Source organism: Quercus suber, unplaced genomic scaffold (genome assembly GCF_002906115.3).
Source record: "Quercus suber isolate HL8 unplaced genomic scaffold, Cork oak 2.0 scaffold_316, whole genome shotgun sequence".
In the NCBI taxonomy this organism is placed as follows: domain Eukaryota; kingdom Viridiplantae; phylum Streptophyta; class Magnoliopsida; order Fagales; family Fagaceae; genus Quercus; species Quercus suber.
The window spans coordinates 392,878-464,966 of record NW_027069771.1 but is presented as its reverse complement, the minus strand read 5'-3'; the positions used below and the strand labels follow the sequence as shown (position 1 = coordinate 464,966).

General features: G+C 33.9%; 4 protein-coding genes across 10 annotated transcripts in view; all 4 read left to right on the top strand.

The window, feature by feature from the left end:
- The first annotated feature begins 16,616 nt into the window (after positions 1-16,616).
- Positions 16,617-28,533, top strand: LOC111988451 (V-type proton ATPase subunit a1). The gene is made up of 18 exons (XM_065782801.1): positions 16,617-17,089; positions 18,278-18,322; positions 18,868-18,990; positions 19,169-19,276; positions 20,039-20,149; positions 20,304-20,477; positions 20,678-20,815; positions 21,174-21,281; positions 21,432-21,539; positions 21,674-21,822; positions 21,941-22,094; positions 22,786-22,946; positions 23,912-24,118; positions 24,210-24,393; positions 24,483-24,566; positions 25,965-26,158; positions 26,248-26,307; positions 27,815-28,533. Exons 1-18 carry the CDS (start codon positions 16,946-16,948, stop codon positions 28,017-28,019), a joined length of 2,457 nt encoding a protein of 818 aa, XP_065638873.1. The 5' UTR covers positions 16,617-16,945; the 3' UTR covers positions 28,020-28,533.
- Positions 28,534-36,368: 7,835 nt separating this feature from the next.
- Positions 36,369-43,171, top strand: LOC111988298 (protein GAMETE EXPRESSED 3). Of its 4 annotated transcripts, none has more exons than XM_065782800.1 (11): positions 36,369-36,532; positions 36,871-36,995; positions 37,298-37,485; positions 38,759-38,890; positions 39,341-39,593; positions 40,607-40,891; positions 41,013-41,099; positions 41,820-41,852; positions 41,926-41,985; positions 42,061-42,203; positions 42,482-43,171. In XM_065782800.1, the coding sequence occupies exons 2-11, from the start codon at positions 36,920-36,922 to the stop codon at positions 43,076-43,078; spliced, it is 1,854 nt and encodes a 617-aa protein (XP_065638872.1). In that variant the 5' UTR covers positions 36,369-36,532; positions 36,871-36,919; the 3' UTR covers positions 43,079-43,171. The 4 variants fall into 4 exon arrangements, with proteins under 4 accessions (XP_065638872.1, XP_065638871.1, XP_065638869.1 ...); XM_065782797.1 differs by having other exon boundaries at positions 36,370-36,532; positions 38,759-39,088; XM_065782798.1 differs by having other exon boundaries at positions 36,371-36,532; positions 38,759-39,088; positions 39,341-39,587.
- A 2,884-nt stretch (positions 43,172-46,055) lies between these two features.
- LOC112029801 (uncharacterized) lies at positions 46,056-58,844 on the top strand. 3 transcript variants are annotated; one of them, XM_065782795.1, is made up of 9 exons: positions 46,056-46,356; positions 50,983-51,562; positions 51,784-51,865; positions 52,063-52,138; positions 52,383-52,463; positions 54,665-54,798; positions 55,624-55,876; positions 57,148-57,211; positions 58,029-58,844. In XM_065782795.1, the coding sequence occupies exons 2-9, from the start codon at positions 51,040-51,042 to the stop codon at positions 58,616-58,618; spliced, it is 1,803 nt and encodes a 600-aa protein (XP_065638867.1). In that variant the 5' UTR covers positions 46,056-46,356; positions 50,983-51,039; the 3' UTR covers positions 58,619-58,844. The 3 variants fall into 3 exon arrangements, with proteins under 3 accessions (XP_065638867.1, XP_065638868.1, XP_065638866.1); XM_065782796.1 differs by having other exon boundaries at positions 46,058-46,356; positions 51,793-51,865; positions 58,023-58,844; XM_065782794.1 differs by having other exon boundaries at positions 46,060-46,356; positions 58,023-58,844.
- A 6,911-nt stretch (positions 58,845-65,755) lies between these two features.
- The window catches only part of LOC111988497 (histone acetyltransferase HAC1), an 11,565-nt gene continuing 5,231 nt past the window's right edge, over positions 65,756-72,089 (top strand). For both annotated transcript variants that reach the window (XM_024020302.2, XM_065782793.1), the window contains exons 1-7: positions 65,756-65,829; positions 67,808-68,204; positions 68,291-68,521; positions 68,829-70,261; positions 71,029-71,310; positions 71,386-71,664; positions 71,836-71,964. In XM_024020302.2, coding sequence (XP_023876070.2) covers positions 67,826-68,204; positions 68,291-68,521; positions 68,829-70,261; positions 71,029-71,310; positions 71,386-71,664; positions 71,836-71,964 — 2,733 coding nt within the window. In that variant the 5' untranslated portion in view covers positions 65,756-65,829; positions 67,808-67,825. The remainder of the gene's footprint in view (positions 65,830-67,807; positions 68,205-68,290; positions 68,522-68,828; positions 70,262-71,028; positions 71,311-71,385; positions 71,665-71,835; positions 71,965-72,089) is intronic.

The following is a 72,089-nucleotide window of genomic DNA, read 5'->3' as shown; positions in this document are numbered from 1 at the left end:
TCTTATATATTTCTCTCAAGTTTGATTACAAGTTCAACTCTTAATTGCTACAATGTTTTTCTCTTAATTTCTCGATCCCTCTCTTTAGGAACTTCTTTGTATTTTATACTATCCTCCTCCTTCATCTCTACACTTTGCGTGTAGACTAGATTGCTAGTGCTGATCTTTGTTCCATCAACACCTTCTTGAAGTTTTTGGGGAGTAGCTGTAAGGTTGAAAGATACTATTCAGGTATCACTTCTTCATTAATGCGGCCAGAAAGTTAGCTGTAGAGTATTTAATGAGGTGGTAGTAGCTTTTCCTTGAGATATTTCATGACCTCTCCTTGTCCTGTTCTTTTTGGATACTTATCCTCATCAGTGGAATCGTCTGGAATGTTACTCTTGGTGTCAGACTACACCTTTTGGCCTCGGCTTTGCTCAGCTGAGGAAGTATTCCTCCTCGGACCGCCTTCTTGGATGATCATGATTAGACTTCACCTCTTTACTTACCAACACGGATTCTTAAGAAGGTGTTTACCCGTCCTCGAACTACTTAATATCCTCGGATTGGACCCCTGACCCAATATATACATAGATATGTACTCCTGGGCGTATCACCCCTACAATTATAATAATATTGTTGGATATACACATGTGAGTGATAATTAATGGTTAATATAACATAATTGAACTTATACCCATTAAATTTAGGTCTTTTAGGTTAAATGTTGTTGGGGACATTTTTGCGACAAGGGCAAAAAATGCAAAATTAGCCCAAATTTCCCATTGGGTTCTTTAGAAATGTTTATTTGTAGAGAATCAAACTCAAAATTCCAAATGTATAATGAACAAAAGGCTAATGGTGCTTTAACAAAAGAGAAATTAAAATATCATAACTGAAATACAAGAAAATGCAGAAAAATTACATAGGTCCGAAATTTCAACTCACAGTTAACGAAGGGAAAATTGAGAGAGGTTGTGAAGAAAAGAGGGAAGGTTCCCTTGTACCCATCTATCCCTAAATTTCAGAATTGTGAAAATGTTGGCTATCTGAATGAGTTTTTACTCTAAAGTTTCAACTATATGGGTAAAACGTGGTTGGTTGGTTTTTGAGCTGAAAGGAGAGTTTTATATTGAGTTTGGGGTGTTACTAATGACTGGTTTTTGGTCAATAGAAAAGGCTTTGGACCCCAAGGTGTTAAGCAAGTAGTAATTTTCAGGTTTGCTTTTGTTTGGATAAAAGGAAGGCTTACTTTTATTGTCATTAAAGGAAATGCATGACTAAACCCTCATTGGCTCCCACTTTTCAATTGTTTCCGATCATTGGGAGGCTCATCTAAGTGAGGGCTAGCAGTTAGATTGGCCAATGGGAGCCAACTATGTTTAAAGGCAAAAATGGGTTCGGGCAGAAACTTTGGGCTGCAGTCAACCAGAGTATAAAATCTCTTTTGGGGTAAAAATTTTAGGTATAAGACCTCCTCCATGAACCTTAGGTGCTATTAGTGTCCCTTACCCACTTGGTAGCACACATGTGCTGTGCTCATGCAAAAGGTCTGAAAAGAACCAACCCATACCCTCCAAACTACACTTCCTCAATTTCTCCCATATGTCACATGGGCTTGAGAAATTCTTAAAAGAATAAAATATAATATAATATATACATAAATTAAGTCCACAAGGAAGTTAGGTTTGGTTGAATCAAACTTGTAAAAAATGTGTCACGAAAATGGATATCAACAAATGTGTAGAGATATGTAATATTAACTACTTATGAAATCTTCCTAAGGTGTTTATTTCCTCAACAAATAGTTTCAATAACATTGAAATTAGGAGAATTTGACACTCTATTTCCTCTTTCTTGTGTGGATATGTTCGTGTGTATTCTTTTTGGTATTTTTTAAATGGACCAACTAGTATAGGTTATAGGCTAATGTGTAACTTAATGGACACACCAACAAAAAATAGAGGACCTACCTATCAAAATGGCTCGTAATGTTAGGGATGCTTATCAAAATTTTGAAATGTTTGGTGGCAAAATCCACAAACCCCCAAAACTTTAGGAGTATGTTTTTCACTTTAGCTATATAAAAAAAATTTAAAAATAAAAAATAAAAAAACCCAAAGTTTGCCATTGAAGATTGACTTTTTTTAATTTTGCCATTTTAAACTATAAACTTTATAAGATATGGGAATCTATACATTTTGTCCATATATATTAAAAATTCATTACTTTTTTTTTTTTTTTAATAAGTCTTCTTTTAATATTCATTACTTTAATTCTTCACTCTTAAATATTGTATTTTTACCCCTTTTTGTTATTTATGTTTAAAACTTTTTTCTTTACCGGTATTTTCTTCTCATTCTATTGTATATGTTAGGTGTATGAACATTAGTATAAGATGTTCTAAAAAATTATATTTTAACACACCAAAAAGTTATTTTATTTATTTAAGCATAGCATTTAACATTAAATCATACATCTCATCTCTTATTTTAAAACATCACCCATCAAAATAACCTAAAATAACACCCACTATCTATTAAAAAACCAAAAAAAGTAATAAGGTGAGAGAGGAGTGAGATATATGAGAGAAAAGAGAGAGAGAGAGAGAGAGAGAGTTAGTAGAGAGGAGAGAGAAATTATTAAAAGACATTAGAACATAGCAACAGACCTACAGTACACTTTACTAGCAGTAGTGTACAATATGTGGTAAAATAATTTGACATATGATATATATGATGAAAGTGTATTTTGGTATTTGGTGTGCCAAATGCTAAAATTTTAGCATTTGGCTCATCTTATGCCAATGCTAGATGCTAAGAAAATTTTCCTCATATGATATAGGTTGTTACATTAATCATTTTTAATAGATGTGGAATGAGTGCTCAAATTATCATTTATGAACTCTATTGTATAATATCAGAAAATTGAAATTCTAGATTTAATTTATCACAAGAGGCAAATTTAATGATATTTTTATTTTTGGATATTCCCATTATTATTTTTTCTATCCTGAAACATTTTTGCCCCATACTTATTAGTCAAATTTTTATATTTTTTCTTTTGAATCTAACTTTTAGCATAAGTTTGGATTAACTTATATTTCTTTTAGCCATTTATTTTATTTACTTATATACAATTTTTTAAACCTCATTTTTTTTTTAAAGTATAACTTTATTTTGCCAACTTTGAGCAAATTAGCCAATACAATTTCAACGAAAAGTTAATCCAAACACATCGAATTTTGTAACTTGGGAACAACTAAGGTTTAGATTTTTGTTAAGGTTGCCTTAAGGGGTTGGGACCAATAGTATACAGAAAATGTTAAAGCTAAAATGAATAGTTAAAAATACTAAAAATTTTAGTATATAAAGTTATAAACTAATGTGATAAAGATTGTGATCAGTGTTATTTTGACAACATAATAAAAAATATCTATTTATTTTATTTGTGATGATAAATCATTGTTATTTTTGGGAGAAAGATGATAACTCATTGTTTTCATTAATTTATTTATTTATTTTGGATAGAATTGTTTTCTCTAAGTCAAATCTTCACTTTTTTTTTTTTTTAAATCGAACTAAATCAAATCTTCTTAATTGAGGAAGGTTCATAGAATGATAGAAAGCTTTGACTAAGTCATAACTACCATCCTGGTAACACATATTTATTACTTGGCTTATTTAATTTCTACTAGCTTTAATGGGCAATAACTTGAACTTGCACACAAGGAACACCAAGCATTAAAAACTAGAACACAATTTATGATTGCCCATTTTGCAGGCAATGTTGGCTGGCTGGTTGCAACTTGCAACTCAACCCCGCTACTTGAAAGTGCTTATCTGAGAAGAAGTGATTTAAGGCTGATCACTCCAATAATATTTAATTTTATAAATTAAATTAAAATCATGCAATTTTCAACAAATTCCTAGGGCTTTCTCTTATTTAAAGACAAAGGTTAGTGGGTTTCAACTATCGGATCTCATCACTAAATGAGAAATGCTTCTATTAGAATATTTTTATAGTCCTGGTTAATAGATGCCCTTAGGGTTAACATTAATTGATAATTTTAAAAAAGTTTTGAAATTACTTTTATGGAAAACTAGTATGTAACCCCATGCTTACGCACGGGAATTGTCAATTGTAATGGTACTATTGATGTTAGTTTGGGTTATTAAACATATAGAACATTAGTTCGACCAGGACATTTGAAGGTACTAAAATGATTTTTCCTTACAATTTTCATGATATTGGTTATGTCAAGTTTTTTACTGTATTGCACAATTACATGTACGAATAATCACAATTAAATATATAAAATTTTGTTATACACAATAATTTCAAATTTTCATTAGAAAATAAACTCTAACTATCATCAGAAAGAGCCAAATTATGAGCCTTCTTGTTTTTGATAATACATAAAAAGATAAAGTAAGTTTTTGATATGTTAAAATGACATATTTTTACAACACCTGATGCTAATCTCTAAAAGGAATCCTTAATGGAAATGCCTCATTAATGATATTTAAAGCCATATTGTTAAAACTATAAAAGAAATATGCAATAAAAACAAAAAATATATATTTATTTAAGGTTGCTCTTAAAAGAAAAAAAATATTTTTCCCAATTGTCAAGGGGCCTCGATAAGTCATGATAGAATTGGGGCTGAAGCCTTAAAAGATTAAATTTTATAAGAATGTGGGGTAAAAATGAAGTTTTACCCCTTCAATCTCAACATGCCACTTCATCATATTACATGTATTAAAGAAAAGACACAACTACACTCAATCAATTCTAGTACTCATTTGAAAATCCGTGTAAAACATGGGTTTTACACCCAATCCTTACCGAATTCAAACTCAACCCTTAAATCAGCTAAGGATCACAAATATCTTTTCCACAACCTACTTCACTAAAACTGATGATACAAAATTATAAAGAAAAATAACCAAATACAAACAAAAGCAAAAACTTAATTTTAAAGTCATGTTTATTTGGATTTAATAGACAAGAAATACCACCCAATAAGAATCATAGATGCAAAATTGCAAATTGCATCCAATATCAATAAAAACAGCTTGATTATTTGAATAATTGATTGTAGATGTATCGAGTTAGATCCTTCATTACATTTCTAGAAATCTCCCACGTCACAACTCCTTAATAAGTATGGAAGCTACTTGGAAAAGGCTGTAGCAATACATTAAACATATATTATCAACAAATGGGAGTAGAAAATGATGAATCCAAATGATTCGTTTATCATAGAATTTAGTGCATTGATTGTTGGAGTACTCAACAAACATAAATCATAATAATTGCAAGCTGAAAACTTGTTGTTGTAAAAGTAGAAAAGAAAAAGAAATGTAGACACATTAAGGCCGCGTTTGTTTCAGTTGAAAATGGATTTGGGAAAATATTTTACACCCTCCCGTGTGTTTGGTTGCGCATGGCAAATTTGGTCAAACGGAAAACATTTGCGTTAATCGTAAAATAAAGCCCTCAGACCCGTAAAACAATTGTAGGAGTTATTTTACCTTCAAAGCATTTTCGAAATTCTTCACTTCACACGATCCGACTCGCCAAGCTCTTCAGCTCCACCCCACACACCAACGAGAGGGAGACAGAGCTCTACCCTACACTTTAATGCCGGTTCGAGGTCCACCCACACTCCAATGACCAGCGCCGCTTTTTTCCCCTCCACACTGGTGGGTTTTCTCCCTTTTCTTCTCTTCTCTCACTCAACCTCACCTCCGCACACTTTGAGCTCTGCATGTACCCAATCCACCTAGGCAAAACTCTCCCTCACGCCGACAAAGCCCATCTCACCTCCAACATCTCTGATCCATTGCTCCCACGCCGCTGGCGAAACACTTCTCTCAAACCCACCCTCTACAATACCCGATCCACCCAAGACCGATCTCGTTGTCGCCCCTGAAGATCATCACCCCTGCTGAAGACTGATCTTGTTGACCCAATCTCCATCTCTTTCTCGATCTATCTCTCTTTCCCTCAATCTCTGACTCTTTCTTCCTCCCTCTCTTTCTCAGTTTGACCGAGTTTAGCTTGTGAATGAATGGAGCTAATGGATTTTTGTTATGTTAACTGTATATAATGAAATTTTCTATTATAAAATTTGTTTGGAAGTTGAGAAAATGTGAGAAACTAGTGGAAAATTCATTTTTAGAATGCAACCAAACACCAGAAAACATTTTCTAAAACAATTTTCATAAAGCAGCCAAACACTTGAAAAATATTTTCTTTTCCCAAAAATATTTTCGCCTAAAAATATTTTACACTTGAAAAATATTTTACATGTTACGAAACGCAGCCTAAAAGTAATAGGTCTTACAAAATTAGTCCCAAAAAAAGAAACAATATCTTCTACCAATTACTCAAACAAAAATCTTATATAATGCCCAAATTTAAAAAGTAAAAATTAAAAATTTACCAAAAGCTGTTTCAGCAATTTGACAGAGGTGACAGGGTGATAAGTGGTAACCCTCAGATCTCTCTCTCTTTTGGTCTCTCTTTTTTTTTTTTTTTTTTGGAGTGAAAATTGCAATAACTTTCATTACATAGGAATATGGTCGAAGCTTAATCAAGCAATATGGTTGAAGCTATTCCATCCACACCTGAAAAGAGTCCACATGGCGAGCATATTAATTGAGCTTGTAACTTGTAAGTGAGCCATGGACTTACATGGGACAAAGCAAAACTACACTTGTACATCCATCAAAACTCTTGGTGTAACATCTAGCATCGTGTAAAATTACTATAATATGACCAATATAAATTTTCATCATGTATGAACATTGGAGTAGTTCAGGAGATATATAGAATGGACGAAACCCCCTTTGAACGTGGACAATGCCATTATACATGAAGAGTATCTTGTGGGACTTCATGACAATTATTATAGAAATGATCCTATAAAATACTTTGTCGCAACAGTGCTATCTTCGTGGGGGGTGAATCAGTATTTGCTTGCCACAAAAATATCTTCAGCCTTATCGAAATCTTGAGAGACCATAATCGATCTCATAGTTTAGACTGTTGTATAGAATCCCTAGTACTTGGTTGCCCTCTATTTTGTTTGTCCACAACAGATTATAAGCAATATGTAATTATATAGAGAGGACTGATCGTTCTGTTTGCCACTTCTTTCTTGGTCTTTAAGTTTTAATGCATTAGGCCCATCAGTTTTCTAAGTGGTATAAATTCTTGCACAAAAATTAAAACAATTAGCTCCTCCTTTTTTGTATAAATTTTTTTTTTTTGACACTATTAAGAAGGTTTTATTCGCCTTCTCAAAAAAGAAAAAAGAAAAAAAAAGAAGGTTTTATTCGGCTAAAAAATTAAAAAAAACAGCATAGCCTGTAAGAGCATCCGCAGCCGGTATCTATATCTCATCCTATTTTACCATCTCAAAAAGCAACTTTATCAATTATACAATACAATTTTACAATACCCCAACATCCCAAAATTTTATTTCCCTCTTCTACTCATTAAAATAATATATTTACGTAATAAAATATATTTTTTATTTTTATATTTTTTCTCAATTTTCTACCCCACACCCGTCCCTTCAATATATCCTCCGTTACTTTACTTTTCATCTTCTTCCAGCCTCCTCCAATCCATCATCCATATCAACCCCACTCCTCCACACAACTCTATCATCGATATCAACCCAGATCGGTGAAACAGAAAAGAAAAGAAAAGAAAAAAAATCATCACGCCTATCACAACGCCACAGCCACCACAACGCCGATCACATATACCAGCAAACCCAGGAAAAAAAAAACCCATTAACACCCACCACAGCTCCACCGATCTCCGCCACCCACTGATCCACCACCACAACGCAGCAACCCATAATACCATCAACACCAAAAAAAAAAAAAAAAAATCCCAGGCAGCAAACCCACTTCATAGAATGATAGAAAGCTTTGACTAAGTCATAACTACCATCCTGGTAACACATATTTATTACTTGGCTTATTTAATTTCTACTAGCTTTAATGGGCAATAATTTGAACTTGCACACAAGGAACACGAAGCATTAAAAACTAGAACACAATTTATGATTGCCTATTTTGCAGGCAATGTTGGCTGGCTGGTTGCAACTTGCAACTCAACCCCGCTACTTGAAAGTGCGTATCTGAGGGTGAGAAGTGATAAGGCTGATCACTCCAATAATATTTAATTTTATAAATTAAATTAAAATCATGCAATTTTCAACAAATTCCTAGGGCTTTCTCTTATTTAAAGACAAAGGTTAGTGGGTTTCAACTATCGGATCTCATCACTAAATGAGAAATGCTTCTATTAGAATATTTTTATAGTCCTGGTTAACAGATGCCTTTAGGGTTAACATTAATTGATAATTTTAAAAAAAGTTTTGAAATTACTTTTATGGAAAATTAGTATGTAACCCCATGCTTACGCACGGGAATTGTCAATTGTAATGGTACTATTGATGTTAGCTTGAGTTATTAAACATATAGAACATTAGTTCTATTAGGATATTTGAAGGTACTAAAATAATATTTCCTTACAATTTTCATGATATTGATTATGTCAAGTTTTTTACCATACTGCACAGTTACATATACGAATAATCACAATTAAATATATAAAATTTTGATCGAATATACACATTAATTTCAAATTTTCATTAGAAAATAAACTCTAACTATCATTAGAAAGAGCCAAATTATGTGCCTTTTTATTTTTGATCATACATAAAAAGATAAAGTAGGTTTTTGATATGTTAAAATGACATATTTTTACAACACCTGATGTTGATCTCTAAGAGGAATCCTTAATGGCAATGCCTCATTAATGATATTTAAAGCCATATTGTTAAAACTATAAAAGAAATATGCAATAAAAACAAAAAATATATATTTATTTAAGGTTGCTCTTAAATTTTTTTTTTTTCCCAATTGCCAAGGGGCCTCGATAAGTTAGGATAGAATTGGGGCTGAAGCCTTAAAAGATTAAATTTTATAAGAATGTGGGGTAAAAACGAAGTTTTACCCCTCCAATTCCAACATGCCACTTCATCATATTATATGTATTAAAGAAAAGACACAACTACACTCAATCAATTCTAGTACTCATTTGAAATCCATGTAAAACAAGGGTTTTACACCCCATCCTTACCGAATTCAAACTCAACCCTTAAATCAACTAAGGATCACAAATATCTTTTCCACAACCTACTTCACTAAAACTGATGATACAAAATTATAAAGAAAAATAACCAAATACAAACAAAAGCAAAAACTTAATTTTAAAGTCACGTTTATTTGGATTTAATAGACGAGAAATACCACCCAATAAGAATCATAGATGCGAAATTGCAAATTGCATCCAATATCAATAAAAACAGCTTGATTATTTGAATAATTGATTGTAGATGTATTGAGTTAGATGCTTCATTACATTTCTTGAAATCTCCCACGTCACAACTCCTTAATAAGTATGGAAACTACTTGGAAAAGGCTGTAGCAATACATTAAACATATATTATCAACAAATGGGAGTAGAAAACGATGAATCCAAATGATTCGTTTACCATAGAATTTAGTGCATTGATTGTAGGAGTACTCAACAATCATAAACCATAACAATTGCAAGCTGAAAACTTGTCGTTGTAAAAGTAGAAAAGAAAAAGAAATGTAGACACATTAAGGCTACGTTTTTTTTGGCTGAAAATGGATTTGGGAAAATATTTTACACCCTCCCGTGTGTTTGGTTGCGCATGGCAAATTTGGTCAAACGGAAAACATTTGCGTTAGCCGTAAAATAAAGCCCTCAGACCCGTAAAATAATTGCAGGAGTTATTTTACCTTCAAAGCATTTTCGAAATTCTTCACTTCACACGATCCGACTCACCAAGCTCTTCAGCCCCACCCCACGCACCAACGAGAGGGAGACAGAGCTCTACCCCACACTCCAACGCCGGTATGAGGTCCACCCACACTCCGACGAGCAGCCCCGCTTTTTTCCCCTCCGTGCTAGTGGGTTTTCTCCCTTTTCTTCTCTTCTCTCACTCAACCTCACCTCTGCACACTTTGAGCTCTACATGTACCCAATCCACCAAGGCAAAACTCTCCCTCATGCCGGCGAAACCCATCTCACCTCCAACATCTCCGATCTGTCGCTCCCACGCCGCTAGTGAAACACTTCTCTCAAACCCACCCTCTACAATACCCAATCCACCCAAGACCGATCTTGTTGCCGCCGCTGAAGATCGTCGCCCTTGCTGAAGACCAATCTTGTTGACCCAATCTCCATCTCTTTCTCGATCAATCTCTCACTCTTTCTTCCTCCCTCTCTTTCTCAGTTTCACCGAGTTCAGCTTGTGAATGAATGGAGCTAATGGATTTTTGTTTTGTTAACTGTATATAATGAAATTTTCTATTATAAAATTTGTTTGGAAGTTGAGAAAATGTGAGAAACTAGTAGAAAATAGAATTTAGAATGCAACCAAACACCTGAAAATATTTTCTAAAACAATTTTCATAAAGCAGCCAAACACTTGAAAATATTTTCTTTTCCCAAAAATATTTTCACCTGAAAATATTTTACACTCGAAAAATATTTTACACGTTACCAAACGCAGCCTAAAAGTAATAGGTCTTACAAAATTAGTCCCAAAAAAAGAAACAATATCTTCTACCAATTACTCAAACAAAAATCATATATAATGCCCAAATTTAAAAAAGTAAAAATTAAAAATTTACCAAAAGCTGTTTCAGCAATTTGGAGTGAAAATAGCAATAACTTTCATTACATAGGAATATGGTTGAAGCTATTCCATCCACACCTGAAAAGAGTCCACATGGCGAGCATATTAATTGAGCTTGTAACTTGTAAGTGAGCCATGGACTTACATGGGACAAAGCAAAACTACACGTCTTCACCCATCAAAATTCTTGGTGTAACATCTAGCATCGTGTAAAATTACTAAAATATGACCAATATAAATTTTCATCATGTATGAACATTGGAGTACTTCAGGAGATATATGGAATGGACGAAACCCCCTTTGAACGTGGACAATGCCATTATACATGAAGAGTATCTTGTGGGACTTCATGACAATTATTATAGAAATGATCCTATAAAATACTTCGTCGCAACAGTGCTATCTTCGTGGGGGGGGGGGGGGGGGGATCAGTTTTTGNTAAAGAGTCTAGAATAAATGAATCATAACAAAATAAAAATAAAAAAATAAAAAGTGCGTCACAATAATTTAAAAAAAAAATGGACAATTTACATTTTATACCTAATAATATCCTTACAAATTTTTTTAAAGAGTTAACAAAAGTTACAAAATATAAAAATGACTAGCAATAGTATTTAAATTATATATATAGGAACTATATTATGCATCTTATTGTATATCTTTAAGTGTATCTATGCATATGCATGGGGTTACAAACTAGTTGAAACTATAAAGTACAAACTATTTCACCAAAAAAAAATATTTATTAATGAGTGTTATCGAATGGTTGTTGACAAATTTTTCCTAACAACTTGTGAAAAAAATATGCTCATTTGATTGATTGTAAAGTTACTAATTGATTGTTTGAAATTGAAAGTATGCTCATTTGATTGATTATAATATAGATTTACACTCAGTTTGTTTTGAAATAAAATGTTTTCCCATTTTCAGGTTTTGTTTGTAGATAAGATATAGTTAACTTGTAAAATATTTTCCGTTGACCATAGAATCCTTTTATAAAAAGTTATAAAATATTTTACCTTTGAAAATTTAGTAAAACATTTTCCAAAAACACACAATAGCTTCCCCTCTCTCATCTGGTTACTAGGTCACTAGTCTAGTAGCCGGAAACACCAATTCGGCGACCAAAGCGATGGTTTGATGGCCAGAGACTCCGCTCCAACGCTTGATAACGATGGCCAGAGACATCAATCTGACGACCAATGCCAGTGACCCAGTGGCCAAAGACTCCACTCTGGCTACTAGTGATGGTGGTCTGATAGCCAAAAACACTGATTTGGTGACCGGTGCTAACAATTTGATAGCCAGAGATGCCGCACCGGCAACCGATGGCAGTGGCTAACCAGAGATGTCGCACCGCAACCAATGCCAAAAGTCTGATAACCAAAGATGCCATTTTGTCAACTGGTGTTAGCAGTACAGTCATTGGAAATATCACTCCAACAGTGATTGTTAACAGTCCGATCGTTGGAACCACCACTCTAACTACGGTTCTAATGATCCGGCGCAGGACCTTTGACAACAACAACTTCAATGTTAAGTTGCCGGTGCGGCATCTCTGGCTATCAAATTGTTAGCACCGGTCACCAAATCAGTGTTTTTGGCTATCAGACCACCATCACTAGTAGCCAGAGTGGAGTCTTTGGCCACTGGGTCACTGGCATTGGTCGTCAGATTGATGTCTCTGGCCATCGTTATCAAGCGTTGGAGCGGAGTCTCTGGCCATCAAACCATCGCTTTGGTCGCCGAATTGGTGTTTCCGGCTACTAGACTAGTGACCTAGTAACCAGATGAGAGAGGGGAAGCTATTGTGTGTTTTTGGAAAATGTTTTACTAAATTTTCAAAGGTAAAATATTTTATAACTTTTTATAAAAGGATTCTATGGTCAACGGAAAATATTTTACAAGTTAACTATATCTTATCTACAAACAAAACCTGAAAATGGGAAAACATTTTATTTCAAAACAAACTGAGTGTAAATCTATATTATAATCAATCAAATGAGCATACTTTCAATTTCAAACAATCAATTAGTAACTTTACAATCAATCAAATGAGCATATTTTTTTCACAAGTTGTTAGGAAAAATTTGTCAACAACCATTCGATAACACTCATTAATAAATATTTTTTTTTGGTGAAATAGTTTGTACTTTATAGTTTCAACTAGTTTGTAACCCCATGCATATGCATAGATACACTTAAAGATATACAATAAGATGCATAATATAGTTCCTATATATATAATTTAAATACTATTGCTAGTCATTTTTATATTTTGTAACTTTTGTTAACTCTTTAAAAAAATTTGTAAGGATATTATTAGGTATAAAATGTAAATTGTCCATTTTTTTTTTAAATTATTGTGACGCACTTTTTATTTTTTTATTTTTATTTTGTTATGATTCATTTATTCTAGACTCTTTAGTTTTTATACTTAATAACTCACTTAGATGAATTTATGATCTGGTTCCACATTTGATTCTAAAATTAAAAAATAAATCTCTTTAAGAATAAATAATTTAGGACACATGGCACAAAATTGGAACTCTAATTCGAAATTCTAATATGAGTTTCTCTCAGTTTCACAAATTATTAAATATATAGATTGAGTTAAAATTCTGTTTGCTAAATATTTTGAGGGCCTTATAGGAGGTGGGAAAAAAAGAAGAAGCAAAACCCAACTATATTTTTTTCTTAAAAAAAACAATTATCATTTTACAAACTTGAGACTTTTTAAAAATACAATTTTGGGGACTTTTTGCTTATGTAATAGCTTAATAGGGACTTTGAAACCCTTTAAAATTTGTTGGGACAAGTGGGCCTAGGACTTTAACCGGCCTTGCAGTGACCCCAAAAATTTGGTATTAATGGTCTGTTTGGATTGAGAAAGAGAGACAGGGAGTAAAATAAAGTAGATTTAGCACAAAATTGGCTTATTTATAGCCAACTTTACTCTATTTCCATCCACTCCTCTCCTTCCCCCCTCCATCCAAATAGGCCATGAGACTCAGTATTGTTGAAATAGTAACTTTACCGTGAATATGTGATCATGCGCATGCCTGGTTATGTGCATTGTCTATTGTCCACTAATAAGCAATGAAGGGCCAATGGCATTTTAATGCAGAATGTGTTTGGTAAAGCTAATAAACTATAATAAGAACTCGCCGAGAAGCTTGTTGGGGAAATGAACTTTGAGTGAATTTTAAGCTTGCATTGATGCATGCACTCACAGCAAAACATCTATAAAATTTAGCTTTTAGAAACTCAAAATACTACTTTATCTATTTTAATATCTCATTTTATAATACGTTCAATATCAAATGTTTTATTTTAACAATCAACACATTAAAATAATATAAACAACACAATAAAATAATATTTCTAATACAATAAACAACAACCATAACCATTAACACATTAAAATATTTTTTTTTTTCTTTACAACCCTCATTAAAAAATTATTTATTTTGTTTTGAGTTTAAACTACACCGTGCTGCTATCTTTAGCAGCTTCACTTTAGCTCAAAGTTAAATTGTTTTTGGTGCAGCTGCTTTGCTGTAGCCACAATTTTTTTTTGTCAATTTAGCAACCACTTGGGGATGCTCTAGAGAGAGAGAGAGAGAGGATCTCATTTGAATTGTTCATACAGGCCTTATATTGACTTTAGCTGTTAGGCAATCGCGGCGAAATGCCCAAATTAAATTGTGTAATTTTTTTTTTTTTTTGGTTGATAGAAAATTAAATGGTGTATTATTCATGAATTTCTAATTGCAGTGATAAGGATATCAATAATAATAATAATAATAAATCAATGATAACTCTGTGGAGAGAAAATAACATTAATGCACACAAAGGAGCAAATAGTATGATTTTTTTTCCTATAAAGGAGAAAAGTAGATTGAGTTTGGATTAGTTTTTTTTTACCCTCTAGTTTTTTTAACTTGTTAATTTATGTGAAATAGTGCAGTTTTTTAAGGGCCTATTTGATAATAGTATTTAAATATAATTTTTTGTTTTGCAATCCATAAAATGGTGGGGCTCACACTTGAATTTATTGTTTGATTAATATTTTCTAAATACAATTTTCAAAAAATTGTATCATATTTTCCTAGTTTTAAACATGATTTTGAATATTTAGTCTTAACTCTTAAGTCTTAAACATCAATATAACATCATACAATAAGAAGATTTACAAGACAATAACTAAATATAAAAAAATACAAGATTTACTCATCCTCCTCATCATCATCCATGAGAGAATGATCAAATTCATCATCAAAAGAACTCCCAAGAACTACCAACACCCATTGGACCTTTACTCTTCTTTTTTTTTTTTTTTTTTTATTTTATTTTTAATAATAGGCCAAATCCGGTACCGGCCGGAATTTGCATCTCGGCCGGAATTGACCGGAATGGCCGGAATGGACCGGAATGACCCGGAATTTGACCCGAGGTGGAACGTGAGTATTCCGGTACCGGTTTGCATACCGGTACGAAAAATTCCGGCCGTTCCGGCCGGAACGGAACGGAATCAATAACAATGATTTTGAAAATGGCTAAGGGAGTGTTTTCAAGATATAAAAAATATTTTTAATGATATAGTTGTAAATAAATTGAAAACAATGAACCCCAGGTATTTGTCCAAACTTTTTTGTCTTTTAAATTAAGGATTTTATCTTTATTATAAAAAGAATTCACACCCTTCAAATTTAATTCTTATCATTAAAAAAAAAAAAAAACTACATACACGATGTTATTTCCTTATCAATATCATTATCCACAAAAAAAAAAAGAAGGTAATCTACATATTCTTCATGTTACTTTTTGTAAATTTATATATTTTTTAAATCTCAAAAAATAGAAATGGTCTACCAAATAATTATTTTTTGTTTTTAGTATTTTGAATATTGTTTTTAAAAGTGGGAGCCAAACATGTATAATATAAATATTATTATTTGAAAACTAGTTCCAAGTTCAATTTTTTGAAAATTGTTTTTATATTGTTTTGAAAACAAAAATCCTCCGGATCCAAAAAAAGAAAACAAAAATCCTCCTACCAATCAAACCCTAAATCTCACTATTTTTAAGTACAATTTTATTTTTATTAATTTTAACAAATAGACAAATAATCTTTGAATAGAAAGCTAAGCTAAACGTGCAATAAATGCTTGAGGGAAAGAAAGGAATGTTTAAGGTTATTTAAAATACTAAATCCATTCATAATATCAATATTTATTGCTCAGAAATCTTACTTAAGTTGTTTTTTAATTTTTTTTATTGCAACTTATGTTGAAATTGATGGGATGATATTAGGGAAGATTTTAAATTTGAATACTACCAAACAAAACAAAGTTCTTTTTTTTAGTTTGCTGAAATTGTAATTTGAGCCAAAAACATATCTTGTTTGTTTTTTTTTCCTCTCCTAAGTCCTTAACACACTTGTCAATATATATATAAAAAAAAGCTCCAATTAGGCAATTACAATTAGTCCAAAATGAACATTTAAATAATTATGTAATTCTTTCTCAAAAAAAAAAATTATGTAATTATGCATTTTGACTTTCAAAAAAAAAAAAAACCATTTTGACTTCAGATTTTTTTTTTTGGTTGCATTTGAAGCAAGCAAAATCATTGTTTATTGCTTGCAATGATTCTTGAGCTATGTATTTTAAGGCTTCAACTTTCATGATCTTCAGATCTGCATATTAGAAAAGAGGTACACTCTGAAGTGAGATCTGGTTTGTATTTTATAGCTGTTTTTAAGGTTTTTTCTGGTAAACAGCGTAAATTACCAAATCGTGAAAGTTGAAACGAACTTGGTCTCACCGGGCCCACCCACTAAAATTTCAAGTTCGGTACCTCTTAAAAAAAAAAAAAAAAAAAAAAATAGTTTCTTCCACGAACAAGTGCGTTTATTTTTCTTTTTTCAACTTCCATCCAATAAGCTTTGAAAAGAAATGCGAATTTTCCGATTCTAATGGCAGATGCATGTTTTAGCATTGCCTAGAAAGAAAAGAAAAAACTGCAACCAAAATGCAACACCTCAACACACACACATAGAATTAGTTACGCAAACGCATAAAATAAAAGAGAGTCTGTTTCAGATCTGAAAGAAAATTCCGATCCTCGATCAAAGCACCAAAAAAAAGAGAAAAAAAAAAACCAATTTCTGTTTGTTTCCCGGGAAAATTTAGAACCATGGAGAAGTTCATAGAGAACTTGCCGCCCATGGATCTGATGCGCTCCGAGAAGATGACCCTTGTCCAGCTCATCATCCCCGCCGAGTCCTCTCACCGAGCCGTCTCTTACCTCGGCGAACTCGGCCTCCTCCAATTCCGTGATGTAAGTTTTTTTCTTTTTGACTCAGATCCAACTCGGTCTCTTTCCGAATTTGTGTTTTTGCATTGGCATTTTTTCGTTTTGGTTGCCGAGGGAATGAGAAATGGCAATGAAAGTCTAGTTTTTTTGAGGATTTAGGTTTGGTAGATTTAGCACAATCGGAACTTTCAATTGCTTTGGTTTCCTTCGTTTTCTTAGTAATCGAACAGAGGATTTTTGAATTTGGAGTTGAATTGTGTATTTGTTTAGGCATATGTAGTGATTGAACTTGGATTTGTTGTCAAGAAGTGGATGTCAGTAACATTGATTGTATTGGTTGGCAATTTGTGAAGGTAAAGTTAATTCTCTAGGAATTTCATAATATGTTGGATCTAGTTATGGTATCAGAGGCATGAATTCTTAGTATTAATTTCGGATTGCATGAAATGGGAATGTCCATGATTGAGTGAATTCAAGCTCAATCTTCGTGAAAGTACCTTTTGATTGGAATAAATGCTCCATCAGATATTCAGGTATGGAAGTTGAGAAGTTCTGTCCTTCATCATAGGAACATTAGTACAGAAGAGCAGATTCTAGAAGGAATAGAGAGAAACGTGAGGATTAGAATTGAGCATAATGGAAAATTTTTGGATTCTGAGATCTCTGCAACAATTGGAGAATTGCCTCCTCTGTTTTGCAGCAGCAGTAGTTGTTAGATCTGAGGTTCTTGGTTGTTATGATTAGCTACTGATCTGTATGTACAATTGGCTTTGTATTTGTGTTTGGTTGGGATACTAGCTTTCCTTGATCCTGATGTGTCTTTAGGAGTTGTGTAGTGCTGGTTTACTGGCCGTGGATACGTTCTTGTAGTTTGCTTGCTGTTGAGTCTCCCAGCTTTTTTTAAACTTTTAATAAAAATTTCTTACTTACCAAAAAAAAAAAAAAAAAAAAAAAGGCTCTATGAGATATTAGAAAACAAAATGTTATAAAAAAAAAAAAAAAAAAAAAAAGGCTCTATGAGATATTAGAAAACAAAATGTTACAAGAAATTGGTTTTCTTCTTGTAACTTTTTGTTTACTGCTGTATTTAGTTTTGCGGAATCAGTTTTGGGCCTTTTGAAGATCATTTGTGGTTGTATTGAATGGAGTTTATGCCCTACTCAGGTAATTGTTAATCACATGCACTAATGCTCATATTACTTTTCTTGGCAGTTAAATGCTGATAAAAGCCCTTTCCAACGAACATTTGCTAACCAGGTACCTACTTAACACTTGTTAAAGTTACTATTGCAGTTTGCATGTTTTAGACTGCAAAGTGTTTCTTATGGTTTATCTTGGTAACTCAAATGTGTGAAACATTAGTTGTCACATTAGTAGGTCTTCTAGAGATGTTTGCTGCAGGAGGTGGTATTATGTGTATCCGATGCATGAACCATCCCTGCTGTAGCCATAAGTGTGTTGTATGTACAGGTTGGTAGTTCCAGTAAATAGGTTAAGAAACATGTGCTAGTTTTTACATGCTTGTTGTGTTATAGTAGTGAATTGGTAAGCATAAGCATTTTAACATCAAGCTTTGATTTTATGTCTTTTACTAACAATTTCAATAAGATAAAATCCTTAAAATTTGTATTTGAAAAGAAATTTTATTAGTATTCTTTTTTCTCTGGAATCTATACCTCCTAAACTTATGTCTGCAACTGAATGGTGATTTGTTGAAGTCATTGATCATCTAGGTATTATTTCTAGTTCTATTTTTTTTATAGTTTAGAATGGTCCTAACTTCAATTGAGAGCTTTTCACAGGTGAAGAGATGTGCAGAGATGTCAAGAAAGCTACGATTCATTAAAGATCAAATTAGTAAAGCCAATCTACTATCTTCTATGCGTCCTGTTATGCAACCCGATATTGAGCTGGAAGAATTAGAGGTTATTTTCACTAAAAACTGCTCTTATTAAACTGGGAGGGAGATTTATTTATTTATAAAAGGCTTTGCCTTCAATTTTTTATGTTGTCAGTTAAAGCATGAAGCTTTTAACTTATTGTAGGGAGCACTCTTTGTTGGAATCTAATAATGTGTATTATATATGTTTTTCATAATTCCAGATACAGCTTGCTGAGCATGAGCATGAGCTAATTGAAATGAACTCTAATAGTGAGAAACTTCGACTATCATATAATGAGCTCCTGGAGTTCAAGATAGTATTGCAAAAGGTGATTTCTTGGCATATACGTATATAAGTGCATGCACACGATCACATGTAGACACACGTAAATACTTAGTAATAGTTTTGTGCTAGGAGCATCTTATCCACTATGTTTCTTGCCTTTTTTATTTTATTTTATTTATTTTTAATTTGGGGGTGGGGTGGGGTGGGGTGGGCTTATGTTAGCTATAATGTGTCTATGACATTCTATCTCCAACCCGCATTTTTCTTACTTAGACTGGCGAAAACCCAATCCTTTGACATCATCTGTTGGGTGCAAAAATATTACTAGGCTACATGGCTGGTGGCTTATCCTGTTGCTTATTATCTTAAAAAAATATTTTCCTTTCACAAAGGATATTTATAGTTGAGAGAAATACTGCCATTATTTATTGTCTTTTTTTGGTGCAATGGCTAATGCTTGGATTAGATCTTCACATGATGCACTAGTGCTAAGCACTCTTCTTAAGACGGGGTTGGTTTTGCATTCAATTTATTTTATTTTTATATATATATATATATATGTATGTATATATATATTTTTTCTATTGGTTGTACTAGTGCCTATAATTTTGCATCTGCACTTTCTATATTCTGTCCAGTATTCTATATTGTTTACTGGTTTATGTAACTTTTCCCTTCAAGACTTCTATTTTTTTTTGGTGGGGGGGGGGGGGGAATAATTTTTAACTTTTGCATTTTTGAATTCTAATGTTGAATGCTTTTTTTCCCACCCCTTTTCATAAATGGATTTTTGGGGCAATTTTAGGCAGGAGACTTTCTTGTATCAAGTGGTAGTCATGCAGTTTCAGAAAGAGAATTAGATGAGAATGTATACTCAAACAATGACTATGTTGAGACGTCGTCATTAATTGAACAGGTACTTATTCATTACACCTTAGAATGTTTGCTCTGTTCTTTGGTGTACTTTTTTTTTTCTTTTTTGGTTTTTTTGGGGGGAGGGGGGGGGGGGGTGGTGGTACTGAAGAAGCTATTACCATGTTTGTGTATATCATAAATTCTTCATTTTACAGGAGATGAGACCTGGAAGATCAGACCAATCTGGTTTGAGATTTATTAGTGGGATTATATGTAAATCCAAAGCTCTTAGATTTGAAAGGATGTTGTTTCGTGCGACGAGGGGCAATATGCTTTTCAATCAGGCACCAGCAGATGAAGATATTGTGGATCCTGTATCACGTGAAACGGTTTTCTTCCATCTCATTACCATTGAGTTTTCTGATAATTTTTTTTGTCATGTTTTGAACTTTATTCCTTCTTACTACTTGGCTTTCTCCATCCATGTTCCTTCTTGTACTGAACTTGTTGTTCTTGTTTCTTTAAAAGAAACAAGTAATTGAATTATCTGGTTCAGTCTTACTGATTCCAGTGAGTTGGACCTTTGCAGGTTGAGAAAACAGTATTTGTAGTCTTTTTTTCAGGGGAGCAGGCAAGAACAAAGATTCTTAAAATTTGTGAAGCATTTGGGGCAAATTGTTATCCTGTTCCTGAAGATATTACTAAGCAGAGGCAAATAACTAGAGAAGTAAGTACTCAGATGGGGACTCTTTATCTTTCCATATATTGGAATAAAGTTAAAGCTCACATTGACATTATGGTTTCTTCACTAGTGGTGACTTATCATTCTGCTGCAGTTTCGTTTTAGTATACACTACTGTTGTAAATGATTTGGTTTTTATACTTTCAGGATATCCAGAGTCATGAGTCTTTATTCAATAATAATAGTAATAATATTCTGGAGTGTTTAGAAGTTAATAACTTCAATTAATTTCAAGTTTGCCTTTCCCCAACTATCACCTAATTTTGCTTAATTGGTAGTTATTGAATATAATAATAATGACCACTCTATTGTTTTGGATATAAGTTTGGGTTTTTGGTTGCAGGTTTCATTACGTCTTGCTGATTTGGAGGCCACTTTGGATGCTGGGATCCGTCATCGAAATAAGGCCCTTACTTCCATAGGCATGCACCTGGTGAAATGGATGAACATGGTAAGATTCAGGTGTTTAGTGATTGTTTTTCTTCTTTACTGTCATTGGTGATTCTATGGAATTTCTGAACTTCATTGTAATGGTTGCTTGAGAGTAATTAAGCATTATCTTGATACTGATAACTACTTCATGCTTCCCATCCTTTCCCAGGTAAGAAGGGAGAAAGCTGTATATGATACATTGAATATGCTAAATTTTGATGTGACAAAAAAATGTCTTGTTGGAGAGGGCTGGTGTCCTATATTTGCAAAGGCTCAGGTAACTTGTTTTGCTTTCTCATTAGTATTGATTTTGTTTTGTTTAGAAATATGCTCCACAGTTACGGCAAGTTTTTACTTGTAGAGGACCTTTGCAAATTAATAGGTTTATTTATTTTTTTAATGACTCAACAGATTCAGGCTGCACTGCAACGTGCGACATTTGATAGCAGTTCACAAGTGGGCATTATATTTCACACGATGGATGCTGTAGAATCACCTCCCACATATTTCAGAACTAACAAATTCACAAATGCATTTCAGGAAATTGTTGATGCATATGGGTGAGTCAAATATGCTACTCATCATGGGTAAAAAGGGTTGGATTGTGCCTCTATCATTTAATATTGGACAGGCCTTTTCCTTTTTGATCAGAGACCTAATAAAGCAATTTTTTGGCAGTGTCGCGGGATATCGAGAAGCAAATCCTGCAGTTTACACTGTTATTACATTTCCATTTCTTTTTGCTGTGATGTTTGGGGATTGGGGTCATGGAATATGCTTGTTGCTGGGAGCATTAGTTCTCTTAGCTCGTGAAAGTAAGCTTAGTACACAGGTATGTTTTTTTTAGGAGTTTAAACAGGTGTTCTTTCAGAAGAAGCTACTGATGTGATTTAGGTTCCTACTTTAGTACTGATATAAAAAAAAAGGTTCCTACTTTAGTAAAAAGGAAAGTTAGTCATGATATCTTGTGTGTTATAAACTTATAATTTTTCCTTATCACAAATAATTGATTACTAGAGGCTGGTACAAAAATAATAGGCATTCTTTTTATAGGTAATGATTTTATTGAGTATATATGTCATTATTTGATTCAGAAGCATCATTAATAGTGCTAGAACCCCAACTATGACAGTCATAGCAACCACAAACTATCATTACAACTGATCTCCACATCTTTGATGGCAGTCAATAGTATTGTTTCTACTACAATTAGTAGGAGGTTACGTAATAATAGCAATAACATGCATATGGGTATTAATAAGCAGCACAGAGATGATGGCTTTGATGTCTTTTGTTTGTGAGGAACACCCGAAAAAGAATATGCTGCTGAACCATTTTTTAAATGGATGACATTGATGATCACTACTTATGTGGTGATTTTTCTTACTTAAATACCTGAAGTCAATATGTTATCTAAAAGTATAGTCATTAATGTTTTATGCTTCTGGAATTGCATTTGACAAAAGGGAATAATGTGTTAACCATGTTATTCTTATTACCTTTTTGATATATGCTTCCTGCAGAAACTTGGAAGCTTTATGGAGATGCTATTTGGTGGGCGTTATGTACTTCTTTTGATGTCACTATTTTCAATTTACTGTGGGTTGATTTACAATGAATTCTTCTCGGTTCCTTATCACATATTTGGTGGTTCTGCTTACAAATGCCGAGATACTACGTGCAAGTACGTTTTATCTATTTCTTTCTCAAATTTTTGCATAAACTAAAACTAATGGTGTTAGTTGCAAACATTCTTGTTCTTCAACATATATTATCTAAAGTATATTTTTTTTATTTGCGTCTTGTCTATGCCTTCGGAGCATTTTAGTGGAGATATATGTTGAATCACTCATATTTTGTAGCAATTCTCAGGCAGAACTCTTTAGTTTTTTTATTTTTATTTTTATTTTTTTTAAAATTATAATGTTGTTGCTATGCATCTCAATTTTGAAATAAACATGTGCCTGTAGGAATTTTTTTTCTTTGTTGATGTGCTTGTAGGTGTTAGTATTTACACCTCTAATCATTTATGGATAAAGTCAAATCAGTGATGTTGGGACTTGGGATGCTGTTGTCATAAATCCCATCCCAATAAAAGTGAATATAGGCATATATAAAGCAGTGGAGAACTTTATAAGTTGCACATATATGCTTGATGAGTGGTTGTGATTAAATCATTGTAAGTTACATTATAGTCATTTTTCATTGTTGTTGAGAGACTCATGTTGAGTGCAAGTTTGAGCTTTCATTAGATAGCATGTTGGTTCTTTCATTAGGGGTTTTGCTATTGCTGCAATACTAGAAATCTTAAACTGCACTGCTATTTAACCCTCAACAAGGCTCTTTTAAATATCATTAAGTTTGGCATTAAGTTATAACTTCTTTTAAGTTTGATAGTTTTTTCAGAATGATTTTCTTATTTATTTATCATCCAATTTTTTTTCATATTCTTTATCTATTCTGAAACTTTCTTATCAGTTTTTAGGCATATCCTGTTTTCTTTTGCATTACCTTTTTCTCTTCAGTATCCACCCTTTGTATTTATATAGGCTCTTAGTTTTTTATGCTATTTATAATCTGTTGGGATATTTTTTCACTTAAGATGTGCAATTATCTGAATCTATGATCTACTTTTGTTTTTCTGGTCAGGGATGCGTACACTGTTGGCTTAGTCAAATACCAAGATGCATACCCATTTGGTGTGGATCCCAGTTGGCGTGGAAGCCGTTCGGAGCTGCCTTTTTTGAATTCTCTGAAAATGAAGATGTCTATTTTGTTGGGCGTGGTCCAGATGAACTTAGGAATTATATTAAGTTACTTCAATGCACGTTTTTTTAGAAGCTCACTGGACATAAGGTGTGTCTTCTCCTCCGTCTTCCCTCTATTTCTCTCTTTCCTATATCCTTGGAAAGTCATGAGTCAAACTTATTCTGCATCTTGTTGGTAGGTACCAGTTTGTGCCTCAGGTGATCTTTCTTAACAGCCTTTTTGGGTATCTTTCACTTCTTATCATCATAAAGTGGTGCACCGGTTCTCAGGCAGACCTCTATCATGTAATGATATACATGTTTTTGAGTCCCACTGACAATCTTGGTGAGAATCAGTTATTTTGGGGCCAAAGACCGCTTCAGGTATAATCTGTGCTCTTTTGTTTCTCACTCTGTATACTTAATTGTATTTACTAGTCTTCTAGACGATAACTAAAGCTCAACTCTTGCAGATTATTTTGTTGCTTTTAGCTCTTATTGCAGTTCCATGGATGCTTTTTCCAAAACCTTTTATTTTGAAGAGGCTTCACACGGAGGTACTGTCATTTATTTGCTTGCCTTATCTATTTTCCTGTTCAAAATGATAGCCTTATCCACAGGCCTCTTTTTATATTTTTTAAAATTATTTTTTATTTTTTTATTTTTATTCCTTTGGATATCTTGAACTTTATAATATTGAACAAAAAAATATACTATGATTATCACAAGCATCTTGCTTCCTCAAAAGTGGACAGTTTTGACCTGATTTTTTTTTGTTGTAATACCAGATCATTCCCACTGCTTAACTGAATATGTTTCTTTAAAATCTCTATTATCTGCAATTGTTTAGCTCATTTTAAAATTATGCTTATAATTGTTCCTTAACACACTTGTTTGGTACTGGATTTTTTAGTTCACATGCTGGGCCATTAATTGAACATAATAGTAGTCTGTAAATGTGTGCGCCCTTGTATGACTCATTATAAGATTCCTCTGATGCAAAAGAAGACGTTCTTAATTCCTCAAAGTATTGGACCCACTTTTGGATTAGGTAGCTATGTCATGCTCATTATGTGCACCTACTATTACATGGATGATGGATGGGATATCAATAGTCATTTGTCCATCAACTCATACATTATGAAAATTACAATGGAAATTTGATGTTAGAGCTCTTTTATGGATGGGCCAGTGATTCCTGCTTGATGATAATTGTCCATAATGATGATACCTCTTTTCCTATCCGTAGTCAAGGTCTTTCCTAATGTCACACACCATGAGAAGAAAGACACCAAAGGAATACATATAGGGATTATGAACATGAGCAGGAAAAACTTTAGGCTTCACCACCTAGAGTTTACCTGGCATCAACCAAGCTATGGATAATTTCTGAAACATGTTCATTCATCAAAATCAACATATCAATAATGTTTCGACTGGGGCTTACATCAATCAAGGACAGAAGATCAAATCATAACTATCTCTTAAACCATCAAAATAAAATAAACTTCAAATCATTTAAATCCCATAATCGGGACCAATGAAATCAGTCTGCTTTAATTTGGTGTTTGCACCGTTGTTTCATCATATGATTGATAGAGGCTAGTTTTCTCATGTTTTCAGACGCATCTGAAACTTCCTGTGGGAGAGTAAAAAATGTATGAATAAAGATTTGGTTTGAGCTTCTCCTTACATAACTTTAAACCTTTACATGCTCTTCTTAAGTGTCACTGGTATTTACAGAATTAGGAAAGAAATGAATTTATTCAAGAAATATGCTTTGCTTGTCACTTTTCTTCATGAATTGTTAATTTCAATCCCTATGATCCTCTATCGGTCTGTGGACCTAGAATCTCCACTCATCTAGTATTTTACTCATATGAGTCAAGGAGACAAAATTTAGGGGCTTGGGAAGATATGAGACTGAAGCTGACTTTTCTTGATGATATTGCCAGAGATTCCAAGGCCGCGCCTACGGCATTCTTGGTACCTCTGAGATGGATCTTGATGTGGAACCTGACTCTGCAAGGCAACATCATGAGGAGTTTAATTTTAGTGAGGTCTTTGTGCACCAAATGATACACTCCATAGAGTTTGTTCTTGGTGCTGTTTCAAATACGGCATCATATCTTCGACTGTGGGCTTTAAGGTGCAGCCAGGATTTTACTCATCTTCATTAACTTCTTTCTTTGATATTTACTATAATTATCTAATTGGTGTCTGTTATTGCTATTACAGCTTAGCTCACTCAGAATTGTCGACTGTTTTCTATGAGAAAGTCCTCCTCCTTGCCTGGGGGTGAGTTTTTAGTTCTATAATGCTGCATAAGAAACTATCTTTTTTTGCGTCATTCTCCTCTCTTTTTATTTATTTGTTTATTTTTTTATGATAAGTAATAAGTTTTATTGGTATCAAAAAAGGAACACCCTAGTACACAGGGAGTGTACAGGGGTCAACAAATCAAGTATAAAAGTTACAAGAATCAAGAAAATCAAGAAAAGAAGAGAATGATTGGTTTCGCAAAGCAAGCAACCAATCCAATAAAGTTCTAAAGAAAAATAACTTGAGGTCTTGTCTGTATCTCTCATTATCTTCAAAACACCTACTATTTTCTTTCCCTCCAAAGACACCACATTAAACAATGGGGAACAATTATCCATATATGACCATTTTGATGACGACCAAGCCAGCCTTGCCAGCAAGCTAGGAGACCCACAATTGATTGCGGCATAACCCAATTTACTCCAAACAAACCCAAAATCATAGACCACAAATCCATAGCAATTGAACAATGAAGGAAGAGATGGTCAATTGATTCACCATTACACTTGCACATATAGCACCAATCCAATATCCAAGCTTTCCTTTTTCATAAATTGCCATTTGTTAAGCATTTTTCCAAAGCAGCAGTTTAGAAAAAGAGCCACTCGAGAAGGGATCTTCTGCTTACAAATGCTTTTCCAGGGAATACAATAATCATTAGAGCCCACAAGAAGACTATAATAATCATTAACCATGAACCCCTTATTTCTATCTGATTTCCAGCTCATTTTATCCTCCAAACCCTGTTACTAAGAGCCATATTTGGTATCCATGAAGCTCGACACAGCCTCCAATTCCTGAACATAAAAACCCCTATAAAGAAACTCACATCCCAAAAAAGGACCCCATTACATGCAGATTCTTCATTGGGCTCATGGCATATAAGACTGAAAACCCACCAAAGTTTTGGGGAGAGGAGAGAGAGACTTTTTCCCCCCCCCCCCTTAAGGAAGCTTTAGAACCTTCCTCCTTTAAATCCAAAAAAAAGAATAAAAAAAAAAAAAAAAAAAAGATACTCCCCACATTTTGTATGTTGCTCTGCATCCAATTTCACTCCTGTAGGGATTAACTATATCCATTCTGCTATTGCATGATTTGGAGCAACTCATCCACACAGTTTGCACAGGCCATACGTAAAACATTGAAATATGGTTTAGATATAGAGTGGTAGCGTGAATCCAGGTTTGATTTCCTTGTAGGACTGATTGAATCACTTTGATCAAGATCCTGTTTTGGTTTAAAATTTTTCATGAGATTAATATTGATTTTGGATTTGTTGATTTGTCAGTCTCTCCGTTGAAATTAATACAGTTCCAAAAAAGTCTGGTACAACTTACTACTTGGTATAGTTGATTGACAACATTTTCATGTCTGTTTTTTTACCATTCAGTGCGTAACTTGTATGGTACTCTATACTACACTTGCAATTAGTGTTTCTTGTTCTTTCCTCGGTATTTGATATTATTAAGGATGGTTATGACAGGTATGACAACATTGTCATCCGGTTAGTGGGGCTAGCTGTTTTTGCCTTTGCGACTGCTTTTATTCTACTCATGATGGAGACTCTTAGTGCTTTTCTTCATGCCCTGCGTCTTCATTGGGTGGAATTTCAAAACAAGTTTTATCATGGTGATGGCTACAAGTTCAGACCTTTCTCTTTTGCCTCCTTAGCTGAGGATGAGGATTAATTCACCCATCCATAAATCCTTTTGCTTTTAGTTTCTGGAAAGAAATATAGTATAGAGAGGCGGGAGCATCTATGACAATAGAAGAAGCCTAATTGGACATTGGTCCTGTTTTGGCTGGCAAAGAATTGGCACTGCCTTGCTAACACTGCTTGATTTTGACTTAGTAAAATCGTGGCTCATATTCTTTGGATTTATTGCATAAAAAGGTTCTGCTTAACCTTCCTTTGAGAGATAATTCTCTTCTTTTTCAGATGAAAAGAAATATTTTTTTGGGGGGTTGAAGGCTTAGATTCGCTTTTTGTAAAGATGAGTTGGAGAATACATGTAGCATTCCTGGATTTTGGGTCTTTGGGGATATGCAGGTTTACAAAATTTTGTATACACACACAAAAGCTGGATTCTGTTAGGATTCTTTGTAATTTTTCAATGTATTGGTTAATCACAGTTCTACTAAGCCCCATTTTTGTAAGGATCTATTATTTAGAGAATCCAAGTTAATTCTATCTGCCTGCAACCAGCTTGAGATCCATTTATAATATATCATACCATCATTATAAAGGATAAATGATTTTTTTTTAATGATGCATAAATGATAAATGATGATGTCAAAAAAGAAATGAGATGACAAAAATTTTACAGTTGTCATGACTAGTTGAGTCTTGCTACGATATTGTGAAGCTTTGCAGACTGCCATGTAGCGTAGTCACTAGTTGTGGCATGCTTTTGTACGTGCCAATATGACATCACATAAGTAGGATATTTAATTGATGGGAGGTGTCTATAAGAAACAAATTTATGTCAGTAAAGTTATTTTTTGTAAGATTTTTGACCAATTTTATAGGAGGTAGAGTCAATAAAGTTAACTTTTTGAGTTTTACTTGTCAATTTAGTACTATTTGTAGTTATTTCATCAATTTATATTAATTTTTTATTTGGTAGATTTCACAATATATCATTTTTAATGGAGTCTTTTGGTTAAATATTGCTAAATTTAAAACATATTTGCGTTATAGGTACTGTTACAAGTTATTTAGGAGAATGAGGAAAGAGATTGAATTTCAGCAACATTATTGCTGAAATTCAAGAAAAAGTAGGAGAGAGAATGAGAAAAAGGGAGGAAAGAGAAAAACTTGAATTTCAGCAACAGTATTGCCGTAATTCATCTGCCCAATTTTCCTCACTTGCCCGAATGTGTGAGTGTGAGAAGTGCAATGAGTGAGTGCCTTTTTTTTTTTTTTTTTTGTAATTGTGGCAATGGTATTGTCGAAAATGATAGGGAAAAAAAAGTGAATGCCAAAATTTGGGAAAGAATTAAAGAAAAATATAATGTGTTACGTACACAATATTTTCACAATAAATCACAGGTAACTAGTTATTATTAGTTCAAATTTAAATTTAACATTGAGATTACTATTTTAATCTAACAATAACAATAAGTAACAACTTGATACTTAGAATTTGTTGTAAAAATGTTGTAAAAATTGTGTGCACTTATCATTTCTTAAAAAAAAAAAAAAAAGTGTAATGGATTTGCCGAAAATGGGAAAAAAATAAATAAATTTTTTTTTTCTCAATTGTGGCAATGGTATTGCTGAAATTGTGGGGAAAAAAAATGGAGGGAAATTTTGTGAGCAGGAAGATGAAGCTTGATCAAACATGTAGCGTGGTAAAGGTTTTTGTGTATGGTTTTGGCCAACAAGAAGGGGTTGACATTTTGGTATCTAGGGAAGAATCTTTTGTTATGGAGGCTTCAACATATTCTTTTGAGGAATGATGAAATTGGGTTTGGGGGGGGTCAGGGTCTACAGCCAACATGTTCATGTCTGGAGGCCTTGAAGAAGCACCAACAGTTGGACCAGGAGGTTGGTACAAAGGTTCTTTGTCTTTCTTGATTGGAAAAGGTACAGTTTGTGATTTGTTTTGAGATTCAGATTGAGGTGGAATATTGTAGGTTATGGCAGGACAAAAGGGAGTGTAAGAAGATTATGGAATAGAGGAATTATAGCAGCTGGTAAATCACGTATCCCACTAGGAAAGTGTAAATGATAGTATAGATATAAGGATTAAAACTCAGAACAAGATACAATAAAGTAAACGATATTATTAGATTTAGGAACTTTTTTACATCAGACATATGGGACTCATCACAAGTTTAACTGTTAAAAATACTTGGTATTTTAAAAAAAAAAAAATTTAACTGTTTAATACGTGGTTGAAATGAAATTTTAATGAAAATTATCAAGAGTATAAGGTTTCATTATCTATAATCTACACTATTATTAAGGGGCTTCTCCTGTTTAGACTGATTTTTTTTTTTTTTTTTTTGGTTCCAAAATACCTCTACAACATACATTTAAGTAGGGGCAAAACTTGAGAATAAAAAATATATTTCTAACTCTTACCTAAAACATTTCCTACAAAATAAGATCACTCTCTCACTAACTCACTTTTTCAAAGCAACTATACGTTTGTTGTTATTTTTTTTTTCCTTTAAAAAAATAAATCATCCTCACATTATCTTCAAATCAAAATTAAAAAAAAAAAAAATCCTCAAGTTTATCTTATCCTTCATCAAATTGAAAAAAAAAAAAACCGGATACAGTTTCAGTTTACGTCCTCCTCTTGCTTCTTCTATTTTTTTTTTCTTTCATCTTGAAAAAAAAGAAAAATCTCCACAGCCTTTCAACAGACTCAAATTCACTATAGACATTCAATGCACAATAGTCAATCCATTTCTATCCTCAAATCTCCTGAAAGTTACCAAAAAAAAGAAAAAGAAAATACATACACACACACACACAAAGAGGCCAATCTTGCTATGTTACTCAAAGCAGTAACTATTTTCACATTTTGTTAAAGAGTGGTGACTGGCTAGGAGGAGGGAACCACCCAAAACAGAGTTACAAGGTATTTTCTCAAATATTTCGTTCTATTAATGTCATTTTTTAATGAGATAATTAAATATAAAAACGCTCATAGGACTTCAAATTTTTTACAGATTCTTTGTCGAAGGAGCATTACCACCGCTTGAGTTTCAGTTCATCGAACTTTCATACATTGCTTCTACCATTGGTGCCAAAGGATAGGCAGAGGCCAATGCTATTCCTAACAATAATGATTAATGGGCAGTGGGAATGGGTGTATAAGTTTTGTGTCTGAGAGATGGACGTGGATTGATTGAGGAGTATATAAGTTTTGTTTTCTGAGAGATGGGCATGAATTGATTGAGGAATCGCAATTCAATGGCAATTACCAGTTTCATTCTTTGTTTCTATAGAGTTCTAGGACTCCCTCTTATCCCATCAGCAAAGTGATTGGTTTATTTATTTTTTTCTTTGATTCTATTAATAATTTATGTCTCAAGATGGGTTTATTGATGTGTTGGGATTTTTTTAATTGCTGTGCATAAGATGTAATATGTAGGTTGTTCATTTACTTATCAAAATTGTTCGTATTTTGTCTTTATGAAAATTTGTTTTTATTTTGTCTGCTTACACTGAGAAATACTGTTTACATTGAGAAATATGCAAGCTAAAAAATCCTATGATCACTTAGTTTACTTTCCACTCTCTTTTGAAAGCTTTTGTTACTTTTCAAAGATCTTTTTTATTTTAATGCTTTGTTCTATTTATTTAGACAAAATTTTTAGTTACTTTGCTTCTAGAATTTTGTTTCCCCTTTATTCTGATACTTTGGATTAGATTTATTCCTCAAAATCATTTCAATTTCTTAATTCAATGTTTAAGAATTTGCTATCCTTTGAAGAAGGTAAAAATTGGCGAATCGATTTTGTCATTTTTTAATGCGTCTTCTGAATTTTTGATTTGGGGGATTGGAAGATTTAGGGGTCACTACGTTTTTAACAATGTCCTAATTTTCTATTTTGAAATACAAGAGAATGATTTTGAAGAAAATCTGTTGAGTCATGCTAAGAGTTTCACATATGAATTTCTAAAATTTGAAGCTGATGGGACTAACGAGATCAACTTCCCTGGATGAATCCATTAAGACTAACAAAGTTGCCTTGACAGATGAAACAACTAAGCATCCCCGGTGATAAAACCACACCACTGACGAAGGCAGAGAAACCATTCAATGTAGCTAATAAATGATTCGGGTGGTTATAAGGCCAGCTGTGCGAACCGTTGGAAGCCCATTAAAGTCCACATTACTGGGGATGAGGCATTACCCAAAGGAGCATTAAAACCACCATAATAGCCACAACGGCTAGAACCTATGAGAATGTATATATAGCCCTCACACCTCCAACAGAAGGTACATTTTTGACACCAAAAAAGCACCTCTAGTTATTCTTATGTTCTGTTATTTGCTATAATCTTCTTATACTGACTTTGTCATCGGAGGCGTTGTGGCAGGCACCACATCGGTGACCATCTGAAGGGATTGCTACTTTCATTATGACACAGACAAGTATCCGGCTCCATTTGAGCGTATTCACTACAATTGATGAATTTGCATTTCATCAGTTTGGCACCGTCTGTGGGAAACGACATTTTTTCGTACTTAGGTTTGAAAGCGTAGTTTCCTATTAACTTCAACACTTAGATGGATTCCAACTAGGATTCAGCAGCCTTAGCCTAGCAAGTCCAAGCTCTTGCGGCCACCATCGAAGAGCTCACCAGATAGAATCAATAAAAATGAGGCTACGGCTTCAGCAGGAGGAGAATCGGTTCAGAGCCAACCAGGAGAATGAGGGGGATAGCCATAGAAGAAGTGATCGTCGAGGACCTACAACTCCAGATGAACATAACTCGGATATTCTCCGGGAGATAAGGAGAGAGATGGACGAGCTAAGGAACGCCATTAAGGAGAAAACGGACCGGAGCTTGGATAGAATGGTCAGGGCAACAGATTTGCCTTTAACTACGGTGGTCCTGGAAAGCCCTGTGCCGTTGAAATTTCGACTGCCTCAACTTGAGCCCTTTGATGGACTTAAGGACCCCTAGGACTACCTCAACACCTTTAAGACGACGTTAGGCCTTCAACATCCCCCTGAGGAGATACTGTGTTGTTCCTTCCCCACCACTCTTAAAGGATCTGCAAGGGAATGGTTCACGAAGTTACCAACGTCGTCCATCGATAGCTTTGAGTAGTTGAGTAACGCCTTCTTGCATGACTTCGTTAGAGGACAACGCCCAAAGAGGCCAGTGGATCACTTACTCACCATTAGACAAGGGGAGAAAGAAACCCTGAGATCGTATGTGAAACGCTTCACTCGGGAGAGATAAGAAGAAATATATATGTTTCAACAATAAGACAATATGCATCAGGTTGCTTACACCGTTGACCATCTTAAGGGATTGCTACTTTCACTATGACACAGACAAGTATCCAGCTCTGTCTGAGCGTATTCACTACAACTGACAAATTCGCACTTCGTCAGTTTGGCGCTGTCTGTGGGGAACGACATTTTTTCGTATTTAGGTTTGAAAGCATAGTTTCCTATCAACTTCTACACTTAGATGGATTCCAACTAGGATTCAGCAGCCTTAGCCCAACAAGTCCAAGCTCTTGCGGCCATCGTCGAAGAGCTCACCAGATAGAATCAGGAAATGAGGCTATGGCTTCAACAAGAGGAGAATCGGTTCAGAGCCAACCAGGAGAATGAGGGGGATAGCCATAGAAGAAGTGACTGTCGAGGACCTACTACTCCAGACGAATAGAACTCGGATCTTCTCTGAGAGAAGAGGAGAGAGATGGATGAGCTGAAGAACACCATTAAGGAGAAAACGGATCAGAGCTTGGATAGAATGGTCAGGGCAACAGATTCGCCTTTCACTACGGCGGTCCTGGAATGCCTAGTGTCGTCGAAATTTCGACTGCTTTCGACTGCCTTAACTTGAGCCCTTTGATGGACTTAAGGAACCCCAGGACCACCTCAACACCTTTAAGATGACGCTAGGCCTTCATCAGCCCCCAAACGAAATACTGTGTTGTTCCTTCCCCGTCACTCTCAAAGGAGCTGCAAGGGAATGGTTCACGAAGTTACCAATATCGTCTATCGATAGCTTCAAGCAATTGAGCAACGCCTTCTATATGTTTCACCAATAAGCCAATACACATCAGGTTGCTTACTTTCATGGAGAGCAGTACTTAAGAATAGGTAGGTTTCGAGTCAAATTTATCATATGCATGGTTTGGGAATTGTTTGTGATGCCTCAAGCTTCGTAGTGTTGTAATATGCACTCAATAATTAAGTTGCAGCTTTTTTTTCTTTTTTGATAATGAAACTTGAAAACTATATAGTTTGATGTAATGTAATGTATGCAAAATAAATGAGCGGCCGAAATATGTCTTTGACGTTTTAATTTAAATGATATTCTTATCTAGCATTCTGAAGAGATCGAGTTAAAAGAATTATTTTGATGCTACAGTTATTGGGGAAACTAGACAAATAGTATTAAACAAATATATATATATATATATATAAAGGACTTTCGAGGTAAAGATCCATAATGTTAGACATGTTTTGGCTCAAGTTGCCCAAACCAATTGTAAGCTCATGTATCATATTAACCTTAAGTTAGTCTATAATTAGGCTAGAGTTAGTCAAATATTCTAGAGTATATAAAATTCTATAGGCGTAAATGCACTTTTAGTTCCAACATTTTGTACTTTTTCCATTTTGGTCCATACATTTTATTTTTACCACTTTTAGTCCTTAAACCAATTAATGTGGGACATTTAAGTCCTTGAAGCACTATTCCGTCAGCCAACTAACGGGGAAATTGACATGGGCATTAAAATATTATAAAAAAAATTATTTACATTTTTTAAATGCCAAAATTTAAAAAAAAAAAAATTAATTACTCAATTTTACGCCAAATTCTATATTATGTTCACTATAACACAAGTGCTTAATATAATATGTAATTATTAAGGATTTTCTGACTGTATGGACGTAAACCTTTGTATGTGTGTACTCTCTCTTAACTTCAGGCTTCCACCTATCATTTAATCATCACATACACAATAACTTTTACATATAATAATTTTAATCTATGTCCACACCATTCCAATCATAAACCATCAATTAATATCTTCATAGCTAGTCATACTGTTTTCCCTTTGTAACTTTTTGTGTACATCCTTCCCCTCGATCCCTAACAAATTCTTGATCTGCTAATTAATATTCATAAATTTTTCTTCTCTAGGATCTTAATGCCCCCAGCCCCCCACAGGTCCCTCACCAATAAAGACCTTATCTTCATTCTTATTTTAACAATTAATTACCTATGGCTTTGTCTTAGATTGTAGCCCTCCCTCTGAATACACAGGTCTCCCCTCAAGTATGAGCTACTCCAGAATTTTTGCTACAGTTGTGGAAAGTTGAGCCATGCAAATTTTTATTTTTAATGGGTGTGCAAATACACTCGTTAAAGAAGAATCAAACAAGTCCAACTACATTGGAAAATAGCAAAATCAAATAAACAAACTTTTGTTAACAAATTTCCTAAGAGCGGTGGTTAAGATACATTTAATGTTTTATTAATTAATTATGTTTTTTTTATACATTTTTAAGAAAATAAAGCGAAACTGTACTCATATATCCAAAAAAAAACACACTCAGTCATGATAAATTTATCATATAAACCAATAAATAATTAATAAGTGCACTTTTTTTCATTGAAAAACATACATTACAATTTATAATTAAACATTTATTAATTTTTAATTTGTACTCTTAAGGCGCTCGTTAACGTTACCCGTAAACAAACAAGGAAAATGTTAATTGATATCTTAAGAGCATTTTTTAATTAATCATTTTACAAAACCTTTTATAAAAAAAGAAAAAAAGTAATTGACTTGTTTGACATCTGTCTATATTTTCCATAAAAATAGCATTAAAATTAAAAAAAAATTCTAAAATTATTCATTAATTAATGCCCTAAGCGCATTTATTAATATGATCTCCTAATGCTAAAGCATTTTTCTACTTAAAAAATAAAAAATAAAAATAAAAATAATCAATGAACTCGCACTGTTCCACGTTAAAATTATATCTTCATTTCTTGCAAAAAAGAAAAAAAAAAGAAAAAGAAAAGAAACCGGTCTACTTTTGATCTCCCGCCACATACTGAGCGGTTGAGAGCCGTTATAATATAATTTCAAACCGAACTAACCACGCAAACCCTGAAACCTCTCTTGTAGTCTGTAATGCCGTCCATGGAATCCCAGAGATACACTGGTAATCCCACTCCTCATCTCTCTCTCTCTCTCTCTTTTTCTCTCTCTCTGGAGCTAAGTCTACACGTTTTTCGAATGATCTCATTTGATCTTACTGGAGAAGCATAACGGGTTTTAATATCCAATTCTTCGAATCACCTTTCTCTCACTCAAAGACAGAGAGAGAGAGAGATAGATCCACACTTGGTTCTTCAGGCTTCAGCTTGTGGTATATAAATATTCTCCCTCGGATTCTCTTCCCCTGTTGGACAAATCACTTTCTCATTCCGATTTCTTTGCTTTTTCATTCACTCTCCTCTATTAAGGTAATTCATTCATTCATTCCTTCCCGCACTTTTATGCCAAAACCCTAACTTTCTCTTCTCCGTTTGGTTCCCCAGAAAGCTCCGGAAAATTCAATATTAATAAAGTTGAGGATTCTTTTCCCCGACTATTAGGTTAGGTCTATTTTGGACTTGTGTGATTCTCGTCTTTATTGTATTTTCCTGCGTTTTCTCGGCAACCAAACGGAACATTATCGGCACAGTTGTTTCTTGTTTTATTGTCATTGCTGTTTCTACTTGTTTTATATATATCTTTGTTTTCGAAGTAGAGAGCTTTTAGATTAAAATTACTGACACTGCTTGTTTACGTGTTTGTGGAGGTTTTAGATTCAAATTTCTGTTTGTGGAGGTTTTGTTGTAATCTTTGCAATGCCGATAATCCCACTCCTCATCCTGTTCTTGCTCTTTCCCACATCCCTGTCCATGGAATCCCAGAGATACACTGGTAATCCGCGCTTATTTTCACGTCTCTCTCTCTCTCTAGAACTAAGTCTACACTTTTTTAGAAGGAACTCCTTTGATCTTTCTGGAGAAGCATAACGGGTTTTAATTTCCAATTCTTGTAAGGAACCCATTTGATTTTTCTTGAAAAGAATAATGGGTTTTAATTTTCTGCCCAAGTTTTTCAAGTTTTATGGGTGTACAATACTTGGTTGAGTTTTGGTGGTTTCTTTATGTTTCCCTTCTGTTTCTTTTTTATTTGTATATTTTCTTTTGGAAATTCTAAGATACTAATTTTTGTTTCAGGTCAAGAGCCATCTAGAAGTTCTGGACACAGGCTTTCGAAACCTCTGGTTGGTGAAGATGGGAGGATTTATGCTTGTTCTGAGAAAGATTTATTTGCATTTGAAAGTAATGGTACCATTGCATGGACCATACATTTAGACTATACATGTAATGCTGCTATGGCTCCTGTTCAGGGCGGTCTCGGAAAGGTCAGCAATTTTTTTTTGGTTTCCTGTGTTTACAGGACGGAGCCAAGAATTTGAGTGAGGAGGGCTAGAGTATTGAACAAAACTCACTTGTTAATCAACTTTTTATAATTTTGCTTAAGAATTTTTGGAAACTAAGATATTATCATTTTATGGAATTGAAATATCAACAATTTTTGAAATTGAGATCAAGATTTTGAATTCTATTTCAAATTGACTATTGGAATGAAATACTTTGGTATCACAAGTCACAAGACACACAATTATTAAACTAAATGAAAGTATAATTTATAATTAATTTAATATATTGTTTTACAAAAATCAAATAAAATGATTAGATTGCTATTAAAAATAAAGCAAATGTGGCATTTTTGTAAATAAACAAACATGTAGGGTATTTTGTAAACTATAAATAAATCACTTTCTCTATTCTCAATCCCACCCATTCTTGTTTTTACTGTTTACCTCACATCTGGTCTTTAAACAGGTGTTAACTTTTTTGATATCTGCTTGCTCTTCTTTATCGGTGTGCGTTCTAATAATCTTCTTCTTCGTCTCTTTTTTTTTTTTTTTTTTTTTTTTTGTCTAGGAAAGGTCAGCAATTTTTTTTTTTTTGGTGTGTGTTTAATGTCAGATTCTATGTCACTGCGGCTACTAGTTTGCAACTTCCTTACTTCAATTGCAATGGCGTTGGATGAAAATTTTAAGTTTTGCTAGCTAAGAAGGGGAAAACGCCGATGTGAATTTATTGTCACTCTTTAATACCGAGCTTTTGATTGCTTAACATTTAAGTTCATTTGATGGGCGTTAATATATATATATATGTCTAACCCTCATTTTCTCTGAAATTACATAGTCAGCATGTCAATGACTATACCATATGCAAATTGACTCAAGCTAATCAATGATCATAACTTATGCATATTCACTCAATTAAGCCAATAGTATGTATTTTTATAACTTCCACCCCCCTCTCATGCTGATTTAGAATGAAAAAATTAGGCATGTCATGCTTTGAGATCAACGTTCTATTTGCATTAAGTGGTAGAGCCTCTTGAATATAACATGTTAGGGAGATGCATCACCTGTCATTATTCCTTTCACTCTCACCTTTTGCATGTCCTGACTTCTTTTTTTTCAAGTTTATTATGTACTGCAAAACTTGTTCCAGCTAGACACATGTTGCAAATATATGGTAGCCCTTCACTGAACCCTTGGAAATATTATCATTTTGTGCAACTTTTTATGTTCATAAATTCTTTCAATGTATTTCCAGATATATTTGGTTGCAGAAAACAGAGTACTGAAGATCAACTCTTTTAATATTGGCTCATCCAAACCTGCTGCAGAAGTTTTCTTTGGTCCAGTGCCAGGTCAAGAGGAACTAATTGAAATTATTGGGCTCTCAGTAAGCACACTTAGTTCATCTGTATTTATCAATATTAAGAATCGAGGACTCTTTGCATATACGACACGGGGACAACTGATCTGGAGTGTTGGACCTGTGATTTATCGATTTGGCTACCAACTAGGTTGCGGGAAAAATGTCACAGATTGTTATTTTACTTCAGTTCCTGTGATTGATCAATGTGAAGCTAGTATATATGTAATGTCCACACATCCCTTGTTTCCTTCATTCTTCTCTGAAGTTTGGCTATAAATGTTAGATACATGTTGAATTTTGATCAGTCCTCTTCTCATATGCAAAGTTGCGATGATTTAAATGAAATGATTTCTTTAAGGGGCATTTTTTGAAGCTTTAATTAAGTTTGAAATTGTCAATTCTTTCGGGACTAAACTCTCTTTCAATATATGCCTTCATGCTTATGGACTTGGTATCTATGTTATGCATTGGCAGATCTCAAATACTGAAGGAGAATTATATAGTTTGTCAGTTCGTAGCCCTTACTTCAAATGGATCCAGGATTTTAGTTCCCTCGACAAATATTACACCGTCACCCCTGGAAACAATGGTCGTTTGTATGTCACTGTACCAGCTAGGGCCCTTGTGCTGGCTCTAGATGTCTCTACGGGTACTGTTTTATGGCAGAGATCTATTGGGCCATTGAGTACTACGGAATGTGCACCTGTTGTGGATTCTAATGGTAACTGTATGATCACAAATACTTGTAGTTGGTACATGTTGCTTTGCACCATAAATTTGTCATATCATATTGATTTAGATGTTCAAAGTTTGGGATAACAATATTTGAGAAGCATTTGAGGGGACAAAAGTAGTACCTGTCAATGTGCACAAGGGGTGCACACAGCATCTTGTTATTATGAAAATAATCAAATGGGAGCATCTCCCGCTCAAGAACACAGTAGAGAGTGTACTCAAGTGTACAAAGCCCACCAGGTGCATGTTTAACTTGCTAATAAAAACAATTGCATTATTTAATAATTATGTATGAACTGTTGAATTCACTTTAAATTGGGGATAAATGTGCTCAATTTAACTTTAAAAAGCCTTAGGTCCCAACTAAATGTCACTACATAACTTTTTTCTTTTGGGTTATCTGACTCTATATGCAGTCATATTCTCTTTGGCATAAATTAAAATGGCTCCCATTCTGCATATGTATCGGTCTTAGTTGCTCATGGTTCTTTTGTCCTCAACCAATGCCACCTCTAGTGTATCTTAATATGCCTTTCTCATTACATATTTTCTTATATTGCTATTATTCCATATCAACATCCTCAATTTTATTTTTTACTCTCATTATGGTAGTACACGATACAGCTGGCTCTATGATTGCCTTACATAATCAATTATTTAATTTGAAATACACTCAATTATCTCATGGTGCTCCAGGTTTTTCTTCTCGTAAATCTGTAGGTCTTCACCATTTTTTTTGTGCGGATTGTCAATACTAGAAAATGGTATTGTAAAACTTCTAGCACTTATTGGCCATCAATACACCTTAGACCTCTTTTTCTTTTTTTTCACCTGGTTTTATTATGTTCTTAATGTTGTTTACCATGAGAATGAAATTGCTGTAACAATTTGGTTTTTTTTTTTGGGTCAAAATAACTAATTGAATCTTCTGCCTTTTTTTTTTCTAATTAATCTTGTTGAGTGATTGCTAAGCTCCTTTAATCTTGTTACTTATTGATGTACCAGGTTGGGTATCTGTTGGTTCTTTGGATGGGTTCCTATACTCATTTTCACCGACTGGGATTCTTAAGAAATTTTCAAAGGCAGATACACTGAATTGTGTGATTCAAGTTGCTCCCCTGCTTGATTGCTCAGGCTATGCAGTTTATTTTTCTCAGACAGAGATGGAGGGAAAGATTAGCCAAAAAATTGATGAATATACTTATGTCTCAGCAATGAGACCAAAAACTGTAATCTTCACTTTGTTGGTTCCAGCAACTGGGTTCACCTATTGGTCTGAAAGATATCCTGGTAATTTCAGTTTTCAGTAATCTTTCCTCAAAGTTGAGGCTACATTCTTTGAATTCGTCTCTTTCTAAGTACAATATATTTTAACTTTACACTCAAAAATGATTTTAGTGGATTGTATTAGATCAATTCTCATCTTCCTTGTCCGAGAGTGATCTGCGCCAATTTGTACTGGATGAGGGGATCCTTCTTGCTTTTGTGGCTGCTTCAAGTGAGATTCTCTTAATAAAGCATGTGTGCTAATTGCAGAGTGTAAAGTGAAATACACATTCTGTGACTTCAAAAATAATTTAGGCTTATTTCTCTCTCTCACTTTCTCTCATACCATAATTAAGACTTAGTTGAATAGTAGAGTGTCTCATGTGGAATCAACACAGGCTGTAAGAGAGAGGGTTATGATATCATCTCATAAGATACTTGTTCATTGAGTAGAATAGAATTTATGTCTATTATATCAAAGGATAGGGCATTCTGGAATATTTGTCTATGTCACATTCGACAAAAATTAAACCATTCTGAAGAAAATCACAGAATGGATGGCTAAGAATCATCTAATCATTATTATCTGTTACTATAAGAAATTACTTGGTTGCATTTTTTTTTTCTTTAAGCCAGATGAATAAAAATTGGGATAAGGTTTTTTCTACCAACCATCTCTCCTAGACCCCACAAAAGCGGGAAGCCTTGTGCAATGGATATGATCTTTTTACATAGACAAAAGTAAAGTCCCTGAGAAGATGCATGCTCAAATGAGGCTTTTCCAAAACTGGACATATTTTGTATTTTGATAATACCATTATATACACATTCTAAACAAAAACAATTGAATCTTTTACTCCTTTCAAGAAACTAAATTCACATTTTGATTTGAACTTTGTTTCTGAGTTTTAATATAGTTTTACTCACATCTTGACAATTGTAATTGATGCAGAGACTGGCAACCCACTGCAATGTCGTACCAAACGTAATCTTTGTTCTACTACCTTGTCCTTCACTTCATACTGTGCACTGTATCTAATTTGTGTTCTCATTAACAGGTCAGAAGTGTGCATCTAGCTGCTCGCAAGCAAAGCCCAAGTATCTCAGCATCTACACAGGTACGTTGCAACCTTCTGCATATGTTAAAGAAGAACGTAGTGTTTATGAACTACCAATAATACTCTTTCTTTCAGGTAATGAAAGGGCAATAATACTCTTCCTGCTATTTGAATCTGCTGTGTTGGTCATGCTAGCTGGACTTGCACGGTTCTGTTGTATATTTTGGAGGAAAAAGAAGGTTCAAGGCCAAGACCTTGGAAGTTTCTTAGAAAAGCGAGTAAGCTTGAATCCTTATATTTTTGCTGAACTAACACTAGATAGTGGGGTAAGGGAGATGTCTATTGCTTCATTGGCAATTTACACTAGAGGGAGACATATCTTTCTCTTTACACTGGTAAAAGAAGCATACTTTCTCTTGGTTTCATCTAAATCAATTTCTTTATTATTATTTTTTTTTTTTATGATAATCAATTTCTTTATTCAAGAAAAGAAAGCTTAGAAGGCCATGCTACCTTCAATAACCTGAGAATGTTTGTTGTCTTTTTGGCCTTTCAGCGCTCTCTCCAGCTCAAAAAGAAAGTATTTGATAGGGCAATTACAGAGCTTGAGCAGAAAGCAGCAGAGCAGGCAGTGGCCAATGAAGTTTTTGAAAAATTGGGGGATATGGTACGAGAAAGGGAAGGAATAGAAAGGAAGTTGTCAACAACCTACAGTCTAGGCAGAGATAGGCCTGGCTCACAGTCTAAATCTATGCTTCCACTATATGATGGGAAAACAAGGAGCTATTCTTTCCTAGGTGCAAAGAAAGAAAGTGTGACAGTATTTCACACGTTAAGTGATACGTCTTCTGAAGAAAGCGGGACTGAGAAAGATACCCACTGGGGTTTTCATGAAGAGGAGTTAGCATCCAAAGCAAAAGCAAAGGCAAAGGCACCCATTGAAGCTGAGAGTTCAAGTGATGATGGGATCTATGAAACAGACTATCAGAGTAGTCCATCAGAGACCACATCAAGTTCAAGAGGATTTATCAATCCATTAAATGGGGGGCAAGAGTTAGGGGAAGTGAAATTGCATGATAAGGAAGTGAAATCCATGCAAACTGGTAGCAGATTAAGTATAAAAAGAAGAAGGGCCTTGTCATCAACTAATTAGAAACTTGATAGATGATTCATATCTTGTAATGCTAACCATGCAGTTCTGCAAATCTATTCACTTGATTGAAGTAGTCCAAAAATCTTTTTATTATCTTGGTTCATGCAGTTTGAAGAACAGCTTAATTAGTAAATACATTCCCAACGCAGAATGACACAATTTTGAGGTTCTTAAAATGAAGGACTCATCTATTTGCTGAGGCTATACCATGATGATATGAAAGCTAGTGCAGATATCTGGCCATTCAGCAAGTTTTTCCAACTTTTGACAAAGTCCTTCCTCCTTAACATCTCACCAGCAGCCCCTAGTTAGCTGAAAATTTGGTTCTTAGGTCCATTTATTCAAAACCAGATCATACTTATCACAAAGCTTGACATATATGATATATGCATGTATGTGTATATATATATATTGGTATGATTTTTATGATATTACCAACAAAAACAATTTTGATTTTCCTTGAGGTATTTGGAATTGGATTTCAGCCAAACATTCCACACAATCACTAGGTGAGACTGCTACGCCTACCATCCTGACAAAAGACCTATGCTTATCTGCATATGTATTCAGTTCATAATTACAAAGATGAGATTTCACTATAAGTAGAACCACACGAATTTGAGAATAAGGGAGTAAGATCCTCTTCATTTGCTTTATCCGGTATCACATACAGTATTTGGTTAGTATAGTCGAAAGTCAAAGTAAGTTCCTTGTTTTTAGAAGCAAACATGCCAAACAATAATTTTGATAAACAAAAACCTATCATTGCTGTGCTTGCACGAGGATTGAGGACCACATATATAACTTATAAACTCAAAGACATGAATAATTATTAAAAAGGAAAAAGGGTGCATTATAAGTCAAAGACATCATTGTATTTCTAATTTTTAATGTATTTGGACTATCTTAAACTTGAAAATGTAATGTCTAGAAACTGGGTTTTGACCACGTCATTGCATTTTACAGTTTCTTTCTGTCATCTATTCATATATTGACGTGAAAGGTTCCCATTAATACTGAAAGTACAATAAACAATTTAATCAACATTTCTATTATAGTGTAGTCATGTAATTAATGTAAGTGTAGAAAATCTTTTCCAAATAAAGAAAAAACAAAAAAAGAAAACCAAAATCAACTACACAATTTTTTTTTTTTAGAAAATAGAAAACCACTACAAAATCCCATCTTAATCTTACATTGCTTTATATATATATATATATATATTTTAAAGTTTTGTGTTTGATCATTAATTTAATACCAACTTTAAAGGGTCAAAAGACTCAAAAGTAGCAATTAAAATATCAATGAAACCAGTTTCCTATTCTCTGCCCCCAACCTCTCCTCATCTTTACTTAGAAGATGGTATTTTTTTTCTTGTTTTTTTTTTTTTTTTTTTTTTTTGAGAAAGAACTCATAAATCAAGTTTATCATTATAAAACAATCTTAAAGTGTAGCAATACAACAATTAAAATTCATAATCAATTCAAACTTAAAACATAATCACTTAAATTTTAACAATGTACAACACTAAGGGACATCATAAATCCAAAATTTAAGACTAAAGAACATATATACACATACACATATAGGAACCCTATAAAATATATAATATTTTTAACATAAACAAGTTGAATGTAGCTCAAAGGAAATGATCCCCACCCCGCACCCATTTACTACACAAGACAGGTAAAACCCACCACATTTGGACAAGTCGGATAAGATGCCCATATAGTAGCTTCAAGCCTTCAATTGTCATCCCTAGTCCCTACGACTAAATTGTGATAAAGCAAAATCACAAATGGATAAACTGCAATTTACCCTATTAGAAAAGTGAGGGGTAAGGTTGTCAACAAAATGCAAAATCTTTTAACTTGAAAAATTTTAATGATTTCATTTAAGGTCTGTTTAGATACCGTTTATTGCTGAAAACTAAAAACACTCTTGCAAAATAATTTTTAAATATGTAAATAGTGCTGTGAAACCCAGTTTTAAAGTTTTTGCTTAAAAAAATACTCGCGGGTCCCATGAACAGTGCACGGGACCCACACAAAAAACATAGACACGCATCTACTTTCCTTTTCGGTGCAATCCAAACGTGCACTTAAATGATCCAAACTTACAATTTACCTTAATAGAAGATCAAGAGGCAAAATTGTGCACAACATGCAAATTTTATTTATTTGTACACAATCTTAATAGTTTTATTTTAATCCAAATTTATCAAATCAATTATTACCATTAAAAGATCATAACTTAAATGTAATATGAAGCCAAGAGCCTTGCGTTTATCAAAACTAAAACTAAAAAGTAAAAGAAGCCAAGAGTCTTATAGCAGTTAACATAAAGAGATCCAAGATTTAAATTCCTCACACCAAACTATTGACGTGATAAAATATATATAATATGAAAAAAAGGGTAAAATATTATGTTGGTCCCTAAATTTTACATTAAAAAAAAAAAAAATTTCGTCCCCAAACTTTAAAAGATTTGTTTTTTGTCCTTAAATTAAAGATTTTTTTTTTCTATTTTTGTCTTTAAACTATTGGAAAATGGCTCGTTACAAAATTTAAAGATGAAAAAAGAACCATTGGGCCCGTTTGGTAAAAGTTATTCAAATACACATTTTCAGTTTTTAAACAACATTACATATATTTCCACACACTTTTTCACTCACACGTATTTTAAAAACTACAAACATTATTCAAACTACTTTACCAAACGGGCAATTTAGGGTTGAAAACCAAACTTTTGGTAGAATTTAAAAACCAAAATAATATTTCATCTTTATTAAAAAAATAAAAAATAAAAACATGCGAGAGTAAAATTTACTCTCAAATTCATAGAATTAGAAGAATCACCTAATTAAAAAGTAATTCAAAAAGAAGAGGGAAAAATAAATATATATATATATATATATATTTTTCCATAGTCATCAGTATGCAAAAGCGTTAATCATTGGTGATTGGAGTCACGCCACCCACAGTGCACACAGATCTTTCTCCGAATCTGCTGACAAAAAAAAAAAAGTAAAAGTCAGAAACGCAATTGGACGCCGACAAAGATCCTATCCTAATCTCACCGCACCCAATCTATCTCTCTGCGACGCTTCGAATCACCTTTCTCTCACTCAAAGACAGACAGAGAGATAGATCCACACTTGTTCTTCAGGCTTCAGCTCGTGGTGTATAAATATTCTCCCTCGGATTCTCTTCCCCAGTTCGACAAATCACTTTCTCATTCTGATTTCTTTGCTTTTTCATTCACTCTCCTCTATTAAGGTAATTCATTCATTCCTTACTTCCCACACTTTTATGCCAAAACCCTAACTTTCTCTTCTCCGTTTGGTTCCCCAGAAAGCTCCGGAAAATTCAATATTAATAAAGTTGAGGATTCTTTTCCCCGACTATTAGGTTAGGTCTATTTTGGACTTGTGATTCTCGTCTTTATTGTATTTTCCTGCGTTTTCTCGGCAACCAAACGGAACGTTATCGGCTTAGTTGTTTCTTGTTTTATTGTCATTGCTGTTTCTACTTGTTTTATATATCTTTGTTTTCAAAGTAGAGAGCTTTTAGATTAAAATTACTGATTATGTGCTTGTTTATGTGTTTGTGGAGGTTTTAGATTCAAATTTCTGTTTTACCTTAAGTTTTAGTAGCTTGTGGATATGTTTGCTTGTGTGGAGGTTTTAGATTAAAATATGTGTTTTTAATTTTATCTTAAATTTTGGATTAAAATTTCCCTATGTGGTTTGGCATTTAAGAAATAGGTTACAGATTGCTTTGGTAGGCTTTTCAGCTTGTTTTTAAGACATTGGGATGAAGCTATTTCATTCTTATGTAGAAATAGAATATCAAGTTATTATTGTAAAATTTTGAAACATGTAGGGCTGCAAAAGAGACAAGCAGAGCAGTGTATTGAAGTTCAGGATTGATCATTTAATTTTGTTTCGAACATGAGTTGAGTTCGAGCTCATGACCAAACTAGATCATATGTTCAAACTTGTTCACGGACTATTTGATTAACTTATTATTTTCCAACATATAGTAAACACTACAACTTTAATTTTTACCCTTTCACAAATATATGCTAATAATTAATACTTGAAGTATAGTCTAGTTTTTTTTTTTTTTTTTTTTGGTCATGGAACCTCACCAAGGCTCCCTTTTGACCCACCCTCCCTTTCACAAATATATGCTAATAATTAATACTTGAAGTATAGTCTAGTTTTTTTTTTTTTTTTTTTTGGTCATGGAACCTCACCAAGGCTCCCTTTTGACCCACCCTTGGGGAGTGAACCATGGATACACGACCCCACCCACTAGAAATGGTAATCCAAGAGAGCTCCTAGTGGGGATTGAATCCAAGTATAGTTTAAATTATATTATTTCAATTACTTATAAAAAAAAAAATTGTTTCAGTTAATTAGATAGAATGATTTTTGTTTATGTACTTATAAAAATTTGATTCGCTAACTTTGCACTAAAAGTTATATATAAATATTACCACAAAAATGGGTTATTTATATTATCAATAAATTACAAATAATAATTCGAACAATGACGCTATGGCAGTGCACAAAACTCATGGTTGTAGCTTATGGAAGAGTATTATGCTAGGATGGGATAGGCTTGTCAGCATTGTGCACTTTGAAGTAGGGATCGGAATTTGGTGTCTTTTAACTAGGCCCTATTAGGGAAATGACTTTGGAGGTTTGGCCATGAAATCACTCATCTATGGCAGAGGGTTATAGCCATGAAATATGGGGAGGGGAAAGGGGGTTGGTGCACTAGAGTTTGTAGTAGGGCTCATGGTTGTGGTTTATGGCAGAGTATTTGTGAAGGGTGGGAAAGTTTTGCTAAGCATTTGTCTTTTGTGGTGGGAGGGATGGTTCTCGTATTCTTTTTGGGCATGATAAATGGACTGGGGATGTCCCTCTTAAAATTCTTTATCCTCAGTTATTTTTTTGTTTGGCCAATAAAGAAGCTTGTATTTCTGAAGTGTTAAGCCCTCCAGTTGGTGATAATGACAAAGTGTGGAGTTTAAGATTTTATAGGGAATTCAATGATTGGGAGTTAGCAGCTTCATACTCCCTACTTCATTTCATCCAAACCCGAATTCCTAGGGGGGAAGGGTGTGACAGGCTTTGTTGGGGTCTTAATAGAAGTGGGAAGTTTGACATTTGGTCTTTTTATCATAAGATTTGAAATGAAGCTCCTTCCACTTTCCCTTAGAAGGGCATTTGAAAAGTTAAGAGGCTATTTGGATGAATTTTTTTCATCACTCAATTTCCGTTATTCATCACTCATCACTTAATTTTTCACACCCGTTTGGCACCATCACTCACTTTCCATTACTCAATATTTTTCACACTATTTGTGGGTCCCATAACTGTCACTCGGTGCAGTTTTTTTTTTTTTAGTACCCAAACTCACCGAACCTAGTAAAAAAAAGAACTGAACCCAGAAAAACCCAGCCAAAAAAAGAACCCAGTGAAAGAACCAAAAAAAAAAAGAAATAATTGAACCCAAAAAACCCAGCCAAAAAAAGAACCTAGTGAAAGAAAAGAAAAAAAAAAGACAAAGAACTGAATCCAGTGAAGAACGTGAAGAAGCCACTAGTGTGCAAGGAAAAAGAAAAAAAGAAAAAAAAAAGAACATGAACGCACACATCGAACCTAGTGAAAAAAAAAAAAAAGTCAAAAGTTGCAGCTTTGACTGACAATGGGTCCTTCATGTGTGTTTAATTACAAAAATGTCATTGAGTTACGAGTTATGGAAACTGAAAATAGCCCAAATGTGTTTTCAATTTCCATAACCCATAACTCAAAAATTAGAGAATTGAGTGATGAAAACAGAGTTATGGAAACAGAGAATTGGTGCAGCCAAACAGACATTTTGCTATGGGTCCCACTATTTTTGAGAATTGAGTTATGAAAACAGAGAATTGAGTTACGGAAACAGGCCAACCAAACAGCCTCTAAGGTTCCTAAAAGGGTGGCAATTTTTATGTGGACAATAAATGGTTAGATTCTAACTTTGGATAACCTTATGCTTCGTGGTTGCCCTTTGGCGAATCGTTGTTGTATGTGCTATTTTAATGCGGATTCTGTGGATCACCTATTACTTTTTTGTCTGATAGCTCATTCTTTGTGGACATATATGCTTCGGTTGTTTGGGATTGATTGGGTCATGCTAGGTTCAATAGTGGACTTATTATTTTGTTGGTCTCATTGGCTTGGGAAGCATAGCTCCGATATTTGGAATTTGGTTCCAGGTTGTTTAATGTGGACTATTTGGATTGAACGGAATCGGCGTTCTTTTGAGGATAAAGGAAAAACTGTGGTTTAGTTATTAGATTTATGGCAACGTACCCTCTTTGATTGGTCTCGGTGTTGGGGTTTCTTGGATTGTCTTACCCTTATGGATTTCCTTTCGTCTATTAGAATAGCTTAGTGGTTGCTTGTGTCTTTTTGTTCACTACCATGAACTCTTTGTTTTTTCATGCTATTCCTTTATTAATAATATTTTCTTCTTACTTATCAAAAAAAAAAAAAAGGGGATTGGACATTGAGTGCAACTTTGCAATTTTGGCATGAAGGAGTTGTACTGGTCTTGTACTCTGTAGTAGCTGACTGGGATCCTTCAAATATCTTCCTGCTTGGAATGTGGTACTGACGGGGGTTAGAAGCATCAGATTGTCTGCTTACTCATACAGTAATGATTTGGGATTGGATTCTATTGCATCTGTGCTTGGAATATTGTATTCAAATAGGCAAAGGAGTGAGAGTCCTGACAGACTGAGCTAGCAATTGAGTGGTACTAGGGTGTTTGACGTTCAGTCTTACTATGGTGTGTTGGAAGCCCCAAGGGAAGTCTGTTTCCCATTGAGAGAAATTTGGTCTGCAAACTGCTAAAGCCCCAAATCAGGTTGCTTTTTTTTGCATGGACAGCAATGTGGGGGAAGATTTTGACTAATGATAATCTTAGAAAGAGAGCAGTCATATTAGTAGAGTGGTGTAGTTTGTGTAGGTGCAGTGGGGAGACCATGGATCATTTGTTAATTAGTTGTGATTATGTGTATGCATGTGGAGCTATGTGGAATTTAGCCCCTTTGTGTCTGATGGGAATTTTGCGGAGGGAGCAAAGTTACTGTACTTTTAAAGATGTGCAAGTCTCGGAAATACAGTTGAAGACTTATTTTCTTGGATTAAACTGTGAATGGTTGATGGTCCTGGGTTGGTCTCAATGACAGCAGTACTATACAGGTTTTACTGAATTGCTTTCAATTACTTGTAATTCTTTGTTTGTGATTCTTTAGGCTGTCTTGTGTTTTCTATAGTTGATGGGGAGGTTTTTTTTTTTTTTTTTTTTTTTTTTTGCTCTTTTTTTGTGTTTTTGTGTTTTTTGGTTTTGTTTTGCCATAGTAAAGTCTACTCAAATCAAGCTTCATACTCACAAATTTGTTCATGAACACATTATTATGTTTGAGCTTGGCTTGTTTAGTAGTGTAGTGTAAATTTAGGCTTGAACTTGGCTCGTGTGCTAAATAAACAATTTAAACAAGCTTTTCTTGAGCTGAGCCAGCATCGAATTTCTTTTTTGGTAAGTAACAATTAGTTATATTAAAAATTGAGGAACCTCGTGTGCACATAGTTTAAAAAAAGCACCCTTAAAAGAATTTTTATTATTATATATAATCAAACCTCATTACTTTCTGCAACCTATCTAGAGTAAAGTAAATTCATGAGCTCATTCACCCCAAATGTCTTTCCACGTGCTACAGCCATGGTCCATGAGGAACATATATACACATACATGCATACACATGCAGATAGATACACGTATAGATGTGTGGATTATTGACTTTGATTTTGTGTTTCACTAATAATAATTCCTCTCGTGCAGAATAAATTATTCAATTTGCTCACTGGATCCAATAAAACAAAAGTTGGTTCATTAAATATGGAAGCTGGGGATTTGGGTGGCCTACCCACTTCTGATGATTATGGAAATGGAAGTGAGAACAATGAACTTTGTAATTCTAATTATGGGACAATTGATCATATGCCTACTAAATCTGAGCATAAAGAAGACCAACCATGTAGAGAGCACAGTTTGCATGAGGGTGATGCTCAATATGAAGATAATCCTTTCATAGCAGAAGCCAACCGAAAAAATGATTTGGTTGACAATAGTTCGGATATGGAAACTGAAGATTTGACTAGCCTCCCTGCTTCTAACATTTCTGGTAGTGGAATCAAGAACGGAATTTGTACTTCTGGTTATAGTCCCAGTGACTCTAATTCTCAACCTAATAATGAGTTGGTTGACAATCCATCTATTGTGCAAGCGAGTGTTGAATTGACTGGAACCATTATGGTTGCTGAGGAGTTGAATAACGTCAGCTCTAAAGTGCATGCTGAGAACAGTTGCCTTGCTGTTCGAAATGAATGTCTCATTGGAAGTGACAAGATGGATGGCCATCGTATCCTTTCATGGTTGATTTCCTACAGTTGTTTCTTCACAATTATTCACTCCTCTATTGACTAAGTGAGTTGAAAAGTAACGCATGCAAATTTTTACTGTGCAATAATTCCTTAATGAAATAATACAAATTTATTGCCTTTTGGGTCTGTAGTAAAATTAGTTCTCTGTAATTTATGATATGATCCTGGAATCTCTGTTCTCCACAATTCAACATGCTAGATATATCAGGTGTTAAGAGAGCCCGAATGACAGTTGATGAACAGCAACCCTCTGTGCGTGTCATGTATAATTCCTTAACAAGGTTGGTTTGAAGTAATCGTCTGTGCAGAACATATTAGAAAGTCTTGCTTGCATATTAAAACGGTCTAGACACAGACATACCAAAAAATCAGGGAAAAAAAAAAAATTCTAAAAAACTAATATTTCTGATCTAAGAAAAATATTCTTTTAATGAAATTATAATAGTCTGATGTTAGTAGATTCTTGTACTTTTTCCAGAGCTAGTAAACAGAAGCTTGAGGAACTATTACAGCAATGGTCACAGTGGCATGCTCAACATGGTTCTTCGACCCAAGTAATTATCACTAGTCTCTAAACAATGAATATTTGGTTTCTGATTATATTTCTTCATCCTTGTGGTGTTCTCTTCTTCACTAATTAGATTGCTGTCCTCTCGTGAATGGTGCATGTTTTCACTACTTTCTTTCCTCAAATTAACTCGAAGCGCCTTTGCCAATTAATAATGAATTGCACAGAGTTTGTTGCCAGGCCTTAAATCATTTATAGTAAAAGCTAGTCTGAATTATTTATCTGTTCAGGATCCTAACGAAGTCTTTGAATCTGGTGAAGAAATGTTCTTTCCTGCTCTACATGTTGGCTTGGAGAAGATGTCTGCTGTGGTGAGTTTCCTGTTTTTATTTCAGATCCTGCAGAGATCCATATTGTGTCAAAAGCTTTAGTTATATATCTCGTGTGAGTGAGAATTTCTCTTTTGGAGGGCAGTGTTAAAGTTGGTTTTGGATTTTTGGGTGCTTTTTTTCATTGATGTTCATACCTACTTATGTTTATCAACATATAAAGAATGAGTGGAATATGATGAACTTCCTCAACTATTCATTCAACATTTTTTTCTGGATGATATTTGCTAACTTCATCGAAATACATGGCTTCACAACAGTTACACAGGACTCATCAAAATAAATAATAGCATATATGCAAGCCAAAAGCATCCTGCATTTTATAATGTAGGAATTAACAGGTTGACCTTGCACATGTTTAACTATGTTCTAGCCAATTATAGCCATCAAGATTCAATCTTATCAAGCTCGAGTTCCAACCTTTAAACGTTATACCTCATTCCTTCCTAACTGTTAGCTGCCCAAATCTGTTAAGGATAGAACTTAATAGCATTTGGCAGCTGCTGTCCTACATCATCTAAGTTAGTGCATGGGAAAAAAGGGAGTTGGATACTGACATGTTTAATAATGTCTTAACTGGAAACATAAAAGTGTGTGATGGAAGTTAAGGTTAAAAGCACCTACTAGTGCTGAAATTGGCAGTGTACGATAGTGCTGAAATTTTTCAGTACTTCCAGACTAGTGATCTGGGTTCTCACATAAACAATGGGACTACAGTATTTGAGAGCTTAGAGCAATGTTACAGGAGTACTGAATAATTTCTCATGACTGTCATCACTGACTAATGTTCAACTTCTCAAAATGAAGCTCTAGACATGCTCATGCTTCAGTGTGCTTGACATGGAAAAAAATGGATGTAAGAACTCTATGTTATGCTCATATGTTAAGATTCCTCTTTTTTTTTTTAATCATAATTTTGTAACAGCAATAAGACCTATTGTCTCTATCACATCATCCATGCTAGTGTGTGTATTCGTTTGCCTTAGTAAGTAGCCATGTTGATGCAAGACAAATTTTTATTAGTTTGAAGGGATTTTGAATATTAATAGTGATCTTTAATTGTATTAGTGTCATAGAATTCATGCTAGGTTAGTGTCTACGTTTTATTCAGTTTATTTTCAACTGAAATGTTACGAATAGGAAAAACTCATATGATGTTGGCACTTGGCAATCCAACTTCAGGGGTGATTATTGGTAATATCAGAAACATTAGCAGGGCCCTTTGATATATATAGGTACCTACCACACAAATTTTAGGGTGATAGATGCATTTGAATGTTAATTTCAACTATATCTAGCTTTTGTAACTGCAGTTAAGTTTGTTTCCTGATTTATCTGGTTAAGTTTGTTTCCTGATTTATCTCATTAATCAGTATGTGATAACTTAATACTTTTGGGATTTAGGTTCTGTTTAAATACCACTTATTGTTGAAAACTGAAAACTTATTGCTAAAAACACTGTAGCAAAATAATTTTTAAAGGTGAGAATAGTGCCATAGGACCTAGTTTTAAAGTGACTTTTGCATTTTTCCGTACTTGCGGGTCTCGTGAACAGTGCACGAAACCCAGGGAAAAATGCAAACGCAGCTCCGCGTTTGCTATCCAAACTCACACTTATTAGAATTTTTTTTTTTTTTTATAAGTAGGGATTTATTAGAACTTAATGGATATCGTGAATAAATAGCTTCATGACTAACCCGTTAGGGTGCAGCCTAGTGGTTGGTGGCTTGGAATGAGCTTTAGGCCCAAACATCCTAGGTTCAATCCCTATTACGAGTTCCCCTAGATTATCTACATAGTTCTAGCAAGTGGGGTCGTGTATTCATGCTTTACTCCCAAGGGTGGGTCCAAAGGTTCCTGCCTTGGTGAGGTTCCATGTCAATTAAAAAAAAAAAAGCTTCATGACTAAAGGAAACAAAATCTTTGTTTGATCTTTCTAATTTATTTGATGGTTCTGTTTTCTTTAGCCATCCTCAGACTGTTGTAGTTTTACAATTACTCATTCTAGGGAAATCTCCTGGTTTTTAGCCCAATAGAGGAGATGCCCCATGCTCTTACCATTGTACTACAATTCGAATGACATCTAGTATATGCATAAAGCATTACTCATAAGTATTTATATTTCTCTTGACATCAGATAAAAAGTGTTGTTTGTGAGCTTTAGTTGTTTAATGTACGTGCAGTCTTTCTGGTTGGACAACCAAACAGGGAAGCAGCAGGACAAGTTCATTCCTTTGGATAGTAACTCTGTGCCTCTTTATGATCGTGGATATGCATTGGGTTTGACTTCAGCTGAAGGTTCAAGTAATGTGGAGGGGTAAGTTCTCTTTACTTTTTGTGTTGTTTATAAATAAAAGCTTACCATTGGTTTGTTAATAAGCTCTTCTAAGAGCCAGGTGAAGGGTGAGGTCATGAGTTCAAAATGTGACTGGTTGAAAGAATGCTAATTTGTTATATATTTTGAGCTTCCTTGTAAGAATAGGATAAAGATCAATGAGATTCATGTTCTTCCTGAAATATTGCATAGGGTGGCTAATGGTGCCTTGGTAAGTGTAAACAACTAGGAAGAAAATTATAGTACTATTAGAGGTCAAAAAGATTTGAAATTTTCTTGTGTTCAATGGATTACAGCCTTGCTGCATTGCAATCCCTGATATATATAGATTGTGCAGAATGAAGGTCACCCAGCTTAATAATGCATTGGTGCAATATTTGGATCTCTTTGGGTCCGTTTCATTGGCAAAATTCCTATGGAGATGGTTTTCCTTTAGTAACTATTATCCTACTTTTTTTTTTAATAAGTACTATTATCCTACTTTATCTTTTGGTGACAATTAAAATAGTGTGCTTTTTTCATGTTTGATTAAAGAATTGCTTCTCAACAACCGGAAAGGATGATAGATGTAATCTTTATATTTCTTAGTTCTTTTTTTTTTTTTCCTCTCTTGCCTACCTTAGTACACGTCCTGTATGCTTTGGCCTTTTGTATAGTTTCTTTCAATGAAGTTTATTACTTATCAACAACAACAACAACAAGAGAGAATGCCCAAAGCCTCACTTTGACATTTACATGAAATTTGTTTTGTTAGACTAGCTTATGAATTTTTTTTCCATCTTTTTCCTTTTATTGTGAAAATTGTAGAGGCTTGGAGAGATTAGATGCTGCAAGTCGTTGTTTCAATTGTGCTTCTTACAATCATTCTCTGAAAGAATGCCCAAAGCCTCGTAACAATGCTGCTGTCAATAATGCACGCAAACAGCATATGTCCAAACGCAATCAAAATGCCAGTTCGCGCAATCCAACTCGATATTATCAGAATACCCCTGGTGGGAAGTATGATGGTTTAAGGCCAGGTGCTCTTGATGCCGAAACACGGAAACTTTTGGGCCTTGGGTTATGGTTTTCATGATGGTACTCTATATATTATTCATAGTGATGTTTTCATACTAGATTAAGTCTTGCAACAAAGTTACTACTAAATATGTAATACTGAGTTCTTATTGGATGCTATGATTACCAAGGAAGATGGTATATAAGTTAATTTCATTCTCATGTCCTTAAAATAGTGAAGCGCAAAGGTAAGCAAAAACATTCATGTAACCCGACCTAAGTGATTGTGTTATAAACTAGGTTGACTTAAGTTGCATTTCCATGAAAAATTTTGCACTGCTGAATTAGTTATCTCTGTGGGGGCAATTTTACCCATGAACAGAGATTTCAATTCAATGAATCCCAGTTTACACCATTGTCAGCATACCAGTATTTGTCAGAGGCATGCAAAATTCAGCAGATCTGGTGATTCAATATGCAACTAATGAAATCTGGCATACACCAGTATTAAACTTTGATCATCCATCCATATTTAATGCACTATTTTTTTAGTTAATTCATAAATAAAAGATCTTGTGCAGATTTTGACAAATGATACTAAAAAAATGCTTAGTTTACCATTTTCCAAATATTTAGGAATCTAAGTGAGATTTTGACAAATGATACTAAAAAAATGCTTAGTTTTCCATTTTCCAAATATTTAGGAAGCTAAGTGACTCTTCATCATCTTACCACCCAGTCCTACTACCACCAGTGACTGGGTATGGAAATCATTTATTTTTATTCAGGACCCATTCTATGTATAAATGATGGACTTCATTTTTAGCTGAAGGAAAGGTGAAATAGAATTTTCAAAGCCTAACTCAAGTGGTTAGGCTTGAAGGTTGTCTTGTTGTCATTTCATTTTTAAACAACCTCTCTTGACATATCAACCCTTGCAATGTTTTAGGTTATGATGGACCTGAGTCAGTGTTGTTTTGCACTTCCAATTTCATTTAACATCTATTAATTTTTGTTTTTGAATACTCAGTTTGTTTCTTATTTCACTTAAAATAGGCTTTTAGGGTTACATTCTCTAGAATTCTAGTCATGAATCTGTAAATATGGACCCAAGTGAGTTGTGTCAAAGCTGCTATCAAATATGGATGTTGGATTTGAATCTATTCAGTGTCATATCAAATACGTATTATCATAATCACTTTTCTTTTGTTCTTATAATGGAGATGTCATGGTTGTCAATTATTCTTGCTGGAATATAACTTAGTATAGATGAAACTTTGCAGGTTATTGTAGTTTGGCTTCTTTTCAGGGATTTAAAACTATTTTTTTATGCAGGAGCTTGACCCACCCCCTTGGCTCAACAGAATGCGAGAACTAGGATACCCACCAGGATATCTAGGTATTTGATTATGTTTTGCTTACTTTTTGTGATATTAAGTTTTTTGGCTAGAAAGTTCAAAATTGCAACAATTAAATTCTGAAATGCTAGATTTACAGGAATATTTCATCTTTCCCTTCTGCTACGTATCCCCTTACTCCTGCTTCATTTAATTGATATTAGTCGATCAGTCAAACAGGAAAGGGAGAGATCAATATTGGCTACAATCACTGCAAGCCAATGGCTAGCTCAAACAAAATGATTATTATTGTTCATTATTTCTGAGGTTTTGTGCTTTTTAATCAGGCTGATTTCACTGCATTAGAAATCTAGAAGAAAAAACTAGTTTGATGTCCAAGAAGGCTCAAAAATGATAATGAGATCTTTATTTATAGAAAATGTCACTCTTGTGAATATACTTCATCAGTGAGTATTTTGATATGCAAGAACGTCAATAGGAGGCAATATAATTTATGAATTTTTTGGATACTCTTGGCGATAATTACTTAGGATATGGGAAAGAGAATTCCTACTGAGATTATTCTTCTCATTTAATGAGGTTTGGAATTATGTTATGTTTCTGAAGGCATGGGGTTCTGGGAAGTACAATCCCAATCAAAAGAAGAAAAGAAAAGGGAATGGAGATAACAAGAGGGGCAGGGGCGGGGGAAGAGATCTCAAACTTTGAACTGTAGGCTAATTATCCTAGTATAATGTCTTTATGACTGGCAGATCTTTAATTTATTCTACTGCTAGTCATCTTTGTGGTTTTTCCTTTTGTGTTTTCACATTTGATTTTGATTCTCTGTAATGCATATCTTTGCCTTTTTAGATGCAGATACTGAGGATCAGCCATCAGGGATTACAATATTTGCTGATGGAGAAAATAAGGAAGAACAGGAGGATGGCGAAATTGTTGAAGCAGGATATCCTGAACCTCGGAGGAAAATGAGTGTCCCATTTCCTGGAGTAAATGGGCCAATTCCAGAAAATGCTAATGAAAGACTTTGGGCAGATGGATCTTCAAGTTCAGATCTTTCCAGGAATAGAGTGCATCATAGATTGGGCCACTATTCAGAACCTGTGAGCAGAGGCCATCATCGTGAGCAAAGTAGGTTCAGGGATTTCACAGATGAAGGGCCTCCTGGCTGTGAACCAGGATTTAGCCCTTCCATGTCTAGTTACCCTCCAAGGTATGGTGCTTATGATTCTAGTTACAATTCTTACAGTTCGAGAAGTAATTATTCAAGATCAAGAAGCCCTTCCTTTGGGAGGTCCCTGTCAGACAGAGGTCGAGATCCTTTACGAAGGGATTATGGCTCAGGCAGATATGAAAATTATATTGAAGAAGGCACAAATGACTATTTCCAGGATTTTTCATCTCACAGTCGGGATACGCAAGACAGGCATTACCATAGGAGATATTAATGTGATTGTAGCAGTAACCTGTGAACATGATTCTCCTGACATATATAAGAGGGAGAGGATTTGTACAAAATTTAGATGGGAGTTTAGATGGTGTTTACCATGCAGCTTGTGATTCTCCAATTGTTTTACAGGTCCCCTTACTCTCAGTTGGACATCTCTTGTTCAACATGTTAAAGTATTTAACATTTATTTGATTAATTAGCAAATTGTATGCAAGTTCTATAAACTATTATGTATTCTCATGTAAAAAGCGCATGCAACGGGTTGCCCATGCTCTAGCTAGGAAGGCTATTCATATTGTATTGAAAGACTCTTCTTGTTCGAGGGTCGAGACTCGAGACTCAGTCTCTTTGTAATGGATTGTTAATCCAGCTTCTCCACACACACATAAGTGTGGGCGCGCACCAAAAAAAAGAAAAAAGAAAAACCTAGATTTAACAAACGAATACTATAGTCTCATAAGTAACAAATTAAAACACATCCGATTCAAGTACAATGGTATCGTGTTTGTGATTTAATATGGTTGAAGGATTTTTTTTATATTAATTTTTGAAATCTTAGGGTTTAATTTATGGATAAAACTTAAATGTGTTGTTATTTAGGTTTCTTTAAGCTAACTAAAACTCACAATATTATATAAACTTATCCATTAATAGATCTATAAAGATTATGAGAGATGCACTTATTGATTGGTTTAAATTATAACAATATTTCATCTAGATCCCATTTGGCACCAATTAAGCTAAAAACCTAAAGAGAAAATCCATATGATAACTCATCCATTATATATATATATATATATATAATTTCACAAATATTTAGTTATTTTAAATTATTTAAATGCTCAACTATTTTCTTATATTCTTTCTTTCTTTTGATAGAAAGAAGTTAAGGATTTTTTTTTTTTTTAATTCTTAATTACACATGCCATTTTTACATTTGCTTTTACTTTTTGATAGATTCTTATTGCTATCATCAAAGTCATATAACAATCAGTTATGAATCCATCTCCAACATAAGGACGGCAAAATCCAACATGACTCACAAACACAATACAACATGAAGTTAACAGGTTATGAATTGAGACTTAATGAGTTCGTGTCAAATTCAAGTTTATGCAACTGACCCATTTAATAAATGTATTGCGTTCTGAGTCCAACTCAAAGAACCTGTTTGACCCACCTGACTTATTTAACTAAATGTCATTTTACCAATATTCACTTCAAAATCCTCGATATATTTATTTTCTTTCATAATTGCATTCTCCTAAGCCCCATGACTGCCTCTCACTCTTAGACCTCGACCTCACCTCACTTTGTTTTCTTATCCATTGTAACCCTTTTGTCACTAAGGTACCAAGCTATTGTCACCCTCGTCCTTCGCTTCTCTCTATCACTAGAAACCTTAGTCATCGTCATCCTTTGTTTTCATCTTTGAACTCTCTGCCACTATTGCATCATCGCCAACATCCTTTACTTTTACCTTTTCCTTTATCTATTTTTCTTAAATTAATTGTTGGAATCTGATATTAGTTGTGATTTATTTTGTTTGATATATTGTGATTGATTATTTGTGATATTGAGATATGATTTTGTTTTGAATGATATTTGTGATGCAGTTATCATGTTAGTTTTAAATTTCATATTAAAAATCTATTTATTTGGTTTTTCATAATTTAGATCAATTAAATTAATATTAAAAATTGTATTTTTTTTTTCTCTTTGATAAAATACAATAATGGGTTTTGATATGAGTGAGTGACCAGTTTAATGAATAGGCTATGTTAGGGTTGAGAAATCCTGATCCGTTTAATAAACATGCCAAGTTAATATCGACTCATATAGTCAAATACTTATGAGCGACACAACACAAACGTGATATGTGAATACGAATTGCCACCCCTACTCCAACATAATCTATACAAATGAATCGTGAGCATTTTTGAAATTAAATATATATGATAACTCCCCCCCCCCACTACACACACATATATATCACAAATATTTGGTTATTTTAACTTATTTAAATGTGCAATTTTTTTCTTATATTCTTTTTTTTTATATAGAAAGAAGTTAAATGAGGCTTAACGAGTTTGTGTAATATTTGGTTTCACACAATTGACCCATTTAATAAATGTGTTATGTTCGTGTCCAACCCATGAAACTCGTTTGACCCATCTGACTCATTTAACTAAATGTCATTATCTCCCTCACCTCACCTTATTTTCTTAGACACTATCACCCTTTTGTAACTATGGTGCCAAGCCATTGACGTCGCCCTTGTCCTTCATTTCTCTTTATCACTCGAAACCTTAGTTGTTATCATCATCATTTACTTTCATCTTTGAACTCTTGGCCACCATTGCATTTGAATGTTCAATTAGTGTATAAAACACCTATGAACATTTAAACCCCCAATTCACAAATTACCAATACAAGCTTATAATCAAACAATGTATGTGCGGAAAATGGAAATAAGCTAAAACAGAATTAGTAAAACAGTCTCAACCAAAATTATTCACAACCATAACAGTAATTAAAAGACAAAGATTAAGGAAAGAGAGATGCAAATACAAAGACAACACAGCTTTGTGTTATCGAAGAGGAAACTGAAGTTCTTGGCGAGAAACCTCTCTGCCGCGCTCCAAGCGATCAATAATCCACTAGAGAATAAAATTGGGATACATGAATAGCAAAAAACCCTCTAAGCCTAATCTACCTAGTGCACCTAAGCCCTCCAAGCTTCTTACTCCAACAGGGTTATGCCAAATCTTGTCTTCTCTAACTTACCGGATCCCACAATCACCCATTGCATCAAACAAAATAAATTGGTCCCTTATGAACTGCTTTCCAAGCACCAAAAAACCTTCTCACTGATATGGGTATGGTGAGATAAGGATTTGGCTAATGTACCTCTCAAGGATATTTCAATGGAAATGGTGAGAGTAGAGGAATTTGGAGAATCAAAGAATAAAGATTGTGGATGAGTCAATCTTGTTTTTCTCTAGGGTTTTTCTCTAGGGTTTATCTCTCAAAATTCTCTCTGAAAGCTCTCTACATTTTGTGGGTATAAGGGTATTTATAGTATGGTGTATAAGGAATGTGAAGAGTCAGTTACAACCAAACAGGGCATTCTGGCGACTTGATCTCGCGACTGGAACGAGTCGCGAGTTTAAGTTGCGAGCTAACTACCTGGTCAGACTGGAGATTTTGTCCTGTAGTGCAACAGCTGGCGTGACCTTTCAGCTGCCCTTGCATGCTTCACACGTGTGCCACCTTTGGCGACTCGCTAATCGCAAGGCTCTTCTTGAGTGCACACTCTTGAGTTTTTCTTCACACTCTCTCACACACTACCCTTACATGATTCTCACCTAAATATAGAGTTTCTAAATGCTAAATTACAAACAAATTTGGTACAAAATAAAACCAACAAAATGATTGAATAAATTCAACTTTACAGCATCATCACCAATGTCCTTTACTTTTACCTTTACGTTTATCTATTTTCCTTAAATTAATTGTTGGAATTTGACATTAGTTGTTGTGATTTATTTTGTTTGATATATTATGATTGATTATTTGTAATATTGAGATATGATTTAGTTTTAAATTATTATTTGTGATGTTACTATGTTAGTTTTGAATTTCATATTAAAAAAAATCTATTTGTTTGGTTTTTCATAATTCAGATCAATTAAATTAACACTAAAATTTGTTTTTTTTTTTCCCTACTTTGATAAAATATGATAAGCGGGCTAACATAAGTGACCCGTTTAATAAACAAGTCAGTCATATTAGGGTTGAGGAATTTTAACCCATTTAATAAACATGTCAGATTAGTGTTGACCCATATAGTCCCCAATATATGAGCAAGAATTACCACTCCAACTCCAACACAATCTATACACATGAATCGTGAGCATCTTTGAAATTTAATGCTCCAATTTGGCTTTAATAGATTTTTATATTACAATCAAACATCAAAATATTAATTTATTTCACGTCAAAGTATTGCTTTTTTATATTTCAAATATATATATATATATATATATATATTATTTTAAGAGGTTTGTTCAAAGAAATATCTGTTTTCCTCATAAAAAAAAAAAAAAAAAAAAAAAGAAAAGAAAAGAAAAAAGAAATATCTGTGGTGCCTTAATATGGAAACAATAGTCAATGTTAGTATGACAACTTGCCATCTAAGTTTTGTTGTAAAATTGTTGTGAAACTATTGTAACTATAACACTGCACTTATTTAAATAGGAGCTAATAACAGTTTGTCACTTAAGCTTTGCTTGTGACATTAGCACTAACTTATCAACTAGCTTTTCTAAAAAAAAAAAAAAACCTTATCAACTAGCTTAACCGACCCTACTTTATTATATATCTATGACCTTAATCTGAGTATGAGTTAATTAAGTGTCACATAAAAAAAAAAATTTGGGCAAACTACATATTTGATTCATATTCTTTACACCATATTTAAATTTACTCTCTAATCTTTCGATTGTGTTAATTTGGTTTTTAATTTTTTAGTACCGTGTCAATTTAGTTTTTGCTGTCATCTTTTAGATAAAAATTGCTGACGTAGTAAACAGTCAAAATAAAAAATTAATTTATTGCCACCTATACCGCCACATCATTTATAATATATATATATATATATATAACAAATGAAATCTTTTTTGTTTAATACGAAAGTTTGCTTATTAGGCAGGCCCATATTAAATCTAAAACACTATCTCCCTCAAATCCAAAATCCTAATGGTGAGGTTTGTGTATTTCGTACTTTTCTGCTCTACAACGCGATTTTTTTTTTGCTTGTATATTACTCGTATTTCCTACTCTATCTAGCATCAGTGGAGATTGGCCTTATGGTTTCTGCAATGAATAAACTCTTTCTTTTTACCCTTTAACCTAGTTAGTCCATTGTGAATGTGCTTGAGACCATGTCTACCTTAAATGGTTGGATCCAACTTGTAGTAATAGACACATACAAACAAACATGGAACTTTGCCTAATAAAGTCATATGGCGAAAATTGGGGCCCGCTATCTCCTTGTATCCAAAAATCTGCACAATTAAAAGGGAACCTTCAAGGTGAACAAAAAGGAAAACAAAAAACAAAAAGTTTTCATGTAAGACATATTAGTAGAAGTTGGAGAGGCAAATTGTAAAAGTTAGAGAAGCAATCGTGAGTTAGGGATTTTGATCCCAAATGTTACTCACTTATCTGTTGCTATTTTTTTTTTTTTTTAATTTAAGATTATGCTGACATGTTAGTCTAGGTGGCAGTTGATATGACATTAAATTAAAATTATTTTTTGGCCATTTGCCACGTGGTTAGAAACTAAATTGAAATATAGTGTAAATGATAGAAACCAAATATGTAATTTACCCAAAAAAAAATTCTCAAATCCTTTTCTCTTTCTTTTTCATTTAGGATTAGGGTTAGATAAGGCTAGTTCAACACATTTTGTGATTTAAGGGGACAATTTAAAGTGAGGCCTTTTATGAAGAGTTATTAGTTTCTTTCAATATCCAATAGTGGTACTCGTTGAACACTACTTTGCAAAGTCATCAATTTGATATTTGTTTTTTTTAACAACTTTAGTCTCAAATGAATTTGTTTCTTTGTACTAATGCCACTATGATCATGCCAAAATAATGAAATATTAACTATGATATTGGCATATTAAATGAATTTCATGCAAAAAGGGCACATGGCTATGAAGATTTTTCATATGCATAGAGTATTTTAAATATAAAATAACAAGTTTTAAAATTTATAAATTCTAATGATCAATACCTCAATTTAGTTTTGAACATAATCTAGGGCACACTGAATACATTTTAGAGCTATACACATATGTAAAATGTATTATTACTTAATAATTTATAAGCAATACATGAATTAAAAATAATAATCCAACATTTTTATATAATTTAATACACTAGTTGGACTATTTTCATATATTTATAAAATTTATTTTAAACTTTTAATTCTAAAAATATCAAAGGTAATGTATTAAAATAAATATCATATTATAGATGGTCACTATCACTCTTAACAATGTTGGACTTCAATGATTAAACAATGGATTTCAGTAATGAATTTGTTTAAAAAACTATTAATTCTAATTTTAATTTTGTTTAAAGAGAGAAATGAAGAGTAAATTTTTTGGGAGATTAAAAATTTTTACACTCTTAAACTACTGCAAATATAATAAAACTTATTAATAAAATCTTGAACATTCAAAAAGAGAATAATATTTTAAAAATATTTTTTATTTATTATATTTGTGGGCCTTAATTAAAAAATTTATATGGTAAGACAGATAAATAAGACATTCCATCGCCTTACTTTTAAGTTAAAGGCCTTACTTTTTTATTATATATTATTTTTGTGCAATACTATAAGAAAAATAGATATAATATATTATATTTTAGGAGGCCAAGCCTTAGGCCATTGCCTAAATAACTTAATGGTTAAGCCATCCCTGGGGATTAGGGTTAGTGCTAAGGTTGACTTTGAACGTTATTTGTTTCTTAATTTTCTTTCACAATGAATCATCATTGTTAATGATTCTTTGATGGCTCTTACCCCAAAACATCAACGTTTTGGGTGTGTATGCTACTATTGAAACTCGAAAATTTGAAATCATTTTTTATTTTTTGGCTTAGTTCTTAATTCCTTAATTATGTTCTTGGAAATTAAAATTGAGACTAATAATGTTCTTATTGATTCTTTGGTTCCTCAGGGTTAGAACTTTGAAAACATTGACGTTTTGGGTTTGACATAGTGGAAACCCTAATTCACATTGTTGAGAATTTAGCTTTTCCTTCTAAGAATTAATTCAATTAAGCCGTAAGTAGTAAGCTCAAATAAAAGTTAGTAACAATTTGCTACCTAAGCTTTAAAATTGTCGTGAAACTGATGAGAACATTTGGCCACCTGGATTTGTTGTGAAACGTAAAAAATTGTTGTAAACTGTAAAACTTATAAGATAAGAGTTTGCTTGGCTTTGTTGTGAAAGTGTTGTGGTGTAAGTGTATCACTAACTTAAGTGAACTCTACTACTTCACTGTATATATAAAAGGACTAGTACCAAAATTCCGAGTCTGAGCTAAATTAATGAGAGTCGGATAAAAAAATCCAAAGAAAAGAACTATCGTGCGGGCCCACCGACAGAGAAAGAGAAAGTCTTTTAAGGTTCTTTTCTTTAAACCTTTTCTCTTTCTTTTCCTTTTTAGGGTTAGGGTTAGGGTTAGGGTTTATTATTTTCTTAATTCTCTTTCACAATAATAAATCACCATTACTAATGGTTTCTCTGATGGCTTTACTGTTTTTGAATCCCAAAACGTCGACGTTTTTCGGGGGTCCTGGGACTGTCAAAATCAAAGACCCTAATTTGTATCTCACTTCCGAAACTTCAAAATTTGGGGATTTATTTTATTTTATTTTTTTTTCATTTTTTATTCCATAATTATGTTCTTCGAAATTAAAATTGAGATTAGTTAATGTTCTTACTGACTCTCTGGTTGCGTAGGGTTTTAGAGCTTGAAACGTTGACGTTTTGGGTTGGGACAGTGGAAACCCTAATTCCAATCACTGAGAATTTAGCTTCTGCATCTAGGAATTAATTCGATCAAGTTATCAATAAGTGACTATTTTATGACTCTGGTTTTTGGTTAACTAGAATTGTAATTTTTCATATAAAAGTTTAACAAGAGAAGAATTTTTTTTTTTTTTTTTAATAGTGCTAATATGGAATAGACTTATGTTAATCACCTTTTTTTTCCCCTTAATTGGCAAGTTATGCGTGCGCATGTTAGGGCTGTGGACCCATAGCTTCACCCTTCCTCCTTACTTTTATAAGGGGAAGTGGTGCCAGTTGAGCTGGAGCTCCTTGAAATGTTAATGTTGAGGTGGATGAGTAGGCAGGACAAAAAACAAAACCAATATATAAGAAAACAGGAAACCTTAAATGCAATTGGGTAAATTCTGATTTGGATTAGATAGAATTGTGTGAGCCGGGCCATTTTGAGTGTCATATTTTTGTTGAGTTCATGAAAATAAACTATTTCTTGATAATAGGATTGTTTTTGCAGATTGTAAACCGTTACTTTTAGTGGGTTTCCTTTGCTGAAAAATGAAAAAATTTCTTGGTTTTGTGCTTTTGGTGTATTTTTATTTTTTATTTTTAAATTCTGTTGCATGTAACAATTTTTTTGAGTATAGATTTAGGTTCAATAATATTATAAGTTTTTTAAATTTGGGGAATCATTCAAATTTTAACCTGGTGTTTGGCATGAAGAAATGAGAAACAATGTTTGATGTTGCTAGTTTTTGGGCAGAGTACGCTACTTTGCAAGTGTAGACAACCATTGGACTGACACTTATATTGTGGGTGATGTTTGGTTGTGCAACTTTTGTTGGGTCTGATTTTGTTGGCTACAGTTGAAGCCTCCTATGGTTTTCAGCTGCATGCCTCTTGTCAGGTCTGATTATGGTGGCTGCAGGCGAAGCCCTGTAGACATTTTCAACCAATTTTTCATATAATGGAGCTTTGTTACACGTTGGATTAGACCTTTTCATATGACCTAATAACCACCTGCTCTATTCCCATCCACTAGTTGCTAAAACCAAAATTATATTGTGTTCCTAGAAAATATTACAAAGGTGAAGGATATGCTTGTCTGCTTTTTTAAGAAGAATGTGTTTATAAAGTATTCTGCTAGCATCATAATTTGCCAGTATGGGGTTTCTTAGCACATATCCTTTTTATAAATGTCCAAAAATCTGGTTTCATCTACACCGTCTATTGGAATTTTTTTGTGGAAGGACCAAGTATTCTTCAATGTTCCTTTCCCAGGAAATAGAGTTCTGAGGCTTCACATAACATCCTTCAGTTTGACATTTTCTTATGTGCTTCACTAACAGACACATTTGCTTTTTGTTTTGGATAATTTATTTATATTTAAATCATTTCTTTTGTTCTGATTTAAGGTGTTTTATGAGTTATTTTAAAATTATCATTATTATGATTGGACTCTATCAAATTATGCTTCTAATATAATCTCTCTCTCTCTCTCTCAATATATACACACACACACACACACACACACGTGTGTGTGCGTGTGTTTGTATTTATGTATGTAATTCATCTACTTTTTTCAATGCTTTGCAGATTGATTGAAACAACAAGATGATGAATGCTAAGCAATACATTTTTGGCCAGACCTTTGGTCAGATACCAAACCTTTCTATCCCGAATTTCCAGAGTCTATCCCAGCTGGGAGAGAATGGCTTAGGTTGTAAACAAGAAGGCTCTGCAAGTTGGTGGCGGGATCCTTTACCCCAACACAACATTTATGATGCAAGCTCCTATCAACATGTAGCCAAGGATCTTCCTTCCCTGCCAATTCCCTTATCTGAGATTACGCCAGCTTTGAGCTTGCAACATGGCTACTGCAACTCAGATGCACCTAAGCCTCCTTGTGATTTTTTTGATGTTGCTAGCACGGGCTTTACTGAGCATAACACGGTCATTACGAAAAACACTGATCAATTGCACTTCATGAAAGGTGAGCCACTTAGCCCGTCCAATGCTACCTTTGTTAAACAATTCTGTAAAGTTTCTAGCTCTTGGTCTAATCATATTCTTCTATAGGAAATGAATGGGAATATGCCAATATGCTTATGTCTTGTGATATGGAGGAGTTGCATCCACCAATGATTCTTTCTCCTAAGGAGACTTCAAACATCACTATGTTTTCCAACAAGGATGAACTTTCTGATGCTGGATTTTTTAATGGAGGACCAGGTTCTCTTCAGGGCAGTCAAAAGTATGATTCTGAGGCATCCGTCAAATGCCATTTTCAACAGCAACGAATTGATCATGGTATGTTTTGTAAGTTTTTGCGTGTTCCAAATACTATTGTTCACTGAGCCCAAGTGATTGGGTAAATGTTTTCTCAGATACCATGTAGTAATTTACCAATCTGCGGTGGACTTATTATCATGAAATTTGTGATTTTATCTGTGCAATGGACTATCAATGCCATTTTTGAAATTTGATTTTTTTGGTATATTATTATTTCCTGTTTATATTATACTATAGAGAAACATACCCAATTTTATTTCTGGATATCATCTTATATATTCATTTATTTTTCCCTGTTTTGGTGCTTTTTGTTTCTTACTCATAGTAATGCTGTCCCAACTGGATCCGATAAATGTTCAAGGCTGTGTGGGGAATAACCTTTTAACTCAATCAATGGTGCTTCCATCTGCATTTAGAGAACATCCTTCAGATTTTCTGATTCCTCAACATGGTACATACCAAGTTCCTGTACCTGCTTTGCCTAGCATGATCTCCTATGGAAAGATCTCAACTCTTGAGGATATAGTGCAATCTTACTCCCTGAAGTCTGGAAATAGCCAACACCAATCCCATCAGTCATATGTGCAGTTTGATAAGTCATCTACGGCAAGGTCAGAATGCTACTTGGTTGATCAATATGAGCTTTGCCATCAAAATGAATGTGAGGAACCTCAGTTTTGTTCAGAAAAGTTAGATGGGGTTCAAGACTCGGCTTCAGGAATTTCCACACAAACTGGTTTGCAGTCAAAAAGAACTGCAAATAGCCTTCTAATGGATTTTTATTTTAGAGGCCCTGATGGGCCCAATTCTGGCAACTATTTTGATGTGCTGCCTCCTTTAAAACGTCAGAAGATGGGAAATACTTTATGTACCTCTCCAAATGAATATGAAACTTCTCATCAATTGGCTCCATTGTTGGTTCAACCATGCACTCCTGAAGGACTTCTAGACTTGACACAAAAGTTTGATTCTTCTCCGTCTTTTAATTCTGAAGTTCCCGTGGTGGATATGGAAGACAATATCAATGCAAATTCCAGTAAATTGGGGTCCAGCACCATGCCTGTTCTTCCTATTCACTCCCAGAAGAAGTCTGAAAAGAGCCAACACCAATCCCATCAAAATGAATGTGAGCAACCTCAGTTTCTTTCAGAAAAGTTAGATGGGGTTCAACACTTGGCTTCAGGAATGTCCACGCGAATTGGTTTTCAGTCAAAAAGAACTGCAAATAGCCTTCTAATGGATTTTTATCGTAGAGGTCCTGATGGGCCCAATTCTGGCACCTATTTTGATGTGCTGCCTCCTCTAAAATGTCAGAAGATGGAAAATCCTTTATGTACCTCTCCAAATGAAAATGAAACTTCTCATCAATCGGCTTCATCATTGGTTCAGCCATGCACTCCTGAAGGACTTGTAAACTTAAAGCAAAAGTTTGATTCTTCTCCGTCTATTAATTCTGAGGTTCCCATGGTGGATATGGAAGACGATGTCAATGCGAATTCCAGTAAATTGGGGTCCAGGAGTGTGCCTGTTCTTCCTAAAGAGCTCAGCTTTGATCATAAAGAGAAGGAGGTAAAGGTCAGGAGTGAGATGTATCAGACAGATCCAGAAATAGAAAATAAATCTACTGCACCAGAAACTAATTTTCCAGAAGAAGTTCAGTCAGGGAATACGAAGATATGGGGTGTCTCCTTAACTGATTTTTTCACAGTAGAGCAATTAAAGGAACATATTTTGAGTTTTAGGAAGTGGGTTGGCAAGGTGAGTACATTATACTACTGCTTTGCTTATGCTGTTAGGTGTCTCCTTTCTGCCTTTTCCTGCATGGTGCTATATATTTCTGTTATTTTTTTGTGACATTTATAATCTTAGGCTACATTTCTTTTCTAGCGTCCCTTTTGTCCTTTTAGCTCCTCTTACTTAAACAACATGGCTTATGCCTATCATTCTTTATTTATGTCTGATGTGGTGGTTCTGATCTAGTAAACGGGGCATCTACATGTTAGCAGCTTGATTTTGAGGGCCCTTCTGTTCTACATTTTTTTAAAGGTTAAATTACTAATTTGGTCCTTCAACTATTGGGTACAGTTCAATTTGGTCTTTCAAATATTAACTCTCTCATTTTAGTCCCTCATGCATTAATTGTATCAATCTGGCCCATCAACTTTCAAAATCAAGTTAATTTCATCTTTGGATCTTATCTCCATTTTAATTTTAACAAAATTACTTGATGAGGTAAATGAAGCACGCTATAAAAGGTTGTTATGGAAAGTGCAAAAAACAAAAAAAAAATCAAAATCAAGTCAATTTCAACAGGAAGAATACCCAAGGATGACAAGGACTTGATTTTGAAAGTTGAAAACTAATTGAAACAATTAATAGTTTAGGAACCAAATTGAACTTTACTTAGTAGTTGGAGGACCAAATTAATAGTCTGACTTTTTGTTAATGATGTAACTACTTGTTTTTCATTTAATAGATTCAGTTCATACGAGCATTAATATGCATATGTATCCTTTTCTAAACAGACAATACCAAAGGAAGGAAGGGGAAACAGTGAAAATGTATGTCAGTTGTGTGCATCAGGAAATCATTTTTTTGCCCCTGTACCAATATATTGTTCACGTTGTGGTGCTCGTATCAAGCGCAGTGTAATTTACTACTCCACAACAGATGAAAATGGTACCCGAAATTGCTTTTGTAACTCATGCTTTAAGCACTCTCGAGGCGGGAATATCATATTCCAGGGTATTTCTGTTTCCAAGGCAGCACTTGTTAAAAAAAAGAATGATGAGGAAGCTGAAGAACCGGTAAGCTACGTCATAATTTGTTTTGTTTTTCCAAAAAAGAAAATCATGAAAGACTCACATTGTATTTGCTTGCAGTGGGTTCAATGTGATAAATGTGACCGATGGCAGCATCAGATATGTGCTCTTTATAATGAAAAAAGAGATTTGGAAAAAAAAGCTGAGTACATATGCCCAAAATGCTTCATAAAAGAAATAGAAACTGGGAAATGTGTACCCTTGCCAAAGAATGGTGTTTTGGGGGCAAAGGATCTGCCTAGTACCATGCTTAGTGATCACATAGAGCAAAGACTCTTTAGGAGTCTGATGCGAGAGAAAGAAGAGAGAGCAAAGTTTGAAGGAAAAAATCTTGACGAGGTATATATACAAACTCCATATGAGAATAATCTTTTTTAGCAATCTTACATGCTTGGTTATGCTTATATTGCCATCTGTGTGCATACATTTATGCTTCCAACTATCTGTTAGCAAGTATTAGGTTAGAGAAAAGAAGATTAATTACTATATATTCTTCATAATGTTAATTAGGTGCCAGGAGCAGAAGATCTTGTTGTCAGAGTGGTTTCATCTGTTGACAAACATTTGAAAGTGAAGAAGCAGTTTTTGGATATCTTTGATGATGAAGAGTACTCTGCTGAATTCCAATACAAATCAAAGGTGGTAAAGAGATTTCACTTGGGGGATTTTTTTTTTTTTAAGTTAATTGATTTACTTTTTATTATGTCGAATCATATTGCAGATCTTTCATTGTCATGACCCGTTAATATTATTCCAATAAAATC

Coding starts and splice junctions, on each gene's coding strand:
- LOC111988451 (XM_065782801.1), top strand. CDS start 16,946: ATGGAGAAGTTCATAGAGAACTTGCCGCCCATGGATCTGATGCGCTCC. Junction 22,095..22,785: donor AAAGTAAGCTTAGTACACAG/GTATGTTTTTTT, acceptor TGCTTCCTGCAG/AAACTTGGAAGCTTTATGGA. Junction 26,308..27,814: donor GTCCTCCTCCTTGCCTGGGG/GTGAGTTTTTAG, acceptor TGGTTATGACAG/GTATGACAACATTGTCATCC.
- LOC111988298 (XM_065782797.1), top strand. CDS start 36,920: ATGCCGATAATCCCACTCCTCATCCTGTTCTTGCTCTTTCCCACATCC. Junction 40,892..41,012: donor TTGGTCTGAAAGATATCCTG/GTAATTTCAGTT, acceptor GGATTGTATTAG/ATCAATTCTCATCTTCCTTG. Junction 41,853..41,925: donor ACTGCAATGTCGTACCAAAC/GTAATCTTTGTT, acceptor TCTCATTAACAG/GTCAGAAGTGTGCATCTAGC.
- LOC112029801 (XM_065782794.1), top strand. CDS start 51,040: ATGGAAGCTGGGGATTTGGGTGGCCTACCCACTTCTGATGATTATGGA. Junction 51,563..51,783: donor TGACAAGATGGATGGCCATC/GTATCCTTTCAT, acceptor TCAACATGCTAG/ATATATCAGGTGTTAAGAGA. Junction 52,464..54,664: donor TGGAGAAGATGTCTGCTGTG/GTGAGTTTCCTG, acceptor ATGTACGTGCAG/TCTTTCTGGTTGGACAACCA.